General features: G+C 38.5%; 1 protein-coding gene across 1 annotated transcript; it reads left to right on the forward strand.

Annotated features, from left to right (window-relative positions):
• Positions 1-19,407: 19,407 nt before the first annotated feature.
• On the forward strand, positions 19,408-29,750 carry PELI1 (pellino E3 ubiquitin protein ligase 1; the record flags this gene model as incomplete). The annotated part of the gene is made up of 6 exons (XM_079721068.1): positions 19,408-19,478; positions 22,230-22,359; positions 25,801-25,902; positions 28,130-28,327; positions 28,418-28,606; positions 29,184-29,750. The coding sequence occupies 6 exons, from the start codon at positions 19,408-19,410 to the stop codon at positions 29,748-29,750; spliced, it is 1,257 nt and encodes a 418-aa protein (XP_079577194.1).
• Positions 29,751-72,089: the final 42,339 nt, after the last annotated feature.

Raw genomic sequence — 72,089 nt, forward strand, 5'->3', positions numbered from 1 at the left:
ATTCAGTTATTAAACATTTATCAATGCTTGCTGATACAGTCACTGAGCTTACAGAAGGTTACATGGTCTCTGATTTCCAGGCTTACTGTTTATTGGTCTCCTAACCAAACCCTTCACTCCTGGGAACCTACCCTTTCCTGAGCACACAATACATTTTTTCCGCTTGCCTTTTTTAATCTTGATGCAAGTTGTTTCTCCCACCTGAAATGCCTTTTCCCCACTTATCAGAATCTAGACTGTCTCCCAAGGCCCAACTCAAATACCCCTCTTTCTATGAAGCTTTCCCTGGGTCCTCTTCCACCAAAGTGGTAACACTTTTCTTTGAAGTCTTACCTTATCTATTGTCTTTTGTTTTAATGTGGTACCTGTCCTTTACTGATTTGGGTTGGACTGACTGATTTACACCTTTTTTTTCATAACTATAAGTAAATGAGAGGTAGTATAGGGAATCATACCTTTTGCATTAGTTTGAATGCTCTTATTGCTTCTGGCATTGTAGTGAATGCTCAGTAATATGTTGGATTAGTAATTGCATTATTAGACTCTAGATGTGACTCTAGGTGTAAAAGTAAGGAGACCACAGGCCTCAGTTTGAAAATTATCAGACATCTAAGTTGATTAAAGTGCAAGGAAGCCCATAATTGCTGTTGTTAGTAGAAGAAATCATCAATAAGCATTTAATGGAATCTAGAATATTGAGAGAAGGGTGGCTCTTCATAATCCTGTTGTGGAGAGATACCATCATCTGGTAACCTAGATATTAATTTTCTAACTATTTTCAGCTATTTAGCCAAATAAGACTATAAGCTGTTTAATACTTTAAATATTTAAATAATACTTCCCTGCATAATAAACTGGTAAATGTTAAGTGTTTTCCTGAGTTGTGTGAGCAATTCTAGTAAATTATGGAGCATGAAGAGGTAGTCATGGGAACCCCCAATTTATAGCAGAATTAAGGGTTGCCTGGGATTTGCAGCTGGCGTCTGAAATGGGGCCCTTCTGTAGGACTGAGTCCTTTAACTTGTGGGATCTGAGCTTACTCCAGGTAGATAGTGTCAGAATTAAATTGAATTCTTGGACACCCAGTTGGTGTCAGAGAATTGATGAGTTGGTTGGTGTTAGAGGAAACACCTGTCACTCACACTCGCTGAAGGTGATGTAAGATGTCAGCAAAACCAAACCAAAAAAAAAGCCAAAAAACCTGTGTCTACAATTAAAGGTAGATTGAAACAGAATGTGAAATTAGAAATTCCAGGCCTAATTGTGAATTTTGAGATTTCTGGTACAAAAAGCAGTTGGTTTGGGAAAGGCTTCAGCTCTGTTTGTGAAAACTTGTATATCTTGTAGAACATTCAAATGATTGTTTCCCTCAGTTTCTATGGTTCAGGAAATAGCAAGTTCAAGATCAGTATTTGAATTCCAGGTGCATGCCAGCATCCAGTGATCTTGAGTTTATGGCAGATTTTTTTGTTTGTTTTTTTTAATGTGGTAATGCTTTCTTTCTCTCTTTGTTACTATAATAGTTTCATTGAGATGTAATTTATATACCATACAGTTTAACCAACGTAAAATGTATACTTCAGTGGTTTTTAGTATAGTCATGGAGTTGTGCAACCATCTTCACAATCGATTTTGGAACATTTTCATCACCTGAAAAAGAAACCCTATAGCATTTAGCCATCACCCCTTCCCAGCCACACCCCCATCCCATCCCTAGGCAACCACTAATTATACGTTCTGTCTCTGGATTTGACTACTCTGGACATTTCAAATAAATGGAATTGTAATATGTAATCCTTTGTGGTTGCCTTCTTTCTCTTAGCATAATGTTTTCAAAGTTCATCCATGTTGTAGCATGTATTAGTATATTATTCCTTTTTATTGCCAAATAACATTCAGTTGTATGGATGTGCCACGTTTTATTTATCCATTCATCAGTTGATGGACATTTGGGTTGTTTCCACTTTTTGGCTATTAAGAATAATCCTACTATGAACATTCGTGCACAAGTCTTTGGACATATGTTTTCATTTCTCTTGAACATATACCTAGGAGTGGAATTCCTGGGTCATATGATAACCTTGTGTTTAATCTCTTGAGGAATTGCCAGACTGTTTTCCAAAGTGACTGCACTTTTTACTTTCCTACCAGCAGTAATTTTGATTTTGCATTTTCCACATCGTCAACAATATTTCTTTTATGGATAATAGCCATCCTAGTGGGTGTGAAATGGTATCTCATTATGGTTTTGATTTACCTTTCCCTAATGGCTATTGATGTTGAGCCTTTTTTTTTTTTTCCTGTAGTCATTGGTCATTTGTATGTCTTTGGAGAAGTCTTTTTTCAGATTCCCTTACCAAATTTTAGTTGGATTATTTATATTTTTATTATTTAATTACGAGAGTTCTTTATATATCTGTACCTGGATATAGATATATACCATTCTGTGGGTTATCTAATGCAGTGCTTTTGATATCTAGATTTCTTTGGTTTGTTTAGGGAGACTTCCAGGTTAGCAAAGCCGACAAAGTGGGAGTGTGACCAGTTAGGGGAGGCATTACCCATCTGGTGAGCAAAAAGAAACAAATCTCCATGGTATGCACATCATCAAACTTTTATTTGTCTAATTTTCAGCTTTTTCTTTATGGTATAAAGTAACAACACACAGCAAAGAATAGAGCTAAAGGTAAATACTTGGCCATCTCATGTGATAATACTATGGTACAAGGTATGAGTTACTTGTTAGCTGCCTGCTCTGTTCTTTAGTGTTTGTAGTATTGCCTCCAAAACTAATGAAACAACCTAACAGAAGTCAAAAGATCTATTAGCTGGCTCCACTACTTAGTCCTATGACTTAATCAAATACCTTACCCTCTCTGGTTATAGATTTTCCTCATCTATAAAATGAGGGAATTGAAAATTGAGTAAGCTGATAGGATATTTGTTAGGGTTCTTTCCAGCTTTAATAAGTGGTTATATGATACAGTAATACCAGTGACGTTTTTCTTCTTCTTCTTCCTGCCCCTAAACAAAGAAGACATGCCTTGTTGAAAAATCTTAGGCCTCAGAAGGATGAGAGTTAGATGCATTTGGCAAGTAAAAAACTGGGCATATGTAGATATTCAGTAAACGCTTATTGTGGAATAGCCAAGGCCATCTATGTGAATTTGCCTTATGGGTTAGAGGAACATGACATAGCTGTCACCGGTGAGGTGGAACTAAAGGATGAAATAATTTATAAGCCTGCTGTGGGTGTGGCTAGAGGTAAAGGGACTAGGAGGAATGAGTCCTTGATTGCATCCTCAGAAGTATTCAGAGATCATTAGGGGAGAAGCAAGCTCTCAGAGGTCAGTTGTGTCCAAAGGTAAAATCAAAACCTAAACTACAACACATAAGAAAAATAGGACATGAGAAAAGAAACATCTGAAAAAGGCATAGAAATTGTGAGGTAAGTACACTTTGTTTTGTTTAGTTTTCTTCTGGATTGATTTTTTAAAGTTTTCAGGGTACTGAAAGTTTTTTGTTCGTCTCTGAGCCCAACTGAGATAAGTGCCAGAAGTTCAGATATTGTAGGTGAAGACAAGGAAGTTTGACCCTGTAAGCCAAGGCAGATATGGAAGAAGAGTGGGGGAAAGGTCATTGAGATTAAGGTCCATCTGCCAGAGTTTGGTAACTTTGATTCCTACCAGCCAACAAAGCTACTTAATGTTTTATTTTTGTATTTGACTGGCTTCCATGATGTTATTTAATAAGACATCATTGTAAATAAATCGCATGTGAAAAGAAAAAAAAAACAGGTAACTAGTCAATTCAAATTGGGAAAAAAAAGCTTAAAAATTTAATTCTAGCCCTTTTCCCTTATGAATATGGGTCTTTGTCCCATTTAAAAATTGCTCATCATACTCACTTAGTAAATAGGGAGGTTTTGTCCTTAATGTCTTCTTAGAGCTCTTTAAGAAAAATATATTCCTTCAGGAGGTTATTTGGTATAAACACAGAGCTTGAAATATGTAAGGAATTTTTATACTCTTAATGCTCTGTTTTTAATCATTAAGGTAAGTCATTATGATAGTATATGAGCTATTGATATATTGACTGCCTTAGGAGTTGAGCAAGAAATACACTCCCAAAACTGAGGTCAATATATTGGTCTGAAGAATGGCAGGTCCTCAGGTTTTGTTGTGGAATCAAGTTTAAGGCATAGTCAATAACAACTACATTCTGTTTAGTATAAGTATTGGACCTGTCATGTCTGGCTTCTTGAGCAGTTTTTCATCAGCCTAGAAGCACATGACATGGCAGGATCACCAAATAGCAAAATGTTAGAATATGCCCAGATCATTTTTACAAATCAGTTTCCTGAACTGAGCATGTATCTACATTGGACAAAAGCAGACTACCTGAGCAGATTTACTATACAGTAACCTAAGTGGGCCTGCTGCCAGCAGAATGAGCAAAAGAAACAGTATGCAGATTTACACAAGAATAGCTTCAGGGGATGTGACACAGTTATGGAATGCTGGGTAGCAACAGAAGTAGACTTGTAGCTATAAGCTAGAAGAGGGTTCATTTTGTGACAAGATATTATTAGACCTAGGGCTACCAAAAGTATTTTTGTGTAAGAGCATACGCCCCCTAGACTCAAGCTGAACAACAGTTTAGTGGGTGAAGAGTATAGATGGTTTGCATATGCAGCTTATTGAACACGTATGGAGCAGAATTTGCTTTGTGACTTAATTTAGCATGCTTAAAAAAATCTTAAATGTAATTAAGCACAAAACAGGTTCACCTTTGGCTGTGTAGAGGAATATACAAGTTACATGTATAACCCTTCACCATAAGGAAACACATTTCTTAAGAAAAGGCACAGGGGAATTGGGAGAAGCAGGCAGTAACTCCTCAAATGAAACTTATGAGTAGGATGATCTAAAAGCAGCTTAAGTCAGTAAGTCAGGTGCCTTCAGTAGCTATTTGGTGAAACTTGTACAATCCCAACTCCCTCTGGGTACTGCTATCATTTCTCCATGTTTATGAACACCCACTGAACCTATTTTAAAGTATAAAGCTGGAAATAGACAAGCATGATCAATTAAAAATATGATTGAATGTTCACCTGTTCTTATGCCTGGGATAATGTAGTTTTTTATAACAAAACCAAGAAGATCTGTTTCATTTGATAGTTCTAAAAGGGTACTTACTCTTTCTTTACATATGAGTGGTATTGATTCTTCAGTTTTTTGTAAATGGAGTGTTTCTTTCTTAACAGATTGAGTATTATACTAAATCTGTTAAAATAGGCTATTACTCTTGTCATGAAAACGTAGTTCAGTATCTTAGTTATATTTCTGACATTTTTAGAGAGCATTTATGTGGTTAATTCAGTCAGCCTTTTAAGAAATAGAATACTCCCTTTTGAGGTACCTTATTCCATAACTTGAAATTCAGCCAGTGTTAAAAATTGTTCCGCGCTTTCCTCTTACTTCCGTTTCTTCCCTTTTGGGACACAGACTTCCTTAGGGAGGAGGGAGGAGAAGTGAATTCCCATTTCAGCCAATAGAATCTAGAATTATATAGTGTTTACCTATTTTGCATAACACAGGCCCACCCACATATATTATGAAGGTGCTTAAATGAAAACACTGAGCACACTGCTATTCTGTGTGTGATTCCAAGTGTAATTGGAAGATGCTTTAGTACTATCTGGATTTTATCCTCTGGTGAGAAGGTTGTTTATCCAACTTGTGATAATAGCGATGGAATAAAGAGGTAGGTGTTCTGTGGCTTAATTTTAAGTGTCACATTGTCAGTGCTTCGGGTTAAAGGTAGGGTTGTAAAAGGAATGATTTGAATTATCAGATGGTTTATATTTAATTCTTTCACATTTTTTTCACATTCAGTTTTAGAAGTATGTTATGTATAAATTATATTTCCTTCCGTCTTAGAAAAAGGGTTGAATAAATCTCAGGCTCCAAGGATTTTGTGTTTTTAGGGAGGTTTAGACTATTAATCTTAACCTCTTATTAGTCTTTAAGAAAGCGTAAGGCAAATAACTACAGGGGTTTATTGCCTTTTGACTGTTGGTCAGCAGAAAACTGAAAACTCTTCATTTGCAGTATTTTCCCAATCCAAGCTACAGTATTTAGTTTTTAACATGCTTTGGAACTCAGTGTTGTCCATTGTTTTCTTTTGAATTATTAAATTTGAGAATTACGTTGCTCTCTGAAGGAAATCGTTTGGTAGCCAGAATGATGGTGCTGTCATTGTACTTTGGTTAGCTGTTGACAGCTTATTCAGAATCTAGTTTTTTGACCATAAATCTCCTGAGGTCCTCTCAAAGAGATCTAGGTCTTTGAGGTAACTACAGTTTACTATTTAAACATTTTTATAAGGTAGGGAAAATTTATAAAGAATTTTTGGAAATATTGAGAGTCTTGCTTTATAAGAATTTTAGGTAATGTCTCTACCTGAATGTTTTGTTGTTCTTCTCTGATGTGGTAGGAAGAGATTTAATAATTTTAGATCTGATGATTGATTGTGGGGGAGCGGCGAGTAAGGCTCTTGCTGCTAAAAGATGAACAGTTATGTTACCAGCAGTGTTCTTCTCTGAAGCATTTTATTTTCATTAAAAGAAAAGGTATAACTAAGATTTTTAAAATTGAAAATTCATGAAAAACTGAATGTTTGTTAGAATACTGACATGCTGCCCAGTAATATGTGTTCATTCATGAGGGGGAAGTATTCATTCTCTTGTGTATGTATACAACAAGTCAGCGACGAGAAAAGTTGCAAATTAGGAGGAAAATTTGATCATAAGTTACCTAATTGGGGTATTTGTAATGTGATGCTATGACAATAATCAGAGTGGAAAGAGGAAATTTGTAGAAATATCCAAGCTATATGTATGTATTATTTTCCTAATAAAGAGTTAAATAGGAATACCATACTGAGTGATTTAAAATATTCACTCTGCTAAAAAATAGATGTTCTTAGCCTCCCACACACAATGTCTCTAAATTACTGCTATAAAAATTTATGGGGAAAACATTATGATTTGGTCAAAGAAAGATCAGCTGCTGTTACTTTTGAGAACTTTTCATGAACCAAAGAAAAATTAAAACTCATAACATGAAACTTTTGTTCATTAGTGAGATTATAATAGTTGTCATCTTTTAACAATGACTTTTCACTATGGTTAGCTGATTTTACTGTTAGAAAAAATACCGGAGATTCATTTGTAATTTGAATTTTCAACTACATTTTTCTTTTCCTACTCCTTTTTTTTTTTTTTTTGCGGTATGCGGACCTCTCACTGTTGTGGCCTGTCCCGCTGCGGAGCACAGGCTCCAGATGTGCAGGCTCAGCGGCCATGGCTCACGGGCCCAGCCGCTCTGCGGCATGTGGGATCTTCCCGGACCGGGGCACGAACCCGTGTCCCCTGTATCGGCAGGCGGACCCTCAACCACTGCGCCACCAGGGAAGCCCTCCTACTCCTTTTTAATAGAGCTTATAATGGACTTGTGAAACTATAAAAGAGTTAACTTCCCTGTAAGAGCAAGAAATACATACACTAAATCTTATTTGATTTAGATGTAGTTTTTTCCACTGTTGAGAATCAGTCACTTGTATAGCATTCAACCTTGAAACTAATTGCAATGATCTTTGAGGCTTCTGATTATATTTCAGGGTCTGTTATATATTATGAGCAGTAGAAAATTAGAACTTTCTACATGGTATCAAAGTTACCTACAAAGAACAGATTATAAACATTTGTTTAGTTACTGAGAAATGAAGATGCATCTCTGAGGAAATAGTTAAATATTAAGTGATGAGGCAGCATCACCATAAGTTAACAGTTATTGTCAAGACCACCTTTGTATGCCTAACTAAATACATTTAACAAGTACTTGATTTTTTTTTTTAACATGGCATTAGAACCTTGAAAATCACTGGCTTAACTCTCACAGTTTGAATAATTTTAAGAGACTGAAAATTCTGTGACTTGGATATTTTGTGAGTGAATCAGGCAGATGACCCAACATACAAATCTCCGTGCAGCTCTGTTGTTTGCATTCAGTTCTGGTGACAAATCCTATGAGGTGTGGAAAATATTGCCCCCATTTTTTAGATGGAAGATTATGTGTTATAGGACTGGTTTGTACGTTTGAGAATTCGTGAAGGACCATTAATAGAGCCCTCATGACTGTCAAAGGCCAGAGTTCTCAGGGTTGGCCCTAGGCAGTCATAGCTTAGTCCTTCACAAGTCTCTCTTTTAGTTTGAAGAAAACAGTATCATAATGAAATAATTAGTGAATAATTCAGGAAAGTATTTGACTTTTTATTTCTTTAAAATAAAATTTTCAAAATTTTATTTTAAATGAAATCTGTCAAAATTACCCAGGGCTGATGCTTCCCAACTCTTCTTTCTTCCAGCTCCCCTTTCTGTTCCCTTTTATAAACTTTTTAAGATCAGGATTAATGTGTGTAGGTGGCTAGAACTCAAATTCAAATACTGTTAGAGGTTTCAGTGTAGAGCATTAATTCAGAAGCTATGATATAATTCCATATACAAAGTGTTTTCTAATGTTGCCACCTAGAGCATTCAATAGTAAATTGCCCTTATGTCGTAACTTTTTTAAAAAGAAAAACCTGTGAAGCATGATTCTGCCAAATTCAAATCAGTATGCATCACTTTTGTTCAAGCATGATTCTGCCATATTCAGATCAGTATGCATCACTTTTGTTCAGGTATCACTCAGTCCAATGAGTGGCCACACTTGTGTAGTAACAACTTTCTTCACCAAAGAGGCTGTGGATGGGGCAGTTTCACATCAGAGAAAGAACATGAGACCACACACTGTGACTTGACAGGGCCAGCATAAATGGAAATCTTGAACCTTTAGGTTGTGAGAGGGCTGAAAGGAAGCAAACTTTGAATCATGAATTCATTTTTTTTTTTAAACTTTAATTTCCAACAGCAGTTTGTTGAGGTGAGTTTTCCAACAGGGCAGTTAGTTATGTGATAAGTACATAACTTATTTACATTTTTTTGTTTGTTTATTTTGCGGTACACGGGCCTTTCCCTGTTGTGGCCTCTCCCGTTGCGGAGCACAGGCTCCGGACGCGCAGGCTCAGCAGCCACGGCTCACGGGCCCAGCCGCTCCGTGGCATGTAGGATCCTCCCGGACCGGGGCACGAACCCGTGTCCCCTGCATCGGCAGGTGGACTCTCAACCACTGCGCCACCAGGGAAGCCCATGAATTCATTTTTTTAATTAAATTTTTTGTTTTTAAATTTTTATTAAATTTGGAGGGGTATTTTGTTTTCTATTTTTATTGTCTTTTTGTTTTTAATTTTTATTTTGAAATAATTTTAGCCTTACAGAGAAATTGGAAAAATAATGCAGTGAGTTTACGTATACCCTTTACTCAGCTTCCTCTAATGTTGACAATCTATATAACCAGAGTATATTTATCAAAACCAGGAAATTAACATTGGTACAATATTGTTCACTAAACTATAGGACATATTCAAATGCCAGTTTTCTACTAATGTCCTTTTTCTGTTCCAGGATCCAATTCCTGATCCCATATCCCATGTAGTTGTTGCATCTCCTTAATCTCCAATCTGGGAGTTTCTTAGTCTTCCCTTGTTTTTCATGACCTTGGCACTTTGAGTACTGATAGTTATTTTGTAGAATGTCTGTCAATTTGGGTTCGTCTCATGTGTTCTCCTGACTAGATCCAGGTTATACATTTTTTGGCAACATAACCACCGAAGTGATGTGGCTTTAGTGAGTCATAATCAGGGAATACATGCTATCAAAGTGTTTTATTACAGATAATGTTAACCTTGATCAGTTAGTTAAGATGGTGTCTCCAAGGTTTCTCCCACTGTGAAGTTACTGTTTTCTCCTTTATAATTAATAAGTATCTTGGGGGAGGTACTTTGAGGCTATTGTTGTTGCCTTTTTAAAATGTGTGTAATTTGGTCAGTGTTTTAATAAAAATAAGGACTAGAGAAAACACAGATTATTCTAGAGTAATCTAACCAAAAATAATCATTGCACAATACTTTTTGTGGAACATGGACTCCATGTTCCATTTTTAATTTTATAGGTTGGTATAGATTTAAAGTGGTTGAGAAAAATCCATTTTATTCATTTTTTTCAAATTTAAATTTTATCCAAGGGACTTTTAAGCTTAGCTTTAAAATTGAATTACTAAGAAAATTTAAATAGTCAATATTATAGAAGTTTATCCCATATTAGGACTATAGCATTTATGTAAACTCTCACTCTTTAATACATTATAGTAGGAAAAGAGTTGGGGGATTTTCTTGTTTGTTGTTTAGTTTCCCAATGTAATTCTTTCCTCCCCACCCCCCATGAACTTTTCATTTAATTTTATTTATTTGGTTGCACTGGGTCTTAGTTGCAACAAGCGGGCTCCTTAGTTGCAGCTCACCGGCTCCTTAGTTGTGGCATGCGAACTCTTAGTTGCGGCATGCCTGTAGGATCTAGTTCCCTGACCAGGGATCAAACCCAGGCCCCCTGCATTTGGAGCGTGGAGTCTTAACCGCTGCCCTTTTTTCTTTTTTTAACTTTTCATTTGAAACTCAATTGTTTCAGCAGTTCCAGAGTACTAGCTAGAGTTTGAGTTGTAACCTTGGTTTTCTTATCTATTAAACAAGGAATATAATAGTTCCTACCTCATAAGGTTGTTCTGGGATTAAATCAGTTGATACATGTGAAGTATTTAGAACAGTGCTTGGCACAGAGACAAAACCCAGGAAGTGCTGGACACTATGAAAAAAGGGTAGCCTGCCAGTGTTGGATGCTGACTTTAGAAAACTACAGAATTTCCAGTGAGTGTACTTTTATCAGATGTTTTATGTTCCAAGTAGCTATCTAATCCCACTGAATTTGCTGCATTCTGCAGTATTTTCTTTGAGACTTTAGTGGTTAAATCTAGGGGAATTTCTAGTCTTGCTGTCTGAGAAGTATATTATCATTTTAGGAACTTTGGTAGTCTAAAAGAGTTAAATACAGGCCAAGTATGGGCAAAGACAGTAAAAATGTTTGAGTCCTTAGTTGTGTCTTTTAAAACACATTTTCTAGACGTGGGGAATTAAGTGATCATTTTGGAATGGGGTGGCAAGGTTGTATTTAAACCCCCTTCCCCAGTCAGGAATACTGCCCTGCTGTTTTCTCTTGGCTGTCACTTTTCTGGGAGTGCATGAAGGCTTCTGTCCCTAGGCTATCTGGACTCTCTTCTAATACATGTTTTTTTCTTCCTGGTGGTGCCAGGAATTTGTCTTAGTGTAACACCCTGCTTTTCCCCTTGGGTTCCTTTCTCCCCTCCTCATTTTTAAAATAAGCATGCAAAGTCCACTATTTACTGATGTTTTTATTGTTGGTCACTACCAGGAAACAGGGTTGACAAATACAGTGAGCACTGAGAAAGTGACAAAGTTTCAAATCTCAAAAAGCCCTAGTCATAATTGCATAGTTGTGACTAGTGTATGCTGGAGTATAACTTGTCTAGAGTTTATTATACTTTTTAGTCTCTCTCCTAAATGGCCCCATAATAAGGTCTCTTACTCTTATTTAGGAGTCAGCCCCACCCAACCTTGTTTGGGATGTGATTAGTGGTATCAAAAAACCTGGACTACTTAACTTCTAGGAGTGTCAGTCTTCCCATTTATCAAATGAGGATAAATGATTATACTTGATATAGTTGTGATAGAAATTAAATGAGTTAAATAATGTATGCTTAATTAATATATGGGTTTCAGCTAGCTCTGCCAAATATTACCTGTGTGGCCTTGAACCAGTCATTGGCCCTTCTGTTCCCTGTCTGGAAAATGGAGTTAATAAGACTTTCCTACCTAATTCACATGGCTATTGTGAAGGTCAAATAAAATAATCTTATGAGAAAGCACTTTGCTAATTAACATTCTGTGCAAGTACAAAATAGACCTTAATCTAAGTTTGATTCAAATTGATACGCCTTTTGATTTAAAAGCATTCCCCTATGCTTTCCAAAGCCTACTTCTAGTTTCTCTAGGTATGGGTCCCCTAGGTCAAGAAGATATTTCCTTATCTGGCGTCCACAGATTAGCCTTTCTCTAAATGTCAGGCTACCTAGCACTGGCCTTATAGCTACTTCTTTGGCCACCCCAACTCCAGTCCCTTCAACCACTTGAGAGAGGTTGCTGCAATACTAAAATATTTTAAATGCACAGAAATATTAATAATTAATCACCATCAAGGTAAGATGATAGGTCTCCCATTCTCACTCCCAGCCACTCTTTTCAAGTCTAATAAAATACTGAAACTGCAGCTTCAAAGCCATTGCCTTCACTATCACAAGGCTTAGTAATAACCTTTTAAGACATCAGTATGATTATGGTAGTAAGCACATGTTTATTAAATACCTTGATATGTACCAAGCATTATACCAAAAGTATGGGAAATTCCCCTCTGAAAAAAAAATTGTTATCCCGTTTGTTCTCAGTGGCTCTGAGGGTGAAGAAGAATGGAGAGGAAGTTAGGGGATGGAGTGTGGGAAGGTGAGACATTTTTGATCATTACAACCAGGGGTGCTGCTGAACTTCTTAAAATGCACAGGCCAGCCCCCTGCCCCCATGTCAAAATTTTGTCAGTAGTGCCAAGGCTGAGAAACCCCAGTTTAGAGGAACAAATACTATCTGTGGGAAAGATGTTCATTGCTTTCCCATCAGGATGAAAATACATTATCCCTGTAGCTGATGGAACATCAACATGTCATTTGGCCACCTTAAAAGGGGAGGCTGGGAGTTTGTCCAGGGGATGCCCTGTATCCTGAGAAGGGAAACATGGCCTTCACTTCCTTCAGTGCTATACTCAGAAGCCAGAAGACACCGACAGAAAGTAAAGTAGTAGCCTCATACTCCTACAGCTGACACCATTATTTCTCCTATCCCTCCTCTCCTTTCATGGAAAAATCCTGCTTATTAATCCTGCTGGTTGCAAAAGAAGGAAGAAGGTGATTAATTTTTCACTCTTATCAAGCAGCTGCTATAAGTTTACCTCCCTCCAATCATCAGCTAAATTGGTCTCATAAAATGGCTCTACCACAAATATAAGAAAACAGTTCCTTCTGTTTGAGTCATCCTTTTGAAATCAACCACAGGAGAACTCTAGTGTAGATGGAAATCTGTTTCATCAGAGATAATATATGCAATCCACATTATATTTTTCACCATAAAGAAGCTTTATAACATTTTCATGTTTTAAAACATTTTCCTTTTTTTCCCAGCACCCCTTATGCCTGCTCACTTGCCTGCCAAAATAGGAGTGTTCAAAAGATTATGTAAACATCTTCCTAAGATCTGTTTTGTCCCTTGCTTAGTGTTTGTTTTGCTTCTTTCTATTTTTCAGGACAGGAATCTTGTACTTGGGTTTAGTATGTAGTAAGCAAGCAAAAAGGCTGTGTGCAATGTAAAAAAAAAAAAGAAAAGTGTTATGTTGAGGGAGAAATTTGGACAAAGATTGGTTTCCCAGATTTCCTTCTTAAGGTAAAACTGACAATTACATATTGCAAAGACTTGATAAGAAAACAATTGTATTTCACTGGCCTTTAAAGAACAAATGATTAGAATGTTGTATCAGTCAAATTAATGAGACTATTTCTAAGAAATATATTTTTATGGCTAATTATTCATGTTTTCCTTGCCCACACAAAAAACAACACTATTCCAGAATATATTTATTTTAAAAATTTAACTTGGGAAGGTCCCTGCTGATGAGAACAGCATGCTTAGTTTTCAAGGATCAAGCAAAGCTTCAAAGTAATAGATATTATAGAAAACAGCCTTATTAATATCTTAGCAAGGTTTTCTTTATCATGTTTTTCAAGTCTCATGTAGAATTAATGGTGCTATTTCATATTCTTTGTGCTAGATCACCTTGGGGTAGGACTGAATATATGGGGTCAGACCAACTAACTTAATTGAATACCAACAGGTGGGGCCTGTGATTGAGGCATTAGAATATAAATACTTTATGTACATACCCATTTCATGTTCTCAGGAGCATGACTTAAGGAATTGATTTTGAATAATTCTGTATATTATTCAGATTTCAGAACACAGAGATTATATAAAGAGAGTGAATCCAAGAGCACTATCTAACTGCTGGGCTTTAGGATTATACATAACCAGTACTACTAAAGTATTTTATTACAGATTTTAGATTATTAGATACAGAAATAGAAGCCAAGTTTGTGTTCCTGTGATTGAAATTTTGATATCACTGATAAAATATACCAAATCAGACCTTCTAAGGGACCTAACCCAGAGTAAGAATAATTGGGAATATGTTATTTTTCTTGGCTCATTTGGCCAGCGGTTCTAGAAAGTATAGAATGGTGCATATACACCAGCCCTACTCTACTAATTCCTTGTCAAAGCTAAAATCTGTTCCTTTTGCTATAGAGGCAATAGGACTAAATCTATAGTGCCATGTGCACATTACTTGTAAATTCTTATGTTAGGACCAGATGGTCTCATATATTTCCACCTCCAAAATTATCTTCATTTTACTTTAGTCCCTTCATCTTTAGAGTTGAGGAAACAGATTGCTTTGTTTAAAGAGAGAGCTAGAACTGGAACATAGGCTAATATTTGCTAGCCATGCTTTAAACTAATATCAGCCAAATATGGACATTCATGTATCATTTTCAGATTTTTGCCATATATGTGTACTTACTAATCCTATTAATACTATTGAAATTGACTTCTTTAAATAAGTTCTTTTTAAGGAAATTTCATTAGCTACTATAAATGAAAACCCCCTACTTCCTAAAAATAGAAAGTAACTCTAAAAAAGAATCTGAATCAAGACAAAGCAGTGTTATTAAAACTTAAGTTAAATTTTCAATTTAATTAATTCTTGCTGTTCTTGGTCAGAAGTGTGTCAAAGCAGTGTTTTCATGTTTGACGGCAGTACCTTAATTGTCTAAGAAGACCACATTTAAAACCTCTAGTTAAGCTTCTGCTTAGCTTTTTAAAATGGAATGCTTCTTTAGGGGAGAAAAGATATGGATACATGTTCATATATTAAAATATGATACAGTGTAGATTAGATGGTCTTGTTATATGGAACTAAATTGTTCTTTAATTAATTTTTCTTAAAACTTTTACATTTTTACATTGAAGGATTTAGTTAGCTTCACATCAGTTTCTTTTTCTAAATGGGGTATTTGATCAGTATAGTTTATTTTACTTGTGAACATTTCTGCACAAACCTAATGTCTCATAATTATGGTGTTATACCTATATATCGATTTCTGTAAACTTCGAACAATTTAATATATTAAAATCTGGTCATCAAAAGCAGATTTCATCTGGGGAGATGAGAAGATTTTATAGCATATTTGAAGGAAATGTTTTTCTTAAAATAGTTCTTTACGAATGTTTCATTTCTTTAATTTAGTAAGCAATTTTAAAATTTACCAACAAAAAAGTTAGTGTGTTTGTCTGGATTGCTGGTCTAAATGTGTATGTCAGTTACAAGGGAATAAAAGGCCATCAGAAAAGCTAAGCCTTGTTTTTTTACTTGTTCTTATTCATTGGGCTACAAATATTCTGTGTTGCCTCTCTCCAGAAGTGTTGCTGTACAAGCATATTTTACTGTAACGTAGAAAAAGGCAAGAAGGCATTTTTCATTCATGAGTTGCCTATGCAACCAATTAGTGGAAGGATAAAACCAAGAGACTTTCATGGGTTAGATAGAAAAGTTTTCTTGTGAAACCTTCATAACAGGGCTATCGGAAGACCAGCGAGAGAATAGATATAGGAAGTACCTGGTCCCATTAAACTTCTGATAAAATAGACATCATAGTATTGTGGGGATTATTTATTGTAGTGATTTTTCTGGCTTATCAGAAGTGCTAGTCTTTTGTTTTTCATACATGTGTCAAATATATATATATATATATATTTTTTTTTTTTTGCGGTACGCGGGCCTCTCACTGTTGTGGCCTCTCCCATTGCGGAGCACAGGCTCTGGATGCGCAGTCTCAGCGGCCATGGCTCACGGGCCCAGCTGCTCCACGGCATGTGGGATCTTCCCGGACTGGGGCACGAACCCGTGTCCCCTGCATTGGCAGGCGGACTCTCAACCACTGCGCCACCAGGGAAGCCCTCAAATTTATATTTTTAATTAAACTTTTTATTTTGAGGTAATTGTAGATTCACATGCAATTGTAAGAAATAATACAGAGAGAGAGAGAGATCCTTTGTACCCTTTACACAGTTCCCCCCAGTGGTAATAGTTGCAAAACTATATAGTAACAATATCACAGCCAGAATATTGACATTGATAAGGATACAGAACATTTCCATCACCACTGTGGTACTTTCCTGTTGCCTTTTTGTAGCCACGCCCACTTCCCTCCTACTCCCACCCCGTCCTTAACCTGTGGCAACCACTTACCTGTTTTCTGTTTCCATAATTTTGTCATTTCAAGAATGTTCTATAAATGGGATCATACATAACCTTTTGAGCTTAGATTTTTATACTCAGCATAATTCTCTAGAGAGTTGTCCATGTTGTTTCATGTACCAATAGTTTGTTCCTTTTTCTTGCTGAGTACTATTCCATAGTATGGGTGTACCACAGTTTAATCATCCACTCAGTAAAGGACATCTGGGTTGATTCCAATTTTTGGCTGTTGCAAACAAAGCTGCTATAAACGTTTATGTACAAGTTTTGTGTGAACATAAGTCTTGATTTCTTTGCGAGAAATGCCCAGGAGTACAATATATGTATTACCTTAAATAATTGCCTTAAATATTTCCTTTACATACATTTGGAACTACATAGGACAGTGTTAAAATTTTTGCTTTGACCTTCAGACCTAATGCAGAAAATTCAAGAAAAGGAAAGCTTATTTACCCATATTTTTACTACCATGTTCTTTCTTCTTTTCTGATGTTCCAAGTTTTTTTTCTTATTTAGCTTCTGTCTAGAGAATTCCCTCTAGCCATTCTATTAGAGTAGATCTGCTGGTGACAGATTCTCTTAATTTCCCCTCATCTGAGAATGTCTTGATTTCCCCTCCATTTTTGTTGGGTGTAGGAATCTGGTTGACAGTTATTTCCCTTCAGCACTTGAAAAGGGCCACTTTCTTCTGGCTTCTGTAGTTTCTGGTGAAAAATTAATTGTCATTCTAATTGTTTTTCCCCCATAGGTAAGGTGTAGTTTTTCTCTGACTGCTTTTAAGAAAATTTCTTTGCCTTTAGTTTTCAAAAGTTTAATTATGATGTGTCTTGGCATAGATTTCTTTCGTTCTATCCTGTGTGGGGTTTGTTCAGCTTCCTGAATCTGTGGTTTTGTTTCTGTTTTCAGATTTGGTGAGTTTCAGTCATTACTTCTTTTTCTTTCTTTCTTTTTTTTTTTTTTTTGCGGTACGTGGGCTTCTCACTGCTGTGGCCTCTCCCGTTGCGGAGCACAGGCTCCAGATGCGCAGGCTCAGCGGCCATGGCTCACGGGGCCAGCTGCTCCGCGGCATGTGGGATCTTCCCAGACCGGGGCACAAACCCGTGTCCCCTGCATCGGCAGGCCGACTCTCAACCACTGCGCCACCAGGGAAGCCCAGTCATTATTTCTTTGAGTACTTTTTCAGCTCCACTCTTTCTCCTTTCATTCTGGACTCTGGTGATAAAAATATTAGATCTTTAGCTGTAGCCCCACAGGTCCATGAGGCTCTGTTTTTTTTTTGTTTTTTGTTTTCCAGTCTATTTTTCTCTCTGTTGTTCACACTGGGTACTTTCTGTCTTCCAGTTCACTGATCCTTTACTACATTCCTTCCATTCTGGGTTGAGCCCATCCAGTGAGCTTTATATATCTTCTGTTTCTTTGCAGAGACTTTCTGTTTTTTTGTTTGTTTGTTTGTCTGTCCCAAACTTGTTTGTAATTGATTACTGAAGCATTTTTATCATGACTGATTTAAAGTCTTTGTTAGGTAATTCTCACATCTGTGTCATCTAAGTTTTGGCATCTGTTGATTATCTTTTTGCATTGTTTTAATTCTGTCTAGTTCTTGATATAATAAGTGGGGTTTTTTTGAAACCTGGACTTTTTTTTTTTTTTTTTTTTTTTTTTGGTACGCGGGCCTCTCACTGTTGTGGCCTTTCCCGTTGCGGAGCACAGGCTCCGGACACACAGGCTCAGCGGCCATTGTTCACGGGCCCAGCCGCTCCGCGGCATGTGGGATCTTCCTGGACCGGGGCACGAACCTGTGTCCCCTGCATCGGCAGGCAGACTCTCAACCAGTGCGCCACCAGGGAAGCCCAAACCTGGACATTTTTGTATTAAGTTCTGACACTGGATATTATCCAGACCTTCTGTTTTCACTGGCTTTTCCTCACATTGCTCTGTCAGGGGAAGAGGGGGAGCCTCTTTGTTACTGCCAGGTGGACATGGAAGTCCAGGTTCCCTCCTCAGCCTCCATTGACACCTGAGGGAAGGAGATCCTTATGAGTCCAGGATGGAAGTCCAGGCTCCCTGTGGTCTCCACTGACAGCACTAGGGCATGCGGGGTGGCGGGGGCATGTTACTAGCCAACAGGCTGGAAGTGCTGGCTTTCTACTTGGCCTGCTCTGACACTACCTGTGGCAGGGGCAGGGCCAGGGGAGGTCAGGCCACCTCATTATGGCCTCATGAGGTAGAAGTCTGGGCTCCCCACTCAGGCCTTGCCGGTGAAGGTGGTGGTAGAGTCACAGTGTTTTCTGTGGTGTTGGCTGCAGTAGAGCAGTTATTGTCAAAAGTTTTCTGTCTTGCTAAGGCTGCCGTTTTCTTGTTCCTTTGATTAGAGAGGCCAGGCATTTGTCAGGTGTTTGTTCGTTTGTTTTTCTGTCTGCCAGTTTGGCATTTCCAGGTTGCTAGATTCTTCACCTCCAAGTCTGGGATTATATTAGGCAAAAAGAAAACCCAAAGAACTCGCCACTGAGTCGTCCCTTGGACCCGGAGGCCCCTAACTATTCTGCCTTCTCTCTACTTTTCGGAGTCTTCTTATGTATTATATATAATGCCCAGGGTTTTTAGTTATAATTAACAGAAATAGTAGGGAAAATAATGTCTACTTCATCTTCCTGGAACCAGAAGTTGCTAAATTTACATTTTTAATGTATTTAAACAGTTATATCAAATATATAACCATTATTGAGGAAAATGTCACATACTTTATATATTATGTGCATAATATTGTGCTCACAAAGACTGCTAGAAAAGAACATCTTTATTTAAACTGAAATTCATTGTTCAAATTATTAATGAAAACTTTTCCCCTCTAGGAAATAATGCAAAAGGTGTCCCAAGGCTCCTGACCAGTGAACAGAGATTTGAGAAAAACAGCCAAGCTCATGTTTTCTCCTGATCAAGAAAATCATCCATCCAAAGCACCAGTAAAATACGGTGAACTCATTGTCTTAGGGTAAGGTTTCCCCATCTGATGAGCGTATAATTGAATGATATATGGTAACTTGAACATCTAGGTTAAAAGTACCTTTTTTAGAATTTATATCCTACCTATTTCCAAAGAGTATTTAAAGCTACAGAATAATATTACCAAATCAAGAAACTCTTTTAATTCTCATTTTAATATCATCTTTTATAAGTACTCAAATGCTACATAAACTCTGCCTCACCCTCACCCCTAGGAAGGACAAACCTTAAAGATGAAGTAAAAGAGCTATTTGTCTAAAGTCACATAGCCAGTCCATTTGTCTTTCCTGTCCCTTCTTTTAGAAAACTTGCCTCAGCTGACTTTACCAAAAATCCCCTCTCTGCTTAGGTGATTTCATGTAGGTTAGTATTTATTTATTCCTTTCCCCTCTAAGGCAGTGGCTGCTTTGTGCTTATGGTCCTGTACTTGAAGAAAAGAGTTATATAGACATGACGATATGATGATTCTGCAGCCAGGACCTTGCTACTTGTTTACTTCAAAAGTAATCTCATCCATTCAACTCACGCAGATGCAATCTGTGATTGAGGAATAGATGATTCCATTATTTCAGTTTATTCAATCTAAACTTGCCACAGCTGTCAAAATGGAGACACAGTGTTACTCTGTTTACTGGAGATCTCAGAAACTAGAAATTGTGAAATTTACTTTCCCCCTACTGTTTCTCTCCTGCCTAAAAAGCAGCTCTAGACATTACAACATGTTTTAGAATCAGGTTGGTGCAAATTCTTCTTTAAGTGAGAATGTGTCCATTGTTTCAGATAAGAAAGTAAGAAAAACTGGGGAGATAATATGGCATTACTGAGCTTGACTGGAAGCCAGGAATCCTGGATTCCAGTGCTTATTCCAGCACTGCTAGCTGTATGGCCTTAGGCAAGTCAGTTAACCATTCTGGACCTTAGTTTCCTCTTCTGTAAAATGACAGTTAGACAAGATCATCTAAGGCCCTTTGAGATTAAAAAAAAAAACAAAACCAGTTTTTTTTTCCCAAAAACAATTTAAAAGATTATAAACAATATAGTGACTACCATATTACAATTTCAGATCACATAGATTTTGATGTATTAATGACAAACAGCTTTTAACCACCAAAAACTATTCAAAGTTAAATTCTTCAGGAAATTTGAGTCATTTGAAGACTTAGAATTTAAAATTTAGTATATGGTTTAAACTGGCTCTTTTAGCCCAGCAGTTTCTCAGTTAATCTTATCAGTAGTAGTTGTCTCTGTACCTGGCACTTGGTATCTTAAAATGCAAATAATGCTTCTTCTCAACCCTCTAGAAGGAGACATCAAGCTGCATAAGGTTGTCAGTTTCATGCTGTTGCTCTTTAAAAAAGAGCTCTGAGCTGCAGGAACACAGTGTGGGAATAGAGAGCATATGTCCAGGAGAGGAATAAGGCAAGCTCTGGGTGGACAGTAGTGAGGGGCAGTGAAGAGCCCACAGTGGGTGGGCTGGGGCCAGCACTGCCTAGAATAGCAGACTTCATGCATTAGCTGCCGGCACCACTCTGAACTTCCAGCAGGGGTTTTCTCCAGTAGAGTCAGAGTGTGTGACATTTTATAAAGCTTCAGTGTAATTCTGTATCTGACAGTCTTTGAGTAAACTCCCTTCCCTTCCTTGTCAGACACTAATATAGGCCATTTTACAAGTACATTCTCTTCCACCCTCAAAACTGTCCCCATTCCTTGCCTCATTTTCCCCCAGATTAACCAACTGTAAATAAGAAACCATCAAACCAAAGATTTTTGTCGGGCGGTGAGGGGTTAGTACATGAGGAGAGATTATTATTAAGCTACGGTTCATGCCGCAATGGTGCAGTAAAGAATGAAAAAAGAATGACAAACACCTGGATTCCAATTCTAGCTTTGCCAGTGTCACTTGTGTGACCTTCAGGAAATAACTTAATTCCTCTGAGCATCTGAGGAACTTAATTCCTCTGAGGGATAACTTAATTCCTAACCTGTAACAGTGGCTAGTGGTGCCATCTCGCAGTTTTTATGAGAATGGATTAAGGGAGGTGATGTGTGGCATAGAACCCACTAGTGCCTAGTACATAGTAAACACCCAAATGTTTTGAACTTTTTTCCTATTAGTTCAGTCCTTGCTTAGCTTTAGGGCATATATATACTATCACGGAGAAATGGTCATAATGTCTGAACAACAAAAGTATGTTTAACTGCCACTTAGTTACACTCAGTCAGGCAGGTTTTGCTGACATAATGTGAATGTGAGTGTGTACATGCAAGTAGCTGAGACTTAAATCTAAAAATTCCTTATTTCAGAAGTTCAGTTATTTATAAAGTGTTTGGTTCATAGTTAAAGGAGATTATATTGTACTTTTAAAGGTTGTATTAGCACATGCAAACATTCACCTTTTTTAAAAAATAGAATGAGTCATAAGAAGTCAGATATGCCATTAATCAGCTCTTGATTATCTTGAATAAAAGAGGGAAGGAAAATATAGATAATTCAAAGCTGTGTGTAATCCAAAAGGTACTTCTCTGTGACTTCAAATGTCACCAGAAAGAATCTCATTTTGTTTCACACTCAGGCAGCTAGTCTGAGGATCAGCAATTGCTAGAAGTTAATTCCAGACACTTATAATCTGCTAATACATAATTAATTGGGGATTGATCCTCTAAGACAGTGTAAAACATTTGTTTTAGAATTGGTGTGGTTCTTACATGAAATTCCCTAAACTTTTTTCTCCTCCATCAGGTATAATGGGTCTCTCCCAAACGGCGATAGAGGAAGGAGGAAAAGTAGGTTTGCTTTGTTTAAAAGACCTAAGGCAAATGGGGTGAAGCCCAGCACTGTGCATATTGCTTGTACTCCTCAGGCTGCAAAGGTAAAAAACAACAACAACAACAACAAAAAAAAACCCAAAATAAAAACTAAATGAATTAACTTGGAGCAATTGAAAGACTTGTACTTGCTGTTTGTATTCTCTAGCATTCCCTTCACATTCTGTATCAGTGGGTGGAAATTAGAAGGAAATAATTCCTTTTTCTTATTAAAAAGGTGTGGGTGGGGTGGGGCCAGGGCTTTATGTAGTATTTGGAATTGTGAAACTCCCCTGAGAAGTAGGGCGTCCTGCTGTTACCAGAGAGACCCTGCCTGGGCTGGGCAGGGAATGTGGTTCATAATATTTGTATTCAGGTACTAGAAGCATGTTTGGATGGGGTGATTTTTTTTAACTAAAGATCCTATGGATGCTCTTGTTTTTATATTTTGTTTTATGATCCTCATGGCTTTTATACTGCCTTGAACACAGTAGACCTGAATAATTATTAAATTGAATCAAAGCTATGAAAGCAAATACCCAATTGTGTCTATAATATAACTTCTCAATCTCCTGGCCTATTTAATGCTTCTCACCCCCTTTTTATTTCCCAACCAAGATCTCAAGAAGCTGGGCCACCATTTCAGGACCCTTGGGCTTTTCCTAGACAATAAGGGGGAATTTTCATATCTTTACATTTCCTGTGAATTCCCCTACTTCCAATTTTATAACAGACTGAATTTGATACTGTGGTGAGTGAATAAAAATTACAAAGAGTTCTTTGACTTCTGGAAGTATCTATATTTTTAGCTAAGCAGCCCCAGAATGTACATTATTATTACACCATCTGAGGTGTATTTTTGTAGGTTTAATAAACGAGAGAGAAATTGGCATACAGTGCCTTGCTGTAGGTCACAGCTCTGGTCCCTGAAGTCAGTTGGATTTTTGGCTTTGTTTTATATCCAGTGTGGTGTCTAAACAAGAGTTCTCATGCCTTGAGTAGTCTCCTCTTTTACTGTTCGAGAACCAGTGAATGTAGAAAAGGGACAGTTTCTTTTAGGTGTTTCTTTCTGCTCCTTTGCAGAGAAGGGATGTGCTGATAAATAATAAGCAGGTGGTGGAGTGAAAGGCTTATTGATCCAATCTGAGGAGCTTCTTTCCAGTATTTCCCTACAGAAATGCTCTTGACATTTTGGGTGTGCCAATTCTTCTTTATGCAGGACTGTCCTACATGTTGCAGGATATTTAATATTCTTGGTCCCCAGCCACTAAATGCCATTTAAGCCCTCAAATCATTGTGACAGCCAAAAAATGCACCTACGTATTTCCAAATTCCCCCTACACAGCTAATATTACCTCTGGTTGAGACCCAGTATCAAATCTTTCTGATCCTTCTATAATTTCCTATTCTGTACCTTTCTTCATATTTTTACTGTCATGCTCCTAATGTTTCATTGTTGGCTCCTTTTCATCTTTACTAGGCAACAAGAATCTTAGGGGTCAAAAATTGACATTTTCCTCTTTCAATTTTGGAGGGATGTGGTAATGAGGTCATGAAGAAAACTAATTGTTTAGTCTGGCAGTCATCTGGGATGACTGATTAAACCCTGCCTTCCAGTCCAGTGAGAACTTGACGTAGTTCTTATTCTCAATCTAGGAGTAGGTCTGATAGTTTAAAAAACAAACAGGGCTTCCCTGGTGGCACAGTGGTTGAGAGTCCGCCTGCCGATGCAGGGGACACGGGTTCGTGCCCCGGTCCGGGAGGATCCCACATGCCGCAGAGCGGCTGGGCCCGTGAGCCATGGCCACTGAGCCTGTGCGTCCGGAGCCTGTGCTCTGCAACAGGAGAGGCCACAACAATGAGAGGCCCACGTACCGCAAAAAAAAAACAACAAACAGCAACAGAAAAAAAACCACGGCTTACAATCTCAAAGTACACAAAACCTTTGTTTTTAAATCTCTTTAGCTCTTAAGAATTAACTTCCAAAATACTGAGCAATTCTTTCATTGAAAAATCAGCTGCTTAATGCTGAGTTAAAATAATTATAGGTTTTTAAACCTTTAAAACCATTTTGTAATGTTTATGAACACATAAATGTGTAGTAAAACATGTTAAGCACATGCACGAGAGTGACCTACACTGCACTCTTGAGGTTCAGTACCTCTACAGAGAGAGGGGAGTAGGGAAGGACATGTAAGCAGCCTTCATTATATCTGCAGTTTAATTTCTTTTAAAAAAATCAGAAGCAAAAATGGCATTAGTAAGAATGATAAAGCTGGGTAGTTAGTACCCAGGTGTTTGTTTATTCTCTTTGTATATTTGAAATATTCACGATCTTAATTATCTTAAAACTATGGGTTTAAGGCTTTATCTATTACAGATTAGCTACAAATTAAAACCAAGTAAAATTTTATAATGCCAAAGTTCTAAATAAGAAAGTTTTTTCATTTAGCCTCTTTACTGCCTATAGTCATTCTTCTGTGTCTTTCTATCTGTTTTTTCTTTTATGCAACCTGTTTCCACTTCCTTTGTGCAGGTTTTTCCCCCTCTGCTATTATCGTCAACTCATATACATAGAAAACGCCTGAAAACAAAACTGAAAAGTTCTTTTTAGCAATGTTTTTAGTTTGGCATAAGTCAGAAGTACGGTCATAAGCATTGTATCCATTTCCTTTGGTATGTTTAATCATCCTATGAATTTTTCTGTATCTAGCCCAGCATATGGCAAATATTTGTCATCTATAAAGTCACAGAATGGCTAGGAAAACCAATTATCTCTGCTTATTTGTTAACTTTAAACCTCTTTGAGTTACTTTAAATATAAGATTTGTCTTGTCTTGCAAGATTTTGTATTTTCTCCTTATCAGAGCACTACTGAGTACCGCTTTCAGTTTCTACCTGGGATTTGGTTTCGATTACCTTATAATTAAAAATACTTATAATGGAGACTCAGATTGTATAATGTTTTTATACAGTGAACTTACGTTCTTACTCTATAATTGCTTCAGTGTACTGGCATACCTCATATATTTGGGGTTCAGTTCTAGACCACCACAGTAAAGCAAATCACAATAAATTTTTTTGGTTTCCCAGTGCATACAAAAGTTATGTTTACACTATGCTGTATTCTACTAAGTGTGCAATAATAGCATTATGTCTAAAAAATAATGTATATACCTTAATTTAAAAATACTTTATTGCTAAAAAATGCTAACCATCATCTGACAATGCAGAGTTGCCACAAACCTTCAGTTTGTTTAAAAAAAATGCAATATCTGTGAAGCATAATAAAATAAGGTCTGCCTGAATTCTTCCGCATCCCACTTAACCTAAGAAACCACTGTCACAGCCGAGGTTACGCAAGAGTTATTAATCTCTACCCTAAATTTCAGGGGGAAAATGTGTTACACACGTAATAAATAGATGACCTTTCTTTTTTTATGAAAAGATTATCTATTTTGATTGACCTACCTGCTAATTTTTGCTATTGATCTTTCCTTCCTTAGGCAATAAGCAACAAGGACCAGCATAGCATATCATACACCTTGTCTCGGGCCCAGACAGTGGTGGTTGAATATACTCATGACAGCAACACTGATATGTTTCAGGTATTGTAACATCTACATTTTTTTTTAAGTTAAAAACCTGTTGTAAGTGACTTGTGCTGTGGTCTGATTAAGGATTGTCATATTTTAATGCATTTCATTAAAACATATTGATTTCTAAACCCCATATGTAGAAGTCCATGTAGCATGGTTAAAAGATGGGCTCTGAAATCAGAATTCCTGGTAAACATTAATTAGTTACTCTGTGCCACAGTTTCCTCCTATAAAGTGCAGATAATAGAACTTCCCTCAGATGACTATTAGGAGGCGTAAATGTGTTAATACCTATAAAGTCCTCAGAACTGTGCCGGGTACCTGGTAAACACTTAACTGGTAATATTAGTAGCTATAATAATTATTAGCTATTATTATCTAAAAAAAGGAACCAAGAGATATTTTGTACACATTTATGATTTTTTTTTTTTTTTTTTTGCTATTACTTGTCACCTTCCTCTCTAGGCAACTGAAACTACAGGCAGTTTCTAACTGTTCACATCATATATGTGGAGTCAAACTTGCTTCTCAGCACATATTTGGTCAAAGCTATTGGCAATAACAGTTTTTATTTCTCTCATTCTTTGTACCAATCCAGTGCTGATGGTTTTATAAATTGATAGATGATAGAAAAGCTAAACCCAAAGACATAAGTAAAATTCATGATATCTTCTCCCTTAATACTGGGTTTTGTAAGGCCTTGGGCTTTTTTGAAACAAATGAGACATAAAGTACCTAATAATGTTGTTCTTATAATTGTAGTCCCAATGACTTCTCAGTTTTTCTTTATTTTAAAGAATTAAATGAATATGAAAAGGCCTGGAGGTGTCTTTGCTGTAGTCAGTAACAAAGTATTTCTTTAAAGTCACTATCCCCCACATCCTTTTAATGGAATGCTGAATTTTTTAGAACAGTAGAAATATTTTTAGTTCCAAAGGTCTGAGACCATTTTCTTTGGATATCATATTCTTAAAAATAAAGGGACATCCAATGTTACATTTTTTAACCAACAAATTTCCCCCTAACACTATCCAAACTAAATAAAGACTTTGTACTTGGTGGCAGGATAAAAACACTGAAGAATTTTATCTAAAAGTGTGCTGATATAAGGAATTCTTAAAGCTCAACTATGCAAAGAATGACTTAAGAGTCGTCATCTTTGTAAAGGGTCAATATTTTTTCTTAGTAACGGTATTCTTTAATTTTTATGATACTACTTTATAACAAATACATTAATGAACTGATTTCTAAATGTTTACTTTAAAACTCTGTGACATTTGTCACTTTTGTCATCTCTTCCACTGATTTCCTTTTTTCTTCTCAACATTCATCTTCCAAAATGAAATTAATTTATACTTGCTAGACCTTTGAAGATGTTTAATTCACTGACACCTCACCCAGAAGAGCTTTGTTCTAAGAACCTTGTCTCTCTGAAACATGGCCAAGAACGAGGAAGAAAACAAAAAGGACATCTAGGCATATAAGATAAATGCCACAAAGTCCATGCACTTTTCCCTGCTCCCTGGAGAATCCCTTAGGCCATCACTAAGAACCTTTTGAAATACTATTCTTTGAAGTTTGGTTATTTGATTTCTCAACCCATGGCAGAATTAGAGTAACTAGTTAGAGGAGGGGTATGCTGCTAGAGACAAATATGCCCAACAGCAAGAAATGATAGCTGACAACCTGACAGAAAAGACACAAGAATCCTGTGAAGTATACATCAGACCTCAAAGCACGGCTTTGTAAGCCTTTAACATAAGGATCAGCATTCCTCTACACCTTTATAGCACCTGAAGACATCAGTGCAGTTCATAAAGGTATTCATAGTGTAATGTCCTGGAGTCATCATAAAAGATTTACTTTTATGTTCATTATATTCTGTTAAGGAAACTAGAGTAATACATGGTAGACATATTTCTGTCCAAAGGGGTTAAAATTAAAATCTTCAGCCACCCAGAAATCTCAGCCATCCTAAACTCTTCATTCCCTGAGGTTTCATATATTCTGGGTTGTAAGTTCCTACTTAATTTTATGCTCTAAGTGATTACTACATCAGAGGAAATGTGACAGATTGGTTTTCAAGGGTGTAGATGCCCCAGAGTTAAGTATGATAAGTTTGAGCATTAGAAATTTCAGAGGCTTAATGATTTCATCTTACTGTTTGTGCCTTTCTTGAGTGGATTTTCCATTGTGTTCCTTTGAATAGGTTTATAGATATTTGTTTTTCCCTTAGATTGGTCGGTCGACTGAAAGTCCCATTGACTTTGTAGTAACTGACACAGTTCCTGGAAGTCAAAGTAATTCTGATACACAGTCAGTGCAAAGCACCATATCAAGATTTGCCTGTAGAATTATATGTGAACGGAATCCCCCCTTTACAGCACGGATTTATGCTGCAGGATTTGACTCATCAAAAAACATCTTTCTTGGGGTAAAAAGCTTTTTTCCTAAATGTTGCATTTTATAACCACTTCTATTTCCCAATTATAAATAAACAGAAGATCACTATTTTTCCTACTAGGAGAAGGCTGCCAAATGGAAGACATCAGATGGACAGATGGATGGCTTGACCACCAATGGCGTTCTTGTTATGCATCCACGCAATGGGTTCACAGAAGACTCCAAGCCTGGAATATGGAGAGAAATATCAGTGTGTGGAAATGTATTCAGCCTGCGTGAAACCAGATCAGCTCAGCAGAGAGGGAAAATGGTAAGTACTGAGATGTAGCTTCTTATTTAACAACAATAAACTCATAGGGTGAGTTGGACTGAGTGCATTACATATTCCCAAAAACTATTAAATCTTTTGCTGACACAGAGTACGAAATATGGCTATCAAGTGCTGACTACCAAATACTATACCAGGAGGATAATATCTTAATGTTTCAATTAGAACACTCTAAAAATTTATTCTTCTTTTATATTATGTTAATATATTTTAAAACCTAAGCTTTCCCAATTTAAACAGCACTCTGTGTATTTTCTACTTGTATCTGTATATCTTCGACCAACATATTTACCAAATTGGAAATATTAAACTTAGTGATTAGCCAGATGTTTTAATCATAAATTGTCTTTACTATAAAGCTGAAATGAGATAAGTTACTGCTCAATTTTCTTTCCTTGATTTTCAAACCCATATTTTTCATGACTGCCATTTGAGTTTCTTAAATAAACAACCAGAGGAAATCTTGATTCTTGAGTAAGGAGCACGTAAGACCAAAACTCTTAGGTAAAAATCCAAAACTCAGTGGTGAATGTGTTTTTTTGATTCTTGTTTCCTCTAGGTGGAAATTGAAACCAATCAGTTACAAGATGGCTCATTAATTGACCTCTGTGGTGCAACATTGCTGTGGCGTACTGCAGAAGGCCTTTCCCACACTCCTACCGTGAAGCATTTAGAAGCTTTAAGACAGGAAATCAATGCAGCACGACCTCAGTGCCCTGTAGGGTTCAACACACTAGCATTTCCTAGTATGAAGAGGAAAGATGTTGTTGATGAAAAGCAACCATGGGTGTATCTGAACTGCGGCCATGTGCATGGCTATCATAACTGGGGAAACAAAGAAGAACGTGATGGAAAAGATCGTGAATGTCCTATGTGTAGGTCTGTTGGTCCCTATGTCCCTCTGTGGCTTGGATGTGAAGCTGGATTTTATGTGGACGCCGGCCCTCCAACCCATGCGTTCAGCCCGTGTGGGCATGTGTGTTCAGAAAAGACAACTGCCTACTGGTCCCAGATCCCGCTTCCTCATGGTACTCATACTTTTCATGCAGCCTGTCCCTTTTGTGCACATCAGTTGGCTGGTGAACAAGGCTACATCAGACTTATTTTCCAAGGACCTCTAGACTAACAGACCATTGTCCTCCAGGACTACATTATACATTTATAAGCTAAGTGATTTGGGTTTTCCAACCCGTTGTCCACATCACAGTTTTTCTGCTCTGGTCATTTGCATTAAGATGAAGAATTTTTTTAAACATTTATAATAAATAGTAGCAATTTCTGAGCAAAAATCTGGGAAACTCAAGCAAAGGAATTTCCAAAAGTACCAGACTTCTGAATTCTGAGTTTTGAAAATATATTTTGAGGAGAAAAAGACATAGTCTAATTTGATGCCTTCATTTTAGTGTTTTGAATCACCCATCCTCAGTGTTGAAAAATTGTTTTGTATAACTGAGGGTACTGTTGGTTCAAACTATGTTAGTTTACAGTTTGTTGCAAACATTGTAAAATACAGCAACATGTATATTAACTTTTTTTCTATTTATCTTTATTATAGAAAATATCTTAGAATGTTCTTGGTAGAGTAGCATGGTAACGATGGTCTCACACTCTTGGTGTGAATGGTAGTTTAGCAAGCATAGCTCAAGGATTTGCAAAGTTAGGAAGAAGGACAAGAGAGCCTCTCTCCCCACCCCCATCTAAATATGAAATTTGGTAAATTAGAATACTTTGTAAAAACAAATTCATATTAATTACCATTATGTAAGAGGTGTTTGTTTTTAACCACATTGAAGATAATCGGGAAAGATTTTTTTTCCTTAATGTTTCTCCCAAGTGTAGTACTATAACAAAAACTTAATGCTAAGAAACATTTCACATGCTCCTTTGAATATGCAATTTAATCTGGATTATCTATTATTCTCCCATGATAACTAATCTGTTTTTAGTATCAGCAACATTTGGCAAGTTTATTTTTTAGATATAAACTGTGGTTCATCTGTTCACTGTTTTTAGAAAAAATATCATTCCCATGAGAAAAAGCATAAATAACAAGAAAGGAGAGTGACTTGATTTGCTTTTAGAAAAAGAAATGCTTAATTAACTATCCTGTATTTGGACTTATTCAGGTAAGAAATTTAGAGAGATATAAAGAGTTGAATGACAGCAGTGCTCTTTTTTTTTTAATCTAACAGACCAGCCTTAACTGTGGGCTTGAATCCTAAAAGGACAGTTGCCACAGTGTGACTCAAGGAAATACTTGGTTGGCAAATGAGCACCAGTGACAGCCAAATGGAGGGACATACTTGCATGGTCAGTTTATTCTCTAATTCCAGTAAGTTCTTTGCTTTCAGAAGCAAGAAAACATTTCTTCTCCCCTCCCCCCACCCCCCCCTTTTTTAACACACCACAAGGAAAGTATAGACAGTTGCACTACATCAAACTCTTTGTGACACTTGTAGAAATCAGTACACTTTTAGACTAGACAGAATCATTTTTTTATTCTTTTGTTTTCCTTTAGTTCGAAAAGTTGTATTATACTTAATTGACTCTAGCAAAATTTTGTATGTGGTAGCACAGCTTTAATTTATCCTATTACAGTGCTGTTCTGAATTTTCTTTTGGTTTTTGAAAAACAAAACCTGTTGCTTAGAGGCCATGAACTATTTTACTTTACTTCAACTTGTCAAAATTTCCTTGTTTTAAAAAATCATTTGGGTTCACTCAGGAAATGCATGTCAGGAAACTTTGTATTATAAGTTGACTAGTTGTGATGTATCAGTAACTGCTGTTACTCCTTTTTCAAAGAAATATAATTGATTTTGAAGTTTTCTAGATTGTCACATGCTTTGTGACTAATGCAAGGAAATCAAGCCCTGTGTTGTATTTGTTCTAGTCATTTCTATTCAGGCTATATATTGTAGCTAATTTTTATTTGCAATTAATTTATTCAAACTGAGTAAATACTTTTCAAAATAGATATTTGAATTTGCCTTTGTGAGTTCATTTTTGCATAACTGAGAATGGGAAACCAGAAGTGAAAACTTGTGGACAAATCTAGTCCACACTCCAAAAACATTCACTTGAAATAGATGAGGAGTTTGCATTTACTGTAACACTTTAAATCTCTGGTTCTCTTGGGAAAGCATCTCTTACTTATCAGTAGAGGAACTTATTTAGTGGTTGAATAATTGAGGCCTTTTTCTAAGTTAAGCCCTGCTGGAGAGACGGCTTGTAGCAAGTTGCATACTAGACCATTTAATAGTGCCTCAGTGATCATAAAAGGTTCATGTTCTTCCCAAGGTGCCTGAATTTCCTCCTACCACGTAAGAAAAGTCTGGTTCACTTTCTATCAAATTTAAGTTTTGAAAACTCAGGTAATTTAAATCTTTAGTCATACTTTTTCTGTTCAAGCATTTTAATTATTAGTTCTGTCATTTTGCCAATGCCTAACGGAATACTTTTACTTATTCAGTTGTATTAAGGGAATGTCAGTATTCTCGCCAAAGAGAAAAAGTTGTATTTAGGTCTCCTAAATGCACTCTCAAGAAAGACAATCTTTATGGCTCAATTCTTTTATCAAAGTGATCTTAATATCTAAATGTTCCTTACTTTGTACAGTGAATTAAATTTCCATTCATCTAAAATGTTAGGGTCATGAAGCAAGACAGGGTAGATATCTAGAAACAGGAGTCTTTCATCACGTTATCTTCTCGAAGCTGTGATTGCTTACTTTCATGATATAAAAATCTTCTAGTATGTGTGAAACAGGATAGGAATAAATAATCATGTAAATATATAATTACATCTAACATGAGTACTCCCACTCCACTCTTCCTTCAGAAGAGTGCGCCAAGAACCATGTGTGATGCTTGACCTTCTGAAACATAGACTGAGTGAGGGCACCAGTGAAAGTCCATCCATTATTTCTTTAACTTTATAAAAAAATATATAATTCCAACATGTTGGCCCCTCATCCCAAGCGATCATCTTATGCTACCCCACTTTAGAGACCACTGGCTGAAAGATCTGTGATCCATTCTTTGGTTTTTGTGTTCTAAGCATTAACCATGTAGCAAATCAGATCACCAGAATACTACATAACTGAACTGTATTACTCTATCTCCCACTCCCACTTTCAGAATTACTCCTATATAAGTATACTCTAAGGCCATGCCCTCAGAATTTTACCCACATATTCTTACAACGAATATTTGAATATCCACTGTGCAATAAGCCTTGTTCTAACACTGGGTGATGTAGCAGAAAAAAAACAAAACAAAACAAAACCCTGCCCTCATGGGGTTTACATTCTAGTGGGGAAGATGGAAATGAACATGAAAATGAAAAGACATAGTACGATAGATAGTGAGCAGTGCTGAGGGAGAAATAAAGCAGAAAAGGGAGATACAGAACGTCACGTGTGATGTGTGTGGGTGTGTGGAGTGTTTGCAGTATTAAATAGAGCAACAGAAAGCCCCGCTGGAAAGGTGGTATTTGAGTAAAGATCTGAAGGGAGTGGCTACTTAGGAGAAGAGCATTTAGGCAGAGGGAACACAAATGCAAGGGTCCTGACGCTTGGAACATTTCTGTAACAGCCAAGAGGCCAGTGTGGCCATGTGGTGTGAAGTGAGAGGAGCAGGTTAGGTCAAAGAGGTAAAGAGACAGACGAAGTGGGGCCTGGGGGTGGAACTAGATCTCTGAGAGCCTCCTGAGATTTTTGGCTTTATTCCGAATGAGTGGGGGGCCATAGGAGGATTTTGAACAGGGGAATGACGTGCTCAGACTTTTAATAGTATCCAAATAGACTGAAGTGGAGCAGGGAGACCAGTTAGGAGACGGTTGCAGTAATCCTGGGGGAAAATGATGGCCACTTAGGTCAAAGCGTGGGGGCAGTGGAGCTGGTTTGAAAAGTAACCAGAATCTGGGTATGCTTTTAATCTGGTGAAAGAACGAAGGGGAGTCAAGGACGACTTGGTTATTAGCCTGAATAACTAACTAGAAGGATCGAATTGTCATTTAGTGAAGTAGAGAACAGCTTGTGGAGGAGGGTGTACTGACTGTGGAACTTAGCCTTGGACATTAGATTGAGACTCCTCTTAGACGAGGTATTTACCGAAAACTGTCTCTGCTTTTTTCTTTTCTTTGACTACTGTCAAAGTTCTTAATTATTATCATCAGTGTTCCCCATGTATCCTATGCTAGCTTAGAAACAAAAAAGTATTCCTCCTGATTAAGGGCCAGCTTCCTTTCATTGAAATAGAGAGTCAGGATACTTCTCATGTTTCTCTCTTTGCTTTGGCTGCCCTTTGAGGAAATGAAGTTCTGTTTTCAACTACAGTAACTTCCTTTAGCCAACTTGTTCTGATACAGTTTTTCTCCCAGCTCGCTCATATACACCTTTTTCCTTAGCTCTTGCTTTCTTTAAAAAAAAAATTCTCAGTTTTATTGAAGCTTAATATTTTGTTGCTTCAAATCCTTTCCGGCAGTGGCAGAGCACAGTTGTGTTTGTTTTAATTTTAATATTTAAATGTTAACGGAAAACAAAGAACTCTTGAACCTATTTTATAAGTCCAGATTTTAATATCAAGCTTCCCTTAAGGAAATATGCCTGTCTTTGATAATATTGTCAGCAGAAAATGCAGTAAAGAAGATCAAAAGAGTTTTTCTAGTAATCATTGTAAAATATCATGTCCAAACATTCTGTTACATGATATGATGGGAATGCTGGTTTGTTTACACTGACATTAGATTGTAAACCCAGCTATGTATGCTAAACTACAGCATAAAAATTCCTCACAACTAACATTTGAGCGTTTGCTATGTGCCAAGCACTGTGCTAAATGCATCATTCTAAGTATATTACTGATTTTATTTAAAACTCAAAACAACCCTTTGAGAGAGGAACTATTATCTCCATTTTATTTTATTTTTAATTTTTATTGGACTATAGTTGATTTACAATGCTGTGTTAGTTTCTGCTGTACAGCAAAGTGAATCAGTTAAATATATATATGTATATATATGTGTGTGTGTATATATATATGTGTGTGTATATATATATAAATATGTATATGTATCTCCACTCTTTTTTTAGCTTCTTTCCCCATATAGGTCATTACAAAGTATTGAGTAGAGTTCCCTGTGCTCTACAGTAGGTACTTATTAGTTATCTGTTTTGTATATAGTAGTGTGTATACGTCAATCCCAATATCCCAGTTTGTCCCTCCCCCACCTAACCCCCTGGTAACCATAAGTTTGTTTTCTATATCTGTATGTCTCCATTTACAATAGAAACCAGACACAGCAGTGTCTAGTAACTTGCCCAAGGTCCACATGGCTCGTCACTAGAGGAGTCAAAATTTGAACCTCGGAAGTCTTGCTCCATACCTGTGTACACAGTTGCTACATTTTACTGTCCGCCCCCCACCCCTTAATGGAATTTGAAGTCTTTTTTAGAATCAATTTTAAACAATTTTTCAAAAATGACTTAAGGTGGCTTATAAAAATTATAATTAAGAATGTTAAACATCAATAGTAAAAATTTTGGGAAGAACAAAAGTAAAAGAATTTGGTATTATAACAAAGTAAGATAGAATCAGCATTGGCATGAGTACACAAGTAGATTTAATGAAGGCCTGTAAACTTGCTAAAGGTGAGTCACAAATCTATTTAGTGCCAAGGTGTTTAGTAGGTTATTCAATGAGGGGAACGTGATCAGTTACAAGATCCAGGCAGCTGCCTGGAAGGTAGCAACAAATCCACTGCTACAGAAACTTGTAATCATTTCTGGTCCTGCAAGCAGAGAAATTCACATTCAGGAAGCAGTGCCATTCCTTCATATAAGTAGATTCATGCAGTATTTGTCTTCCTGTGACTCGCTTATTTCATTTAGCATAATGTCCTGAAGGTTCATCCATGTTGTTGCGTATTGCAGAATTTCCTTCTTTTTAAGGCTGAATAGTATTCCAGACTATATGTGTATGTGTGTGTGTAAATGTGTGTGTGTTTATTTACCTTATCCATTTATCTGTCAGACATACAGGTTGTTCCACTTCTTGACTCTTGTGAATAGTGCTGCAGTGAACAGGTAGTGCTAATATCTCTTCAAGATTCTGATTTCAATTCTTTTGGTTAAATACCCAGAAATGGGATTGCTGGATCATATGGTAGTTTTGCTTTCTGTAGAGGCTGCACCATTTTACATTCCCACCAATAGCGGGCAAAGGTTCCAGTTTCTCCAACTCCTCGCCAATACTTCGTCATCTTTTGTTTTTTGATAATAGCAACCTGACAGGTGTGAAGTGATATCTTTTTGTGGTTTTGATTTGCATTTCCCTGATGATTAGTAGCATTGAGCATTTTTTCCTATACTTGTTGGCCATCTGTATGTCGTCTTTAAGAGAAATGGCTATTCAAGTGCTTAGTCCATTTTTTAATCAGGTTATTAGTTTATTTTACTATTGAGTTACAAGAGTTTCTTATATACATGGTTTGCAAATATTTTCTCCTGTTCCATAGGTTGCTTTTTCATTCTTTTGTTTCCTTTGCTGTGTAGAAGCTTCTTAGTGTGTCCCACTTGTGTATTTTTGTTTTTGTTGCCTGTGCTTTTGGTGTCATATCTGCTGCTTCCCCACTTTAATGATGGAACACATTGAAAGAATTCTTTCCCAGGTTGATAAAGGGCTGTCATGGTGCCTGGCACATGTAGATGCTCAAAAACTATTTCTTATATAATTATAGAAAACTGTTAGAACTCTGAACTGTTAAGCTATCCAAACAGTCTGAGTAGAAGCATTAACAAAAACAGTCAAAAGAACGAAGGTTACAGAAGCTGTTTATTTAATCAGAAAATGTGTTTTCATTGGTTGAAAAGACAAAAATGGAAAAGGTGGAGGTATGGCAAAAAGTGACATTGACTAGAAGGTTGACAGGGCAACAAGGAGAAAACCATGGGTGGTGTCAGAAAGAACAAAAAGGATTATCCTGCAGAAGAGAGAAGAAATATCAGTTATAGCCCAAAAGTATGTCATCCAGAAATTCAAGTTTTTGAGCCTTTTATTGGTTGGGGAAGACACAGAAGACAGCCAAGATTGAAAGGGAAAGTTAAGATATACCCACCTTAGAATTTCCTAAAGTTTTACTATATCATATTCCTGTATAACTATTAATAAAAATGTAGAATATAAACTAGAAGGGATCTTGGCAATTAAGTTACAGGTGAGAAACCGAGGCCTTGTTAGGTAGTAGCTACCAATTGATAAATCCGGCACTAGAACCTTGGTCCCCTGTGTCCCCTAACACTCTTGATTATCATGAACTTGAGTCACCAAGATTCAGTTAAATTCCCACGTTTTGTTTGTTGAAGCAGAGATTAAGTACATGCACTTTAATTGTTTTTCTTTTTAAATTCAAAGTGTCAGCAGAGTTAAAACATCAACTCTCATTGTCATATAAACAGTGGCTCCCAAACGTAGGGGATGGTCTGTTTCAGAATTCTTTTCATTAAAAGGTTATCTAGTTTGGAAATGAAAGATAAGAGTAGGGAAAGAAAATCAAGAGTTGTCCAGTAGTGTCACTTATAGCCATTTGGCCTCTATGTGAATCATTCAGCCAACAAGAGTGCTCACTCAGTGACAGGGCACTTACTTTACTTTTCTATTTATTGTGAAGTTAGCACAGTTGTTTTGCATACCGAACCTCTGCAGGAATGCAACACATTCAGATACCCTTCACTTTCAGTAGGCTGCTTTTTCAGTTGACCTTTGGAAAAATAAGTTATTTGAAGTGGTGATTGTAATGTCTCATTAAAATGTTAAAATTACTGTATTGTCAAGCAACTCAGAATTTTTCTTGGTCCACAATGTAATTGAATAATAAGAGCAACCTAAACCCTAAGTGCTCATAAAGTTGTCTAAATCTTGAATCATGAGGGGCAGATCTTTAGGTGGAGAGAGAGGAGTTAAATTGGGCTAGGTGTACAGACACAAGAAAAGAACTTCCACAAGAAAGGCTGTCAGAGACCTGTAGGTGGTAGGAGCTCCCAAAGAAGGGATGGGCTCTCGTGACAGCTGAGAGAGGTAATGGGAGGAATTCCCCACTGTGGGTCTTGGTAACATGTTAGGATCCCTAAGGCAGTTACTTCCAAAGTTGAGTTTGCACAGGGATTGGGGGCGGGAAGTTAGAGAACTTTTGGCCCCCAACAGAGAAAGCATAGTAATTATCCTAATGTCCAGGTGTGGAAATTATGGGCAGGAATCTTTACATCCAGAGACAGGCAATTTCTTGGATTCCCCCTTCACCACCACTGCCTCTCTCTCAGTCAGTTTCTCTCTCTCCCTCTCTCCTTCCCCCCTCTCCCACACCCCAATCACCTGCTCCCAATTTTGGAATAAGTATAGCTCCTCATGATGACTTTTTGAAAGAAACAGTATTCACTTGAGTGTGTAAATTCTGACAAGTTTGTTAGTGTAATTTCTATATTAGTCACACTGAATGAATGCAAATGTTAGTTGTATTTTTGATTGATTTTATTCTGAGCACTCAACCGTGGCAAGAAGCCCTGAGTCAGGTGTACTATGCACAGTTGGTATTTAGTTGTAGAGGTAATGTAATATAACTATGACGTGATACCTGTGAGGTGATGAAATGAAAGTCCAAGATACTACTCTTGGGATGTGGCCTTTCACAGAGAAGCACTAAAAGAACATTTACTGCTTTGGTACATGTTATAGGATTTTTAAAGTTTGAAAGTTAACAATCAAGAGTTTGTTTGAAGATGCTTTTATGGTTTCATTATTGCTACTGACTTCAAATACGGCCATATTTATTTACCAAAGTGTTTTAATTCCTTTTTAAATACAAAAGAGCCATTGAAAATGTCTGGGTGGAATTTCACAAAAACAAGGAATTCTTCAGACAAGGCATGAGTCCAAGCCTTAATCCAGTCTGGCCTCGGATACCAGTCCTCAGATGTTCCTTTATCAGAGTCGGTAACAATGGGCAGTTATTCATTGTAAATAAACGAGAGCCTAAGTGAGTGAGGGGAGTGAGAAAATATCAAGCTATACAGTCCCTTTGGAGAGGATCTAATTTTACTAAAGCCAGTATTTCCTGTAATTTTGTAACATACTTTTATGTTTAACTCCTTGGCTTTATCTGTGGTCATGAATCTTATTACCTGATACCTATCTGTGGTCATGAATCTTGTTAGCTGATATCCTATGGGAAAAGAAAATCCAACCCTTTGACATCAGTTAATTAATACTCGTTCTACCTCATCTTAGTTCCTAAGGACTTTGGTGCTGGTCCTGTGTGTGGAACTAGACTTGTAAGAGCAGATGGTCCCAGACTAATAAATTTATGGTCTCTTCAGTTGGGCAGCTCAGTAGCTTCTTTGATATACAACAAAGTCAAAGAATTTTAAATGAATTATAAAGCTATCTTCAGTCTAAGGACCTTTTTAATCATTCAGTGGCTAAAAGAAAGGATATTCCAAATTATTCATAGCCAAAACATCCCTGAAAGGGTATAGTTTGGGGGACAGTTTAGAGCAGTGACCCAACATGTCAAATTCCCTAACAACAAATTCCAAGGAACTTGTCTCTATGAGCCTGTGTTGGAATTTAATTATATGTTGACCTGTGACACCAGTTTGAACATCTTTTTGATCTGCAAATATGCTTGGTTGTAATGGGAATTCAAATAGAAAGTCGATCTTAACCTTTTGATGCATTCCTTCATTATGAATTACATCTGCTTACCAGTGAAATATTCTACAAAATGGGAGAGACGTGAGTGAAAGAATTGATATAACATGTAGTAGTTTAAATTTTTAGCCTGAGAATATTACATTAATTTAACTTTTGTCATGTTCATTGCTCATTATGGCTGACACTTTGAGCTGCCAACTAACCTTCTGGGTTCCCAAATACCACTGGTCTGTTTCGTAAGTACACTTGTAACCATAAGACCCAGCATTCACTAGAGAAGATTTACACACAACGGGAAGCTCACATCTCATTGAGTGAGAACATTTCCAGAAAATCTGTTTTGTGGCTTTCTTTTTTTTTAAGTTTCTCTTTTATGTGGAAAGGTGATAGAAGTCTTTATTTATTTGGTGAACTTGGTATAAGTAAACAAAATGGAATCTTACGCAGTGACAACTTCATCTTCCTGATTGGCAAGAACACACTGACTTTAAGACCCCCTTTCATTTGCTTCCGTTTGCTTCCGTTTTCATGGTTCATTTCCAGCCAACACAGCATTTCTGAAATGCCAGCATTTGCTTTGTGTTTTCTGGCATTGTATCTAAGCAAACTAAACTTAGATGGGTGCCAACAAGGTAATGCCATGCTTTTGTGAAATTCCAGAAGCTCAGTTCTTTAAATGAAATTGGAGATAGTGGAGTTGGTTTGCTGTTTGATCCAAAATTTGATCTCCTTTCTGGACCAATTGTTTTCTCATGGAGAAAAACTATTCTATGACCAGCAAACAGGTACCAGGGGCTAATATATACTGGAATGAATGGATAGGAAAGAGTAAGTAGTGCAATACATCATGATCAATATGATTAGAAAAGTAGCTCAGAGCAAAATTCTTCTTGGTGTCTTAAATGAGTGATGTGATTTGGACCTGTATGTCTGGGACAGAACCTATTTATCTGATTTCATTCTGCTGCTTAAAAGCTAGAGGGCCTTTGGCAATAGAGTACAGGCTGCCCTCTTGAAGGGAAGTCTGTGCAAGAGAATAAAATACTTGCAGGAGACAAAGTTTGATCCTTCATAAAACTTAGAGTGTGAAAAATAAGAGGATGTCTTGCATAGAGTCAGCCTTCAGTTAAATATTCATTGAATATTTGAGCAGAACTGGACCCTTCTCTTTCATGAAGGATGAAGAGTTATTTTTAATTTTCTAGCAACCTTGAGATCACAAGATAGGAGAGAGGAACTTCATTCTTGAGTGGAGAGGAAAGTAATGAGAATCTTTGCTGACAGTTGTGATACATCTTTCTCTCCTTGTTCTGTGGGAGTCATGGGGAAACCTCAAGGAAGAAAGCCTGTTGACAACTTAAATTGTAAAGCAAGAGCTGATTTTAATTTGGTCTTTTTCTCCACACGAACATAACAATTTACAGTGCTCTATTAAACTCAGTGGGTTTTTTTTTTTTTCAACATTAAATAAGATGTCTGGAGAGGGATTCTTTCGTTTCCCTCACCCTGAGAGCAGTTGTTTCATTGAATACCTTCTAATTACCTGACTAGTCAGACGTGTTTATCCACTGGGAAGGGAAGCATGTATTGAATACCTACTTTGGGTTCATTTAGTCAACAAAAATATATTGAGCATCTAGTAAGTGAGAGGCACTGAAACTATAAAGAATAAAACAGACATGGTCCCTACCCTCACAATGCTGAAAATCTAGTCAAAGGGAATGAGTAAGTAAGCAATTACAATATGTGTAAGTGCTATGACAGAAATAAAGATCGTTTAAGAGCACATAGGGGCACTGAACCAGACTTGGGAGGTCAGAGAAGCCTGACTTGAAGGAAGAGGACAGGGGAAGGTGGCAGTGGAGGCAGTGGGAAGAGGATTCCTAGCGAGGGATGAGCTTGTGCAGAGGCTTAGCACCAGTAGAGAGCAGTGCATATGTGAGGAACTGAAACTGAATGTGGCTAAGTGGAAAGTACAAAAAAGGGGAGGAAAAGATACAGTCGGGAGACACATCAGACAGGGCTTTTGTAAGAAAAGCCAAGGCGTCCTTGAGCTCTATCCTGATAGCCATAGGGAGATGGGGAATGACGAGACCAGATCTGCACTTTTTTTTTTTTTTTTTTTTTTTTGCGGTACGCTGGCCTCTCACTCTTGTGGCCTCTCCCGTTGCGGAGCACAGGCTCCGGACGCGCAGGTCCAGCGGCCATGGCTTACGGGCCCAGCCGCTCCGCAGCATGTGGGATCCTCCCGGACCGGGGCACGAACCCGCGTCCCCTGCATCGGCAGGCGGACTCTCAACCACTACGCCACCAGGGAAGCCCCAGATCTGCACTTTTGAAAGATCACTCTCTCTGACTGCTGTGGAGAACAGGTATGCAAGACTGGATGCAGAGAGACAAAAAGTTGCAGAATAGCCCAAGTGAGAGATGATGGGGAACTGCATACAGGAAGTAGCAGTGGGAATGGAGAGAGGCGGATGCATCTTAAACATTTAATGTATTTAAAAGTAGACCTGGCAGGACTTTATGACTGACCAGATGAAAGAGGAGCCATAACTCTGGCTTGGGCAACTAGATAGATGGTAGTTCATTCCCTGTATGGTATAACAGAAGAGCAGGTTTATAGGGAAGGGAGGGAGGAGGATGAATGTAGTTTGAGATCACTATAAACTATCCATGATGCTGTTCTGTTGGCAGTTGAATGTGTGATTCTGAAACCCAAAATAAGATCCACCTTGGAGATATGGATTTGGAGAGTATCAACCTGAGGTCCTATGAGTAAGACCTCCCAGGAAGCTGTGACCCAACCAGATGGAACATTAAGGGTTAGGGTGGAAGAAGAGAAACCCATAGGAAAGACTGAGAGGTGTCAGGAAAAACGACAGAAAACCAGAAGAGATCAATGACGTGGAAGTCAAGAGAAGAGAACCCATTAAGGAGGGCTGGTCTACAGTGTCAAATTACTGAGGAGCAAAGTAAATCAAGGGTTGAGCAATAGTCATTGGATTTAGCTACAAGGAAGGTGTCTGTGACCTTGACAACTGCATTTTCAAGGAGTGAGAGAAGCAGAAGCCAAGCTTCAGAGGTTTGAGGATGAAGAAGTGGAGACCTGGAAAAGTCAAATAGTTTGGTTATGGAGGGAGAAGCCAAGGAGAGAAGGGAGGGAAGGGAGTAAATAGGGAATAGAGGAGAGGCAAGAAGGAGAGAGGAGGAGAAGGGAGAAAACTGGCCAGAGATGCAAGGTTGAAGGAAAGATTTTTGTGTGTTTGCTTTGCAGATTAGAGCTACTTAAGGATGTTTGAAGGCTGAAAGGAAGGAGCCTTTGGAGGAGGGGAGGAGGATAATGGATAGAGCATAGGATAGAGGAGATTGGAAACGTAGCACATGGGAAGAATTAGCCTGAGACAAGCTAATTTCATTGTAACTGGAGAAAAGGGGAAAAAAAACAATGGTGTGGATATAAGCAATGTTGGAGGTGGGCAACTGAGGGGGGAAGTTCTTATCTAATGGTTTCTTGTATCTTCCCTCTTAAATAAGCAGAGAGGGAAATAGGAGAAGAAAGAATGAAAATTTGAGGAGCATGAAGGAGGTTTGAAGTGGCTACTGGAGAGAATTGGAGACACTGCTGGGCAGCACTGAGGACCTAGGTGAGGGTGGAGAATATACCAGATATTGGCAACGATCTGCTTAGTCATGTGATTTGACTGACCATCAGCATTTGAACCCCCAGTATTGATGTGGGGAGGCAGTTAGATTGGTCTAATATTGTTACATAGTTATGTTTGGTTGCAAGTGACAGAAAAAAAAAAACAAACAAACATGAAAGAAGTCGATTGCCCTCTTACATAAAAATCCAGGTAGACTAATAGGGCTAGAATAGAGCACCAGTGTGTCAGGAATCAAAATTCCTTCAACTGCCTTACTTTGCCATCAGGGTTTGGCTTCCATGTCATGTTCTAACATGGTTACTCCAGCTCCATCCATTTTGTTTGCATTTTGGTCAGGAGGAAGAAGGCAGGACCAGCAGAAGGGTATATGCCACTTCTACCTAAATCCATTGACCATAGCTTGGTCCTTTGACACATCTAGCTGCAAGGAGGCTGAAAATTTTAGTCTTTATTATGGACGGCCATGTAACCAGTTATATTTTAAATTTAAAAATTTGAGCCCAGGCCTTGGGAGATACTAAGAATCACTGCCACAATAGGGTTTACCTGGGTAGGTACAACAGAATGGGGCTAGGAAGTAAATGATATGGTCAAGAGGGATTTAAGTAGACAGAAGGGAGCCAATAAAGGTGAGGAAGGAGCTGAGTGATCTGGTCATTTTTGTTCAGGTATCTCTTCACCCTAGTGTGGTTTATGTATTGTCACACTTCAGAGGAAAGTAAACCCCCAACTTCAGGGTGATGTGCCCTGATTGTCTCAGCCAATATGTCTTGGCGGGGCACTACTGGCATTTGAGGCAGGCCAATTCTTCATTGTACAGGACTGTCCTGTACATTGCAAGACATTCGAAGCTCCTAGCTCCCACCCACTAAATGCCAGTGATACCCCCAGTCATAACAACATGTTTCAATAATCTTAAGGAGGTGTTACTGCTCACAGTTGAGAACCATTGGTCTAAATTAATCATGGTAATCTCCTCTCCCTTGCCACGGTGATTGGCTCAAGGGTGGACAATTTAGACCTTAGTGAAGTAGCACATGGCTGTCTCCTAGTCACCATGATTGGTTCGTGCTATTCCAATTAATGGAAGGTTAAGATTTTTGTTTGATGCTTATGGACTCACTCCCTCTCAGTCCCTCTGGACATAGTGAGGAAGTATGTGGGCCCAATTGCTGCTGACATCCAGCCTATAAACACTAGGGGAGTCAGTCCCAGAATAAAGCAATGCTGAGGGTTGGTTGAGTGGAGAGACGGAAAGAAACAGAGACCATAGTAATTCTGAACTGCAGCCAACCCAAGGCCCTTGCCACTGCTGAATTTTCAGCCCCTTGAGTCAATAAATGCCCTTAATGTTCAAACCAGTTAGACTTGAGCTGCCTGTTACTTGCAAATGAAAACACATTTAATAAAAGAAGGAAATAGAGGAAGATTGGGTCACGGGAGCAAAAGTATAGGGAAGGATGTAAGTGAGAGTAAAGGATGTGATAGATGAATGGAGGGGCTTAGGCCTTGGGTAGAAACCAAGGAAAACAGGGAGAAGAGGTACGCTGAGTTTGGCTGGATGTAAGATTTTATCAAAATCTCTCTTCTCTTGGACTGGGGATGGAGGGTAATCAGAACAGTTCTAGCATTGTGCTAGGTTGACCCAATGAGGCTTATATTAACTCTAACGTGTAGAAGAAGAAACTCAAGACTCACCCAAGGACCTAAAGCTAGTAGCTGGCAGAGGCAAGTCCTAGTGAGTTTGACTCCAGTACTCAAGTCCTTTCCGCTAATTCCCCACTGCTACTTGATGCCAAAGAGGTGGAAACAACCAGATCTACCCCTCATTAATCCTTTCCACACCTCAATCCAGGATGGCAGGTAAGACTGACTGGGTCAGTAGGACTGTTTTCCCCTGGATAATGGACGGTCTACCCACGGGATGTACTGTGTTTGGGGTACAAAGCACAGATGGGTCATGGGCAAGCTGGAGTGGCAAGAGAGCTTACAAAACCAACACCAGCACAAATGAAAGGAATAAACCCAGGGTGCGCCAAGGAGGAGAAATGGCTCAGAGGTTCCTGGCGAGATGAAAAGTATTGAATGTTTATTGTCAAGCATCGAATATTAGATTCTGTGCATCTGCATTTTTTTCATTTCAGAAACTTTAATTTTTTTCCCATTTTACTTTATTTTTTGAATAGTTAATGCTTACACATGGTACAAATACAAAAGTTACAAAAGGTATACAGTGAAAAATAAGTCTTTCTCCTCTGTCCTCGAGCTACTTTCCCTGGAGGCAACCAGTGTTGACAGAATCAAGCCCTGCCCTCTCCCTCGCCCCTCCCCCCCTCCATCATAGGCTGAGGTACATAAGCTGAGTTCTCTTCATTCAGTAAAGATACAGACCTTCCTAACGTAGGAGCCTTGAAATGGACACACTAAATAAATCAGATTTACAAAAATATATATGGTAACTTTATTGTCTATAACGACTTCTTGCTAAAAAGCCCCCGTTGCTGATGTAGGTGGAAAACACTTGATCTTGCAAATAAAAGGTATCTCCTTTAGGTTTAAACCAGTCTCCCTTGGGAAATCACTCAGTCTTTCGGGGTTTCTCCCTCATGGCAGGGTTCTTCTCTCCCTGTTCCCTCTCCAAAAATATTGCCCAGGTGAAAGGCACGCTACAGGGGAGGTGCAGGGGAAGTCTGCCAACCACCAGGCCTTCCTGACCTCAAGGCCATGGTGAGGAAATTGTTTTCTCTGGCGTTTGGGCTACACTGATTCCAGCTACTGACAGCCACGGTCCCCATCACGGCACTCAGCGGTAAAGGCCGCACACCTTGTACCTTCCTGGCCCAAGACCAGGCCTCCTCCAGCCCGTTCATCCTGTCAGCCTTCGTCATTCTCCCACGGGCTCTGCTGCAGACCATGCACAGGCCCGGGAACTGGGAGCACTTCTCAAGGCCCCTCGTTGCCCAACCCTAGCATTTCCGCTTCTCTGTAGTTGGCCTAGTTCCAAAGGGAAAAGCAGGGTACACATCCCTCCTGCCGTAGGGCCCCTCCACCCCTCATCTGGGGCAGCCTTGTGCTCACACCCTCTGACTCTCACAACTTCCTGCCTGCTGCTTAAACGTTTATCTTCCTTTCCAGTCATGGGAAAATGGCTCTGACATCACATCCTGTGTTCTTCCTGGCACTGTCTGTGACCTGCTCAGGGGCAGCCCTCCAAGCTCTGCCTCATCCGTGTATGCAAATACATTTTTTTTTCCTTCAACAAAGTCTGGCTTTTACGAATCAGAGGCAGTTAATTTCAAACTATTGTCTTGCTATGAATTTTTTTTCAATCCTATTTTGAAACTCAAAGTAAATGATGACTTACCCATTCTTGGCTGGGTTTTTTCCTCTCCGTGACTCAAAGCATGTCATTGACTCATTGGGTGGAGGATCCATGGGGACTGGGTTTACCGGGAAGGCAAACACGCTGGTTGAATATCTCACAATGTTATCTCCATGACACCAGCATAAGGTTTCCAGTGCTGCAGGGAAGCCAGTGTCAGTGTGGTAAAAGTTACTAAGTTTTCAGTTGTGACTTGGGTAAACCCACTTGATGCAAAAACTTCATGGTCCTCAAAGTGAACATAAACCTGATTCTGCCATTATCCACCCAATTAGGCAGTGCAAGCCTGAGTCATTCTGGATTCCTCTCTTTTCTTCACACTCCATATATCACCCATCTGCTATTCAGAACCACCAAAGGGAATGGGAGACTTTTTCTAATTGTCACAAAAGCGCTGTGTGGGCCAGCCGTGGCCTTGCCGCTGAAACCCTCAGCCTGGCTGCCAGCATCTGTCACTGGACTTCTGCCATTGTCTCCTCCATGGTCTCCCGCTTCTATGTCCGACCTCCTACAATCTATTCTCCACAAAGCAGCCAGACTTTTCTTTTTAAAATATAAATTAGATCCTATCACTTCCCAGCTTTAAATCCTCCAATAGCTTCCTATCACTCTGACCTGACTCCGCCTCCCTCTTCAGCCTCATCTTCCAAGCCTTCCCTCTTACTCTACTAGAGCCACACTGCCCACCTTTCTGCTCTCATATACACAAGACTCATTTCGACCCCAGGTCCTTTGCACTTACTGTTTCTTTGCTAGCAGAACTCTTCCCTAGATTGTCGCACTACTGCCTCCTTCTCAGCCTTCAGAGCTCAACTCAGATGTCACCATGCAGCCACATCCCACCCCAGGTACCGTCAACCATATTACCCTATTTTTTCTTCTTCATAGCCCTTAGTTCCTGAAATTGTATTATTTGTTTGTTTAAATGTTTGTTACCTCTCTCCCCCTCACTTGGAGGGCAACCACCTTGGACAGGGACTTGGTTTGCCTTCTTCAGCACTGTATTTTTGCATTTAACAGTGCCTGGCACATAGTAAGCAGTAAACATGTGTGAACCAAAGCCAACTAAGTTCATGCAGAGGGGAAAAGGAGAAAGACAATATTTTTAAACTCGACGAGCACTCATGGATACCTTTTTATTAGTTTACAGTTTAGAAGAAATCATTTCTACTAGTTTCTTTGTAAGGGAATCATAAGATTAATGTGGCTTTCTAGTGAGAAACTTGGCTGCAAGACAGAACTAGCATCTATATTTATGCCACAGAAAAGCAGCTTTTTCAAATAGTCAAGTCAGATCAAGGTTTAAATTGTTAGCCTCATTTGCCAGGTACAAAATTTGAATGATTGCATGTGTGTTCCTGTGTGCTTAACCTGCTACAGATCACCTGCAATTTTAAGGTTCCCTGATTGCTAAAAGTTGTTTACTTGATTTCCTTCATTGAAGTGTAGCTGAAGCTGCAGGGCTGATCAGAGGCAAGACGTAAAAAGAGGTAACATTAGTGATTTTTCAGGCACACTATAAAACAATTACCCACAATCTTTAGGTATTTCTTGTACTTTCAAAACTAAATGCTAAGCTCTCCTTGACTTGGGCTAAATTTTTTTTGAATAACTGATACCCTGGAAAGTCCTGAACAGTTGCACAAACACTGAAGCAGGGACTTTAAAACTCAGCCCTGTGTGACATGTTTTAGAACAAAGATGTAGGAAAATTAGGCCTCATCTTGCTCGGAATAGATGAGGTCAAACATACTTCCCCATTCCTGGTGTCGCAGAGTCTGAAATTTCTGTCATTAGAGCTTCATTTTTTTATCCTGGAGTTCTCTTTTAAAATGCATATTTTCCTGGAAATATATTAGGCTAATTCATGAAGATATTGAAACTAATTCGGTCCATTTTTCCTTTCGGTGGGAGAGATTACCAGCAAGAGAGCCCTGAACAAGAAGGAAAGAGATGAATTGGGAGAGACTAGAAGCCCCAACCCTGGCTTTTCTGAACCTAGACTTGGCCCAGTACAATATAGTAGTTGTTGAAGTACTTTGGATAATAATATTGTGGGGCAAATGATTTTAAGAGTGAGTATTGTGCTGTGTTACTTAATCTAAGAAAATGGATTTTTTAAACTTCAAGTGTTGCTATGCAATACGAATTTTGATGAATTTTTTCCAGTTAGGGTCCCAACAGGAAACAGATGGTACACTTAAATTAGGATAAGTTGAGAAGAGCTTCTTTTCAAAGAGACTGTTTGTAAGGAGGTTGTTGGGGGTGTAATGTAAACCCAAGGGACAGTCTGGGAACTAGGGGCTAAAAGAAAAGAGTGGTTGACACCCTGGGACCCTAAGGGAGTGATTATCAGCATCTGGAAAGGGAGTGTTATTTGGAGCAGACCACAGTAAGAGGAGCAGAGACCTTGACCCAAGCCAACCAAAGGCAGTCTCACTAGGAAAAAGCCAAGGGATGAATACCTTGACCTTCTCTGGTCTTCTGCAAGGGCTCCCCATTGGCCAACGCCAACTGGAAGCCAAAGAGAAAGAACACATTATGCAGGGTCAGCCTCCTGGGCAGAGAGGAAGGTAGAAAACGGTGGAGAGTGGATCTCAGGAAAAGTGTAATGATACTTCCATTCACTTGACAAGAAGGCTTGAGGAAGAGCCATCCAATATCCCTCCCCCTTCCCACTGCAAGCTTTCAGAGTGAAGATGTCTTGGGCTTGCGGAGAGGAAAAGGTGTGTTCTTAACATCAGCTTTGGAGTTTTGATTAATATCTTACACTTATCTAATTTCTGTATCAAGACTGTTTATAACTGAAGTTGAAAGTCTATGATGCCAGAGTGGCCAGAAAATTTAAGGGCCTGCCTCAATTTTCAGCCTAGGGCAGAGAAAGATGACCTCTCCTCCCTCTCACAATCTGACCTTATATATATATATGTAAAGGAACAGTGGGGGCAAAAATAAATATATAAGGTTGCTTTTCGATTAGGTCAGAGAATTGTGCTTATTCAACATACCACTTATGTAATCTTTACCAACTTTCTCACATTACAAGTAATGAAACTAAATTCCAGAGAGCTTGATTCACATGCCCTGTTTTAGGAAGCCATTTCACGCCCAAATCTAAACTAGAAGTATGAATTGAGACATCTATATGATATGCAGCTATAGGCTTACATAAGCAATTAGCACTGGGGCAAATTTCAAACAAGGCCAAAGACATTGACTAGCTCTCTTTGCTCTGTCCCTTGGCTGCACAGATTACCCTTAGGTAGCTCAGTATATGGTGAGTGGGGAAGTCTCACTGGACAACCTAGGCTTCCGTGGTACAGTGATTTGTACATCTGCTCTGCTCTACGTCAAAGGTTTAGACCTTTGATTTGTGATTGAGAAACTCAATTTCATCTGTTCACCCAAGAATAATCAGGTCCTGATGAACTGATATATTTACCAGCCTCACAACAGATTTACTGGTAAATCAAAATGTCCATTGAATTACCCTGAGAAATGTTACTATCAAAAAGACAAGATTGGTGTCAGCTGGTCAACAGTCTATGGTTGAATTGTTTAGAGAAAGAATACAGACAAATCAGACATTCACATTCATTCTCAAGAAAATAACTCAAAGTATAGATCTCACTGACAGCGGGCCAAAGACATAAACATCACATGTAAATGGCAACACATAACATTAATAAATTGCTTTACTGATGATATGCCCTGCATTTTTGCAAATTCCTAGATGTTTTTGATGTGTATATACCACAGTGTGGTGAGTTGGCATTGTAAAGCTTTGATCAGCCAGAACTTAATTAGAACCTTAAATTTAAAAGAATTTCTTTTGATGCATGTTCCAGTTACCAGTTTATTTCTTCTCAGCTCAAATCCACCCTTTACTACCCTGCTTTGTGATGCTGGAGTTGGACCCTGTAAATACTCTCCTTTGCAGCTGGCATGACGCCTTGTCAGTAAAGAGCACTGGAGGGCCACTGCAGGAAGAAAGTGCTTCTCTTCTTTGTTCTGATGTGGTTTCCTTCTCCTGCAGTGCATGGCAGCCAGTGGGTACCAGAATCCCAACCACACTCAACCACACAGCACGTCTCACAGGTACTCCGCGAGGTGATTTCTTCCCCATCCTGACTTGCAGCACCTCAGTGAATTTCTCTACCACCCAATGGATGACAGCTACACCCTCTTCGGTGAGATCAGAATCTCAGCCTTGAGGGGAGAAAAGGCTCTTCCAAATTTGTCCCTTCCTTGGGTGTTCGGCCTTAGTCCTAGGGCAAGCATTCTCAGTGGGGGTAAAAACTGGTTCTTGGGGGGGAGGTGTGAAATAATCTTAAGTATTACAATGGTTTATGGCCCTGAAAAAGGCCACAGCACATAAACAGATACACAGTATATCTGCAGTGTTAAAATTTCATGGAGGGGAGCGTTAAGGGGGGAAAATGTCTAAAAAATCTCCTTAGGGGAGCAATAATGAAAAAAGAAGTTCAGTAACACTGCCTTAGAAAGTACTGCTCCCCATATAGACTATTCCTGTATTCTTTAGAGTTCTGTTTACTCCTTAGTAGTTAATCCCACTTTTAGTTAATATACTTTATATTAAACTTCCCCTGTTCAGATTACTTTGTGGTATAGGGGCCACTGCAATGGAATTATACAGTAAGGGAGATAGACTGGGCTCAACTCCAAATAGAGCATGGGTAAGTGAGCAGGGGTGGAGGGGTCAGTGAATGGAAAATTATTAAGGGGAAAATCAGCAGTAAGGGGCATTCTGGCTAAATCAAACTAACAAGATTTTTGCTGAAGATAGACCTGGGTGATCAGACATCACCTGAGGGATGGTAGATGAGGAACCTGATCAGATATCAAGGGTGATCAGATATCGAGGGTGGAGGGTTCTGGTTAAACTGACTTCACGGGGTTCTTGCTAAAGCTGGATTTCACAAGGAAGTGCAGAGAAGAGATGGGCCTAGGAGAAGGTTCAGGAGCCTGACTAAAGTTTGGTGAAGTAAAGAATCTTTGTCAAAACATTGACAAATGAACTATCTATGAAACAGAAACAGACTCACAGACATAGAGAACAGACTTGTGGTTGCCAAGGGGGAGGGGAGATAGGGGAGGGAAGGATTGGGAGTTTGGGATTAGTAGATGTGAACTATTATATATAGACTAGATAAACAACAAGGTCCTAATGTATAGCACAGGGAACTATGTTCAAAATCCTGTGATAAACCATAATGGAAAAGAATATGAAAAAGAATATGTATATGAATAACTGAGTCACTTTGCTATACAGCAGAAATTAATACAACATTGTAAATCAACTATACTTCAATAAAATAAAAAAAAAGATCTGGACTGAGTAAAAAAAAAAAAAAACAACATTGACAAAGAGTAAGAATAGCCATTTCTCACAAGTAGAAACCCAAATGGGTAAGAAGGGTTGAAGAGAAGTTCAATGTCACCGGTAAACACAGAAATGCATATTAAGACTTTTTAAGATACCACCTACACACAGATTTGTAAAAATTAGAAAGCTGGACAATGATTTGGCATTCTCGGCAAAGAGAAAACAAGGACCCTCGTGTGCTGCTGGTGGAATGGTAAATAGATACAGGTATTCTAGAGAGCACTTTGGCAGTATTTAATTGTGTGTGTGTGTGTGTGTGCTTGCACACATTCACATGCACACATGCAACCTATGACTTGGGAATTCCTCTCTGCACAGGTTCATAAGGAGACATGTATAAAGATGTTTATCACAGGGTTGTTTGCAGTACAAGGGAGTTAGAGGCAGTCCAGGTGTCCTATCACTAGGGGGATGGACATAGTAAAGGTATCTGACACATGCTATGGAACCTTATGTAGCAGTTCAAAGAAATTAGCTACATGTGCATAAAGGAACATGGAAAGAACTTAAAAACAGCACTGCATTAAAAAAAATCAATAAACAGAAATGAGCCATTGAACAATACAGAATTAAAACACGTTCATAAAACAATATTATATTAAAAACTTGGGGGTCCGTGCATATCCAAGCACATATTAAATATATCAAAGTGGCTGCTGATGCTGGAGATGAAAAGGCAAAATAATAAAATAGAAAAAGAAAATGATAAAATGAAACAAGAAAAGGCCTTGCATGGATGAATGATCATGTACCATCATGAACTGAGGAGGGTGATTAACTCAAGTCTTTGCACTTAAAGTCCAAAAGAAAAAAAAAAAAGGAAAGATGTAAACCCTATCTTTCCTGAAGTTTTTTCATTCCACAAATGAGATGTGATGCCTGCCTTTTGAGATAATCCATGTGAAGCGCTGTGTGAGTAGCTCATCCATTTAACCACACTTGAGCAAAGCACACAGCAGTGGAAAGCCAGAGGATGGGAATAAAATAGAGTGGAGGATACACCTGTAAACTGAACTCTGTAAACCAAAGCCTAAATGCAGCCTTCTTTATGAAACCAGAAGTGCAGTGTGGAACCAAGAATGAACATATCGTTCTGTGGTATCAGATGAGTGACCCTAGCCTTGCTACTTCCATAAGCAAAAAGAAAAATTATTTGAAATAATATCTTACTATGAAAATCAGAATAGAGGAGACAAACAGGTAGCTCCAAGACATCTGCAAAGACAATTTAGTTGGCAGAGGTGGGTTGTTTGGCATCCATCAGGCAGTATAAAATGCATGGTATTCATATGTGTATGTACATAATTTTTTTAAGTGAATTGATCTCAGGATTCTGTTTTTTTCAAAATGCCTTCAATCAAACAGGAAACACAAAAGAGCCTGGTCTGATTCCAGGACTCTTCCTTTTTAAGGCTGCCAGGTCTATCCTCTTGCAGGGAATGAGAGCGGACAAGGCTGAATATTTCTCTGTGTTTCTGAAAAGCGCTTGGCTCACCAAGTCCTTGCAGCTGCGTACACCACCTGTGGAATGAATCTGTTGCCCTTTTTCAGTTCATTCTTTCTTATCTCCAACTGCCTGCTTAGACAGATGATTGCTTGGAATTCACATGTCTCTTGTTTTTCCTTAGCTTTAAACCTATAGCCACCTAACTTAAATTACACTCTAAAGTTAGCAGTAATGCTTTTAAATGGAAGCCTCAGAGGTGGGGAAGTGAGGGAATAAGGAGTGAATTCTTGATTCTCTGCTGCTACATTATCACTTGATCCTCTAAATTATCTTTTTCTTTTTCTTTTTTTTTTTTTTTGCAGTACGCAGGCCTCTCACTGTTGTGGCCTCTCCTGTTGTGGAGCACAGGCTCCGGACGCGCAGGCTCAGCGGCCATGGCTCACGGGCCCAGTTGCTCCGCAGCATGTGGGATCTTCCCGGACTGGGGCACGAACCCATGTCCCCTGCATCGGCAGGCGGACTCTCAACCACTGCGCCACCAGGAAAGCCCGAAATTATCTTTTATACTTAAAATTTTTTTAATTAGGCCATTAAAGTGAATGATTCTATAAACTGTATTCAATCAGAATTCTTAGATATTTGAAAATGTTTTTGGCTACCATTTCATTTGGCTATTATTTCACAGTAGACTCACACTACAGGTTTAACTAAAAGTACGTAAAGATATCCTTTAGCAGCATACCAAATTTCATTAAAGAAAATTAAAATGCATACACACTTAAAAGAACACCACTTTTTTTTTAACATCTTTATTGGAGTATAATTGCTTTACAATGGTGTGTTAAAAGTAGGTAAAGACATGCTTTTAAAGTAAAACTATCACAAAGTCTGAATTTTATTGGAGAAAAGAACCGTAGCACGTACGGGCCAGTTCTCAACCTCTTTTTTTCCCCCTTTGCCTTCCCTGCAGTTTCAGCACTCCTACATAATGAGCCTCACCTGGGAAGGACAGACATCTATGCCATAGTTTGAAAAGATCCCTTTTCTCTTTCCTCACACCACGTTTATTAGTTTTCAAAGACCATATGGTGCTAATTGATGATAAAAGTAACAGCGTGAATCACAGACCGTTTTATGGACCAGTCCCTACTTCCTCTTTTTTTTTTTTTGCGGTACGCAGGCCTCTCACTGTTGTGGCCTCTCCCATTGCGGAGCACAGGCTCCAGACGCGCAGGCTCCGGACGCGCAGGCTCCAGACGCGCAGGCTCAGCGGCCATGGCTCACAGGCCCAGCCGTTCCGCGGCATGTGGGATCCTCCCGGACTGGGGCACGAACCCGTGTCCCCTGCATTGGCAGGCGGACTCTCAACCACTGTGCCACCAGGGAAGCCCCCTACTTCGTCTTGAACGGGATGACATGAAGCAGGCATCCATGGGGCCACTGACATAAAACAACCCCGAGTCCCCACCTGCAGAGAGGCAGTGAGTACCCAAACACTGTTTATTGCTGTTTTTAACCTTATAATTAAATTCCATGCTTCCTCGGCTATTGGTTAAAGTATTATTTAGCATCCAATTTAAAGTTTTTTATTGGCTAGTGTTAAAGTATTTGCTATATTATCAAAAGCTTAAAATATTGTTAACCAATTAACCAGTTTCATGATGTAGTATCTGGATTTGATTTTGTTAAATGTTATTACACATATTCATGTAGAAAAGTTACAAAATAGAGCAAACATTTTGAAGAAATAGGAGAAAAGGGCAAAAAGAGGAAATATTTTTCATAATTGTACCAACCTAGAGAAAACAGCATTTTCCCATATATACTTCCAGTCTTAAATAAGAATATTTTTGTCTTAAACAAGAATATCTTACTTCAAAATTTTCACCCAAATAGACTTGATTTCTACAAAGGTGAGCTTCTGAGAAACCAACTTCCTTTGTGCAGACAGCCTATTCTGCTTTGTCGGGGGAAGGAAATGGCTCACATCCTGACAAACAGGGCATCATTGTTACTCTATCAGAATTGGCATAAAAGCCTTCTTCAGCCAGAAAGACAAGTATGTGACAGAGAATCCAAGAGTTGGCCCAGTTTAAGGGGAAAGTGGCTTAAAAGCAGATTTTATTCACATACAGAGTGTGCTAGGCATTTCCCACGTCTTCTCTCTAATTATTACAACCCAGAAAAACATGGGTTTGAGTTCCAGCTGTTCCTTACAAGCCAGGTAACCACAGATAAGTTAGAAGTCACCGGTTTTTTGCAAAGACCAATGAGTTATTACAACAGAGCCCTTAGTGCCTGGCCAGCATTAAGGTTTCCACAAATGTAGGCTGCAGTGTTGTTATGGTCATGGATTGCCTTCAGAATTATATGAAATACTCTATTTGAAACTCCTGCTGTACTGAGGAATTATGATTACAATACTTAGTATTACAAGGAGGGCTTGTTCTTAACCGCATGCCTTTTCACTTGGCAGCACTCCCCAGTTTTTTCCTCTAGTCCAGCACTGACTAATAGGACTTTCTGTGACCATGGAAATGGTCAATAATCTGTGCTATCCAATATGGTAGCCATTAGCCAGAGATGGCTATTGAGCTCTTGAAATGTGGTTAGTGCAGCTGAGGAATTGAATGTTTGCTTTAATTTTAATTAATTTAAATAGTCACAGCTGGTTCCTTGATATCTGAGTGTTCCTACCCCCATCTCATCACAGTAATTACCTTTAGTCACAAAGCAGATCCATTTGTAAATACTTTAGTAAATGTCTCCTTATTCACACTGTTTTGAATAACATCATTTTACATAAAACCTTTTCAAATTGAAATATAATTGACATAGTTCCTTCTTGATAAATGATAAAATACAATCATACCATTAAGAAAGTAGAAACGAACTGGATATATATCCAGCGTCAAACTTCTCAGCCAAGTCTGGCTATCCATTAAGCACTTCGCAAACTTGAAGGAGAATAACTTAATAACCGTTTCAAAAAAACATTTCGCAGTTTAGATGTTTCTTTACAGATCTGGAATTAAAAGGGGATACTTCTGCTATCAAACGCCCTTCCTCACCGTATAGAGCAGAGTCTTCTTGATCTGCTCTGATTCTATGCCTTTAGGTCAGTTCTTTACCTCCCTGTGGCCTCTTGCTCAGAGCCCCTTTCTGAGCCTCAGGCTGATGCCTTCACCCACACCTGTTGGTGTGGAGTCTGAACTTGACCAGGCTCCCCAAGGGCAGCCATTGAGTAACTCAGAGTCAGTGACTAAGCGGCCGGGCCCCGGAAGTGAGCCCACATCCCCTTTTCTGGGTTCCAGGGTTCCTGCACCTGTTCCCTCTGTTATAAAGCCAGTCTTAACTTCAGGCCCTAGATAAATCACCTTACACTTATATCAAAGAAAAGCTATAAAACCCAAAACAATTTTGCCTTAGGTAAGATTAGCTCTTCCTTCTCTCCCAGGGAAAGGCTGCCACCTGCTGTAAAACATTAGCACTGGGCTTTTCCAAGGTCACTGAACAACCAATTGCACGTACAAAATAATGCAAAACCCCACTTGCCTTCACCTCTGTGTGTCAGGAGTGTAAATAGGAGGGCAAACCAGGAGGCGTTCCTCTTAATTCCTTGACATAGGGCAAAGAAGCAAACCTATCCGTATGAATGGTGCCCAGAAGGAATTGGCATCACTCTAACTCTGAATATGAGAGCATCCTTTCTTCACCATTCAGCAACACTGTTTTTCAAATTAGCTCATAGTAAGCTTCATAAAATCTCTGCTGTTAAAAGGCTTATCACTTACTCAGTCCTTCTAGTTCTGTGTATGTTTATCTATTCTTCACAGCCCTGGCAAGTCTTTGGTAGGTGAAAGGATGAGAGAAGAATAAAAATTGGTAGTTTGCAGGATAGCATCCCTGAGCCTTGCAGTCTCTGCAAAAAAAATCCCCAAGCTCCCTTTCCCCCACTCCCACCCCAACGCCATTCATCACCTACTAGCTGTGGTAGTCTACCTAAACACACACACACACACACACACACACACACTCCCTCCCTCCCTCCCTCCCTCCCTAAATTATGCCTTTGTACCTGAGAACTTACCAAACTTAAAGAATTACATAGGGATTCCAACACTGAGTAAACTCAAATATAAACAAGATGATATTTACAACTAAAAACCCAATATCCATAAAGTTTGCAATATGAGAAAAATAGAACCCCAAACCAATAACTTTTAAGCAAAAATAGCTGAAAGAAAAATACCTTGATGCCTGGGTTTAGCTTTGTAGAATCCATGTCATTGATAACACTGATGCGGATGTAAAATGTCTGCATAACATTTGCCAGCCTCTTCAGGAAACTTATTTTCCTCACTGTAAATCAGGAGAGCTCTAGATTACCTCCTCGACATCTCCTGCCTGCATTTACAGACAGGAAGAAGCAGGCTATGGAGGCAGGAAAGGACAGAAATATTTTTGTTGGTGTAAGAGAAGGCTTTTTAAAAGTTGCATTGGTAGTCAAAGAAATGAACCTTTATAGTATTTGATGCTGCTACAAGTGTGTGTGTGTGTGGTTTTTTAATAAGTTTTTTACGGCAACATTTTATTTACGGTAATATTATTACAATACACCTCCCTAGCTTTTATTTCAGTTTTTTGCTTCTACAGTTTTTAAATCCTCTTTTAAATTCCTTTTACACACAATTTTGTAATCTACACAGCATTTTTTTTTTTTTGCGGTACGCGGGCCTCTCACTGTTGTGGCCTCTCCCACTGCGGAGCACAGGCTCCGGACGCGCAGGCTCAGCGGCCATGGCTCACGGGCCCAGCCGCTCCACGGCATGTGGGATCCTCCCGGACCAGGGCACGAACCCGTGTCCCCTGCATCGGCAGGCGGACTCTCCACCACTGCGCCACCAAGGAAGCCCTACACAGCATTTTTAATGTCTTGAACTATTACTTTGAGTTGTTATATCAAAATGTACATAATTATTCCCCAGTTGTTGAAGATTTAGTTTCCAAGTTTTTCGATTTAGTTAATACTGAAATAAATATCTTTGCAGAAAGTGCTTTTTTCCTTCTTTTAAGTTAATTCATCATCTGTTACAGGGAGGGGCATGTAGTAAATGCTCGGCAAATATTTGTTGTATAAGTAAATTATTTGTAATATGTTATCAGGAATGAGAATATGAGATCAAATATCAAAACAATGCTGGTGTAAACAAACTTAATGTCTCTTGGTATAGATTAAGTAAATTTCCAAAAGAATTTTTACTTAGTTTCAATGTCATCAGATACGTTGATCATTTTCATCAATCCATCTTTTAAAATCTTGTTAATTAACAAGAGGTCAAGGCATGACAATAATACTGCTGAAATAAAAGGATATGGAGAGTCTGAATCAATATGGAGCATGAGTCACGTTTTTAATTGTTTTTTTTTCTTTCTTTCTTTCTTTTTTTTAATTAGTTTCTGCTTTATAAGAAAGTGAATCAGTCATACATATACATCTGTTCCCACATCCCTTCCCTCATGCATCTCCCTCCCTCCCACCCTCCCCATCCCACCCCTCCAGGCAGTCACAAGGCACCGAGCTGATCTCCCTGTGCTCTGCGGCTGCTTCCCACTATCTATCTACCTTACGTTTGGTAGTGTATATATGTCCATGCCTCTCTTTCGCTTTGTCACAGCTTACCCTTCCCACTCCCCATATCCTCAAGTCCCTTCTCAATTAGGTCTGTGTCTTTATTCCCGTTTTACCCCTAGGTTCTTCATGACATTTTTTTTTTAATTCCATATATATGTGTTAGCATACAGTATTTGTCTTTCTCTTTCTGACTTACTTCACTCTGTATGACAGACTCTAGGTCTATCCACCTCATTACAAATAGCTCAGTTTCGTTTCTTTTTATGGCTGAGTAATATTCCATTGTATATATGTGCCACATCTTCTTTATCCATTCATCCGATGATGGACACTTAGGTTGTTTCCATCTCCGGGCTATTGTGAATAGAGCTGCAATGAACATTTTGGTACATGTCTCTTTTTGAATTATGGTTTTCTCAGGGTATATGCCCAGTAGTGGGATTGCTGGGTCATATGGTAGTTCTATTTGTAGTTTTTTAAGGAACCTCCATACTGTTCTCCATAGTGGCTGTACCAATTCACATTCCCACCAGCAGTGCAAGAGTGTTCCCTTTTCTCCACACCCTCTCCAGCATTTATTGTTTCTAGATTTCTTGATGATGGCCATTCTGACTGGTGTGAGATGATATCTCATTGTACTTTTGATTTGCATTTCTTTAATGATTAATGATGTTGAGCATTCTTTCATGTGTTTGTTGGCAATATGTATATCTTCTTTGGAGAGATGCCTATTTAAGTCTTCTGCCCATTTTTGGATTGGGTTGTTTGTTTTTTTGCTATTGAGCTGCATGAGCTGCTTATAAATTTTGGAGATTAATCCTTTGTCAGTTGCTTCATTTGCAAATATTTTCTCCCATTCTGAGGGTTGTCTTTTGGTCTTGTTTTATGGTTTCCTTTGCTGTGCAAAAGCTTTGAAGTTTCATTAGGTCCCATTTGTTTATCTTTGTTTTTATTTCCATTTCTCTAGGAGGTGGGTCGAAAAGGATCTTGCTGTGATTTATGTCATAGAGTGTTCTGCCTATGTTTTCCTCTAAGAGTTTGATAGTTTCTGGCCTTACATTTAGGTCTTTAATCCATTTTGAGCTTATTTTTGTGTATGGTGTTAGGGAATGATCTAATCTCATACTTTTACATGTCCCTGTCCAGTTTTCCCAGCACCACTTACTGAAGAGGCTGTCCTTTCTCCACTGTACATTCCTGCCTCCTTTATCAAAGATAAGTTGACCATATGTGCGTGGGTTTATCTCTGGGCTTTCTATCCTGTTCCATTGATCTATCTTTCTGGTTTTGTGCCAGTACCACACTGTCTTGATTACTGTAGCTTTGTAGTAGAGTCTGAAGTCAGGGAGCCTGATTCCTCCAGCTCCGTTTTTCGTTCTCAAGATTGCTTTGGCTATTCGGGGTCTTTTGTTTTCCCAAACAAATTTTGAAATTTTTTGTTCTAGTTCTGTGAAAAATGCCAGTGGTAGTTTGATAGGGATTGCATTGAATCTGTAGATTGCTTTGGGTAGTAGAGTCATTTTCACAATATTGATTCTTCCAATCCAGGAGCATGGTATATCTCTCCATCTATTTGTATCATCTTTAATTTCTTTCATCAGTGTCTTATAATTTTCTGCATACAGGTCTTTTGTCTCCTTAGGTAGGTTTATTCCTAGATATTTTATTCTTTTTGTTGCAATGGTAAATGGGAGTGTTTTCTTGATTTCATTTTCAGATTTTTCATCATTAGTGTACAGGAGTGCCAGAGATTTCTGTGCATTAATTTTGTATCCTGCTACTTTACCAAATTCATTGATTAGCTCTAGTAGTTTTCTGGTAGCATCTTTAGGATTCTCTATGTATAGTATCATGTCATCTGCAAACAGTGACAGCTTTATTTCTTCTTTTCCAATTTGGATTCCTTTTATTTCCTTTTCTTCTCTGATTGCTGTGGCTAAAACTTCCAAAACTAGGTTGAATAAGAGTGGTGAGAGTGGGCAGCCTTGTCTTGTTCCTGATCTTAGTGGAAATGGTTTCAGTTTTTCACCATTGAGGACAATGTTGGCTGTGGGTTTGTCACATATGGCCTTTATTATGTTGAGAAAAGTTCCCTCTATGCCTACTTTCTGCAGGGTTTTTATCATAAATGGGTGTTGAATTTTGTCGAAAGCTTTCTCTGCATCTATTGAGATGATCATATGGTTTTTCTCCTTCAATTTGTTAACATGGTGTATCACATTGATTGATTTGCGTATATTGAAGAATCCTTGCATTCCTGGAATAAACCCCACTTGATCATGGTGTATGATCCTTTTTTTTTTTTTTTTTTTTTTTGCGGTACACGGGCCTCTCACTGCTGTGGCCTCTCCCGTTGCGGAGCACAGGCTCTAGACCCGCAGGCTCAGCGGCCATGGCTCACGGGCCCAGCCGCTCCGCGGCATGTGGGATCTTCCCGGACCGGGGCACGAACCCACGTCCCCTGCATCGGCAGGCGGACTCTCAACCACTGCGCCACCAGGGAAGCCTGGTGTATGATCCTTTTAATGTGCTGTTGGATTCTGTTTGCTAGTATTTTGTTGAGGATTTTTGCATCTATGTTCATCAGTGATATTGGCCTGTAGTTTTCTTTCTTTGTGACATCCTTGCCTGGTTTTGGTATCAAGGTGATGGTGGCCTCATAGAATGAGTTTGGGAGTGTTCCTTCCTCTGAAATTGTTTGGAAGAGTTTGAGAAGGATGGATGTTAGCTCTTCTCTAAATGTTTGATAGAATTCGCCTGTGAAGCCATCTGGTCCTGGGCTTTTGTTTGTTGGAAGATTTTTAATCACAGTTTCAATTTCAGTGCTTGTGATTGGTCTATTCATATTTTCTATTTCTTCCTGATTCAGTCTTGGCAGGTTGTGCATTTCTAAGAATTTGTCCATTTCTTCCAGGTTGTCCATTTTATTGGAAAAATATGGAACGCTTCATGAATTTGAGTGTCATCCTTGTGCAGGGGCCATGCTAATCTTCTCTGTATCGTTCCAATTTTAGTATATGTGCTGCCGAAGCGAGCACTTAATTGTTTTTAAAGTCTATGCTTAATACAGTTTAATTCTTTAAGTCCTCATTCTAACTTGCAAAGCAGAACATGTAATGGGATCAGTTAACCTCCCAGATTTTAACATCTTAGGCAGTTTGGGTTTATTGGCTTTAACCCAAAGGACCAAAGTGGAACAGAATTTGTTGTAAGGTGAAGTATGAGCTACAGGGGAAGGACAAGAGGCCATGGATCTTGGCTACTCAGACTGTGGTTCCCAGACCAGCTGCATCAGCATCACCTGGGATGTTAGAAATACAGAAGATGTTAGTAATGCATCACTTGTTAGAAATGCAGAAGCCTAGACCTACCGAATCCAAATCAGCATTTTAACAAGAGCTCCAGGTGATTCTTATGCAGATGAAGTGGAGAAGCAGTACTCTTTTTTTTTTTTTAACATTTTTATTGGGGTATAATTGCTTTACAATGGTGTGTTAGTTTCTGCTTTATAACAAACTGAATCAGCTATACATATACATATGTCCTCATATCTCCTCCCTCTTGCATCTCCCTCCCACCCTGCCTATCCCACCCCTCTAGGTGGTCACAAAGCACCAAGCTGATCTCCCTGTGCTATGCGGCTGCTTCCCACTAGTTATCTATTTTACATTTGGTAGTATATATATGTCCATGCGACTCTCTCACTTTGTCACAGCTTACCCTTCCCATTCCCCCCACCCTCAAGTCCATTCTCTATGTCTGTGTCTTTATTCCTGTCCTGCCCCTAGGTTCTTAATAACCTTTTTTTTTTTTTTTTTAGATTCCATATATATGTGTTAGCATACAGTATTTGTTTTTCTCTTTCTGACTTACTTCACTCTGTATGACAGACTCTAGGTCCACCCACCTCACTACAAATAACTCAATTTCGTTTCTTTTTATGGCTGAGTAATATTCCATTGTATATATGTGCCACATCTTCTTTATCCATTCATCCAATGATGGACGCTTAGGTGGCTTCCATCTCCTGGCTATTGTAAATAGAGCTGCAATGAACATTGTGGTGCATGTCTCTTTTTGAATTATGGTTTTCTCAGGGCATATGCCCAGTAGTGGGATTACTGGGTCATATGGTAGTTCTATTTTTAGGTTTTTAAGGAACCTCCATCCTGTTCTCCATAGTGGCTGTATCAACTTACATTCCCACCAACAGTGCAAGAGTGTTCCCTTTTCTCCACACCCTCTCCAGCATTTATTGTTTCTAGATTTTTTGATGATGGCCTTTCTGACTGGTGTGAGGTGATACCTCATTGTAGTATTGATTTGCATTTCTATAATGATTAATGATGTTGAGCATTCTTTCATGTGTTTGTTGTCAGTCTGTATATCTTCTTTGGAGAAATGTCTATTTAGGTCTTATGCCCATTTTTGGATTGGGTTGTTTGTTCTTTTGTTATTGAGCTGCATGAGCTGCTTAAAATTTTGGAGATTAATCCTCTGTCAGTCGCTTCATTTGCAAATATTTTCTCCCACTCTGAGGGTTGCCTTTTCGTCTTGTTTATGGTTTCCTTTGCTGTGCAAAAGCTTTGAAGTTTCATTAGGTCCCATTTGTTTATTTTTGGTTTTATTTCCATTTCTCTAGGAGGTGGGTCAAAAAGGATCTTGCTGTGATTTATGTCATAGAGTGTTCTGCCTATGTTTTCCTCTAAGAGTTTGATAGTGTCTGGTCTTACATTTAGGTCTTTAATCCATTTTGAGTTTATTTTTGTATATGGTGTTAGGGACTGTTCTAATTTCATTCTTTTACATGTAGCTGTCCGGTTTTCCCAGCACCACTTATTGAAGACGCTGTCTCGGAGAAGCAGTACTCTTGACAGTGAAAATTGCTGCTGCCAGTTGTCTCTGGGCTTTAGCAGAAATGAGAACCCACCACGAATATTAAGAACATGAACCTAGGGCTTCCCTGGTGGCGCAGTGGTTGAGAGTCCGCCTGCCGATACAGGGGACACTGGTTCGTGCCCTGGTCCGGGAAGATCCCACATGCCGCGGAGAGGCTGTGCCCGTTAGCCATGGCCACTGAGCCTGCGCGTCCGGAGCCTGTGCTCCGCAATGGAAGAGGCCACAACAGTGAGAGGCCCGCGTACCGCCAAAAAAAAAAAAAAAAAAAGAACATGAACCGAAAGACAGCAAAGAGCCGCTGTAATTTTAGGTTGGGTGCTTCTTTTGAAAACATTCTCAGTAGTATAGCCTGGCTTTTAAAAAAGTCAAATGTATTATGGAGAGCTTGAAATATAAGCTTATTTAGTGTCTCACAGTAATTCAGACCCATTTATTTTTCAAGTACAGATTTATTTGTCATACTAGCAGATAATGAATCGTCTGATTTCTAAAATCCTGTAGAGATAATTTTCAACACTCTTTGCTAAAATTCCTCCTGCCAGCAATTAAAATAAATTGATCTCTATGAAATTTGAGTTCCTTGTAAGCAAGAAACTTGGTTTACTTATATCAGAGATTGTCAGAGTTAGCTCTTTGGTTGACTTGTATCCACCCATCTCTTGGGTGTCTTAAAAAATCCAAAGATTTGGGCCTTAATTCAGTTCTCTGAATCAGACTCTGTGGGTTTGGAGCTTAAGAATCTGCATCTACAAGTTGATTCTAATGCACAACAGAGTTGGAGAAACACTGTCTTTCAAGTTTTAGCTGAAAGCTGAACACCTGAGCAGTGGTTCTTAACTTTAGATGAACAATGGTACCACCTGGAAAACCTTAAAGAAACACTGATGTCTGGGTCCCACTCCCAGAGATTTTTATTTAATTGGCCTGAGGTATATAGCCTGGGCATGGAGAACCACTGACAAGGTGCTTTTATAAACACTTATCTCACTGTACTCATCATCCACTTTGTGTGGAAAGGGAAGCAGCTGGAGGTTAGAATATACACAGAGTCATGGTCAGTGACAACGCATTGGCCAACTGGTCAGGGCCTGGAAGAAGAAAGATTGGGAGATCAGGGAGGAAGAAGTCTGGGGTGGGATGGCCATATAGGAGTGGGGATAAAGTGGATATGAAGATTGCATGTGAACACCCACTGAGAGCATCTACCACAGAAGAGGCACTAAACACCAGGAGACAAAATGACTCAGCTGGCTGATTCACTCAGCCTCCATCATCAGCTCCTATGCTGATCTAATAGACAGAGCAGCCATGGTGGCAGGGCGGGGACTATTGTAATGGCCCCAAAACTTGGCTCTCTGTGGGGTCAGTTGAGTCACTGGTTGAAACTGCATCACAGTCCAACTCCTCCCTCTGTCCAGTCCTGCTGACTCCCTTTCCCTTCTGCAGGTGTTGATCCCAATAAACTCCTTGCTTGATCATCTCCTTCTCAGAGTCTACTTCCCAGGGAACTCAGCTTGTAACGACTGACAATGCCAAGTGTTGATGACCACGTGGAACAGTTGTAATTCTCATACACTGCTTGTGGGACTATAACTTGGTACAAACATTTTAGAAAACTGAAAGTATCTACTAAAACTGAACATAAGCATACCCTATCATCCAATGATGGTACTCTGAGGTATATACACAAGAGAAATGCAGACATATGTGCAGCAAGACTTGTACAAGAATGATCATAGCAGCACTTTTTGCAATAGCCAAAAATTGGAAATACCCCAAATATCCATTAATATAATGAATGGTTAAAAACCTATGAAATTTTCATACAATGAAATACTATTTTAAACTGAAGGAGTTGAAAAAACAGCAGAGCAAGAAGGTCTCTCCGACCTTCCCCTGCTCACCCCCCTTCCTACCCTTTCCTCTGAAACAGGTCATAAAACTCTCATGTGAGAGGTGCCCTCACTATAGCTGGAGTAAAGGTGCATCCTAATTTTGGAAGACAAAGGGACACCAAGAAGCATCCTAACAAACAGGCCTTGTGAATTTCCCCTAGTTTACTACATTATCTCATACTCCTTAACCTAGCCTCTTCCTCCATCACTGCCCACTCTTCATCAAACCTAGTGTCAAATACACAGCTCAGTTTCTTTGTGTCTTCACTTCCATATGAAGGCTCCCATGTCAAGTAAAATTTATATTAAATTTGTATGCTCTTCGCCTGTTAACCTGTCTCTGTCAGTTTAATTGTCAGACCCATCCAGGGACCCTAAGAGTGTCAAAGAAAACTTTTTTCTTCTCTACAGTAATAACCTGGAGAAGACAGAAAGGGGGCTTCTGGAGTATTGGTAATGTTCTCTTTCTTAATATGAGATGTAGTTACATGAGTGTTTTCATTTTATGAAAGTTAATTGAGGCATACATTTTAATGTCTATATGTTATACATCAGTTAAAACTCCTTACCTGTCAGGGAGACCTACTAAATTATTCATGAGTGAAATAATACAGTATCCGAGATTTTATTTTGGAAGACTTCAGAAAAATAATTAGGCATGGGATAAGTGAAACAAAATATAGAATGTTAATAATTTTTAAGCTGTGTGATAGATACCAGAAAGTTCATTACAAATGAACATACCTTTTTGTATTTCAATGGTTTTATAATAAAAAGTTATAAAAAATGAGCAAAATTTTAATCTTAGGGTAGAGAAGGACATAAAACCCAACAGTCATATATGAGAAAAATGACGATGGCTTCAACATCCATTCCAGCCCCCTTCCTCCCTACCTTGCACTGTAAAGGCTGTATAGTGAAATGCTGGCATTGTGAGCCCCCTGCCTCTGAGCCTGTCTATGTGACCTAATGTTGGTTACTGAGATGTAGGCAGAAATTATACATTTTAGCTACATACATAAGCAGTACAAATCAAAATAACAATGAGGTATCATCTGTTTTTCACCTATTAGACTGATAAAGATTAAAAAGTTTACTACCAGGTGTTGACAGTTCAAGGACAAAGTTGTTCTCCTACACTATTGGTGGAAATATAAGTTCATATAAAATCTTTTGGAAGGGAAATTTGGAAACATCTATCAAAATTCTTCTGAAAACAAAAGCAACATTTGAGTGGTAAGGGGATAAAAAGGAAACAAGTATAAGAGTCTATGTAGAGTCAAAGTTGATTCATTAGATGACTGAATAAATATGGAGGAAATGGTCCAAAATTACTAGGGTCTTAAATAGAAGTAGGAAAGTCAGGAAGAGGTACTTGCTTGGGAAAGCAGATCAGTAATTCTGTTTGAGATATGTTTTCTGTTACTTCACAGTTAAGGCAATTTTTGCAGTCTGTCTAGCTCTAGGTCTAGATGTTAAGACACATACTCACATAGAAGATAAGCAATTTCATCAACTAGCAATCCAGGAATTTAACAGGAAGCAAACTGACAGAATGCCACTAAGCCTCAACTGTAAGTAGGACCCATTAAAGAAAATGTATTTTAAATAATGGTTAAAAACTTTTTCCCCCCTATCCAACTGGCAAAGATTTGAAAAAAAAAAATAATATAGATTGGCAAAGAGGTAGGGAAATGGATACTAGTTATACATGCTGGTGGCAATAAAACTGATAACTTCTAGAAGACAATTTTACAGTATATAGCAAATACCTAAAAAGTGTAAGGCCTTTTGAAACGTCAACTCCAATTCTATCTGAAGAGTGTATGCAAATATTTTTACTTAATTTTTATGTTTTTTTCATCAAAGTAATATGTGCACATGGTTCTAAAAAAATAAATTATTCTAGAAGACTTATGTGGGGATACAGTTGGATCTCTGCTCCATCTCTTATCCGTACTGCTCTTGAGAGGCTGCCACTTTCAATTTCTAACTGTTTTATCTATTATTTACCTCTTTGTGTTTAAGTACTTTGCTCATTCAGCTATTTCTCGATTTCTCAATTTAAGACATTGTCTACTGACATCCTGTTATGGTGGTTGAGGATTTAGCCCTTTTACTCCACCTCCACCTCCACTTCCCTTCCCCACCTCCTCCCACTATAGATTTATCATAATCTTTAAATGTCACATGGCAAGACTTTTTGGCAAAAATGTCACAAGGCAAAAATGTTTTAAGCCAGTAGTCAGAACTTACATAATTACGACTATATATAAAGATTTTCAAGTCTCAAAAGGCTAGAAATATTTTTTTTCCAAGCCTCCAAACACAGAACCATCAATCTATCAGTTCTACTTTTTTTCTCAAAAAAAAAAAAAAAAAAAAAATCTCTGTCTTCTTGATCTAATCAGGACTGAATGAGCCCTAGGCTTTGAGGCATGGTTGTCATTCTAGCATTCTAGGACTTCTCTCACCATCCTCTGGGTTAGCTCTCCCATTTACTGGGCTCCTTGTCATCTTTCTTGGTTGACTGTCTTATATTTCTGAAATAGTAATTTCCCTAGAAAGGATACATAAGACATAAATTTTTGAGATCTTGAATCTCTGAAAATGTCTTTATTCTACCCTCACACTGTATTGGTTGGATATAAAATTCTTAGCTAAACATAATTTCACTTCAGAATGTTGAAGATAATATTCCATTGTCTTCTAGAATTGAGTGATATTATTGAGAAGGCTGAAGCTATTGTTTCTTCTTCCTTTTTTTTTTTTTTTTCCCCAGTATGTGGGCCTCTCACTGTTGTGGTTTCTCCCGTTGCGGAGCACAGGCTCCGGACGCACAGGCTCAGTGGCCATGGCTCACGGGCCCAGCCGCTCTGCGGCATGTGGGATCTTCCCGGACCGGGGCACGAACCCACGTCCCCTGCATCGGCAGGCAGACTCTCAACCACTGCGCCACCAGGGAAGCCCTCTTCTTCCTTTTGATACAAATCATCTTTCCCCTCTTTAGAAGGTCTTATGATCTTTATGCTCAGTGTACTAATATTTTATCATCGTGTCCTTGTTACAGGCCTTTTTTCAATCATTGGGCTGGGTATTTCACCTGGTGATTATGTTCTTTACATCAGATACAGTTTCTAGGATTTCGTTTATAATTTTTTCTCCTTCATTTTTGTCCTGTGCTCTCTGGAACTCTAACTAGCTAAACAGTGGAATTTCTGTTTGATTTTTAAAGTCTCTTACATTTTCCCCCTACTTTCTATTCCTTGTCTTCTTCGTCTTCAATATCCTCCTCTTGATCTTCTTTGGGACTTTTTATTTCAGTGATCGTATTTTTAATTTTCAAATACTTTTTTTTTTTTTTTTTTTGGCTGTGCTGCACAGCTTGTGGGATCTTAGTTCCCTGACCAGGGATTGAACCCAGGTCCTTGGCAGTGAAAGCACGGAGTCCTAACCAGTGGACCACCAGGGAATTCCCTCAAGTACTTTTTTTTTAAAAGGTGTTTTTTGTTTTTTGGGTTTTTTTCTGCATCCTGCATCATCTTTGTTTCCTCCAAGTTCCTTTTTTCTTTGTTACCTCTGATGTTGTGGACTTGTTTTTAAATTTTTATTTTATATTGAAGTATAGTTGATTTACAATGTTGTGTTAGCTTCAGGTGTACAGCAAAGTGATTTAGTTATACGTATACATATTTTTATTCTTTTTCAGATTCTTTTCCTGTATAGGTTATTACAGAATATTGAGTAGAGTTCCCTGTGCTGTACAGTAGGTCCTTGTTGATTATCTGTTTTATGTATAGTAGTGTGTATATGTTAATCCCAACCTCCCCCCACCTTTACCCTTTGGTAACCATAAGTTTGTTTTCTAAGTCTGGGTCAGTTTCTGTTTTGTAAATAAGTTCATTTGTATCATTTTTTAGATTCCACATATAAGTGATATCATATAATATTTGTCTTTCTCTGTCTGACTTACTTAGTATGATAATCTCTAGGTCCATCCATGTTGCTGCAAATGGCATTATTTCATTCTTTTTTATGGCTGAGTAATATTCCAAGGCTTTTCTTAATTGTTGGGTGACTCTTGGGTCTCTGTTCTTTTTCTAAGTGACAGAAATCAACTAAAAAAGTAAATTGAAAGCACTTGCTGGGGTGAAGGGAACAGGTCAAATGATGGGCTTCTCTTAAGGTGATCAGTTGGTATAACAGCCTTCTTATTGGCCAATTGCCTAAAGCCAGTATGTGAAAATACCTTTTTCTAAGGCTATTTAGTTTCTCCATTGAAGAATCCTCCATTCTTCTATCTTAAGCATTTTGTGAGCAAGGCATAGAAAGGACCTGAGTTACGTTTGACTTATTACTACTTGCTGACCTCGTTTATATATTTAGGCTGGTGGAACCAAGGAAATTCAGGGTAAACCCACATTAAAAAAATAGATGGGAAGTACATATACAATATTTTAAAATAGTTATCACCTATTGTGGATTCATGGATGATTTTAATTTTCTTCTTTTTCTACAAAGTTATGTGATTTAAAAAAATTATTTAAGTAAAGGCAAGCCATATGAAATAAACAACCCAATTTTTTAATGGAAAAAAAAGATTTCAACAGATATTTTAACCAAAGAGGATGGATAGCAAGTAAGTACATGAAAAGATGCACAGCATCTTTGGTTATTAGGGAAATATAAATTAAAACTACAATGAGATACCACTATACACTCATTAGAATGGAAACAAAATTAGAATCTAAAAACAAAACTTATAATACCAAGTGCTAGTTAGGGTGCAGAGCAATTCTCACATATTGTTGATGGGGATGCAAAATTCTGCAGAAACTTTGGGAAACAGTTTGGCAGTTTTCATGAAGTTACACTCTTACCATGTGACCAGATAATCCCACTCCTAGGTATTTACCCAAGAGAAAAGAATATAGTTCACACAAAGACTTGTATATGAATATTTATAATAGATATGTTCATAATAGCCAAAACCTGGAAATAACCCAAATATCCTTCAGCTGTAATACCTCTGTACCATGGAATACAACTCAGCAATTAAAAGAATTAAATTATTGGTATGCCAACAATATGGATGAATCTCAAATGCATTATGCTAAGTGAGAGAAGCCAGACTCAAGAGGCTATATATTATCTGATTCCATTTATATGACATTCTGGAAAAGGCAAAACTATAGGGACAGAGAACAGGTCAGTGGTTGTCAAGGGTTTGTGGTGCGGGGATGGACTAACAAGGGGACAGCATCAGGGAACTTTTTGAGTGATGGCACTGTCCTGTGTCTTAATTATGTGACTCTGTGCGTTTATAATGCAAAGCATCAAAAAAGTGACTTTTATTGTACATAAATTTTTTTTTAAATAAAAAACTATCTCCATGTGTTAAAATTACAGCAAAATACTTAGGAGGAGCTAAGTATTTCAAAAGGATCCTATACATGTTTCCTCTAAATAGCAAAACCCCTCTGGCATTAAAATATAATTAAATTTATAAAGTTAATTCACATAAAGATTCTAAAACGTATATCATATGTTGTCTTAATACTGATAATTCTTAGCCCATGAAGTCATAAGAACTGCATCTTTAGCCTTTGAAAAGATGAGACATTGGTCAAAGAGAATCTGAATAAGACAAAGTTACATCAGTGCAACTCCATCTCTACTATTCCATTCACTAAACACAAATTTATAATTATTTATAAATATTTGTTGGTTGCTTTCTATACATAAGACAGAAGTGATAATGTGAGAATACAGAGATAAATCATGAATCTTATGCTTAAGATCTAGTATGGAAAACAAGCCCCGTTATACATATCCATATTATAAGGCAGAAAATGACTAGTGCCTCACAAGAGGTGTGGAGGAGGGATAAAGAGAAGAAGCTTGCTTTTTCCTAGTAGTGAGCTTAGAAATCACTTTCTGGAATAAACTGCATTTTTAAAAGTTTATTTGAAGAAGAGGTAGAATTTGGATATGCAGAGTTGGGGGTGAGGCAGGTAGGAGGAGGTGCAGGGAAGGTAATCCAAGAAATGGAGAAAAACAAAACAAAAAGAAACTCAGGGAAATTTTTTTTTCAAATAATGGGGAAGTAGCCGTGAACATGCAGGTTCTTCTCCTCCTCATCACCGTCATCTGAAGATCTGATGTACTGGCCACTTTGCTCACCATGCTAATTTGCCTCCAACCTTACAATGGCTATTGTGTTCTTCCAGCAGCATCTTCAGGGTTAGCCTACCAAGTTCTTGGGTTCTAATCACCTGAAATTTGACATTGTTATCAAATGCTAATATGTGTGGTTACTCAGTTAAAAATATATCTTATTTCAGCCTTTTTCTCCATGCCCCCCTTTGCCATTATAAATACTATGCCTTTAAAAATGTCTCCAGCAATCTTAGTTGCTTCTCTT

This window comes from Hyperoodon ampullatus, assembly GCF_949752795.1.
Source record: "Hyperoodon ampullatus genome assembly, chromosome: 15".
NCBI lineage: Eukaryota > Metazoa > Chordata > Mammalia > Artiodactyla > Ziphiidae > Hyperoodon > Hyperoodon ampullatus.